Source organism: Aquarana catesbeiana, linkage group LG03 (genome assembly GCF_042186555.1).
Source record: "Aquarana catesbeiana isolate 2022-GZ linkage group LG03, ASM4218655v1, whole genome shotgun sequence".
Lineage (NCBI taxonomy): Eukaryota > Metazoa > Chordata > Amphibia > Anura > Ranidae > Aquarana > Aquarana catesbeiana.
Window position 1 is genome coordinate 518837932 of NC_133326.1, and position 72089 is coordinate 518910020.

Genomic DNA, 72089 nt, shown 5'->3' on the forward strand with positions numbered 1-72089 from the left:
CTGGCTAGTATCAGAGCCAGATACACACAGGTTACATACGCTGCGATCGTTAGAGTGAGAACAATTATTCTAGCACTAGACCTCCCCTGTAACTCTAAACATGTAATCTGTAAAAAAAAATTGAAAGCCTCGCCTATGGAGACTTTTAAGTACTGAAGTTTGCCGCCATTCCACGAGTGTGCACAATTTTAAAGTGTGGCATGTTAGGTATCTATTTACTTGGCGTAACATCATCTTTCATCACATTATACAAAAAAAATTGGGTTATCTTTAGTGTTTTTTTTTATATATTCATGAAACAGTTTTTTTTCCAAAAAGAAACGCATTTGAAAAATTGCTGCGCAAATACCGTGTAACATAAAAAGTTGCAATGACCACCATTTTATTCTCTAGGGTGTCTATTAAAACAATATATATAATGTTTGGTGGTTCTGAGTATTTTTCTATCAAAAACATTGGCCTGGGTGGCAAGGGGTTAATTACCATAAGTAATATACAAATACTTATTATATGTTGTTTTTAAGGTAATTTACTATATTTTCAAAAACTGTACTCAAGCAGGTGGCTTAACGGACAAATTACTGAAGTTTGAAGTTATAACTTCAAACCAGTAATTTCACAATAAATACAGTAGATAATAAATTATTATCTTATATAGCATGATAATATATGATTTAGCTTGATTTTAACAGTATCTTATATCCATAAACACATGCTTTTTTCTTGTAGTTAAGAGGGCTGGGCTGAAAAGCAGCATGTGTCTTTTAGACACATGCCCCTTCTTTGACACTGCAGTGAGAGGCGTGCCTCCACTGCAGCATTTTTATTTAACAGCTGGGGCTAATGGTACTTTACCATTGGTCCAAGACTCCAAGCTGTCCAATGAGCTCAGCGCCTCTGACAAGAAGTGAGGTGAGGCACTGTGACCTCAACCTCTCAGTCTGCTGCAAACAGAGTGTGCCAGCTTGTATTTAAACTGGCTGCGCTGTATGTAGCTTCTGAGGCTGCTCAAGGAGCCCCGTATCTCTGGAACCATAGGTCGTAGGTGCCCCAAATTTTTACCAGTGGCGGGGTAGGACTTAGGCTACCTACCCCCCAATGGGGTTTCTGTGACCTCAGGTCGCCAAGCTACGACCCTCAAAGCTTGTTTTTTTTAATTTTTTTTATTTAATGTTCCTGGTAAGATGGCTGCAATTGTTCTGTGATTCCGAGTGTTCTGCACTAAAGAGCACAACTGTCAGGAGTCATAATATAAAGGGGGTATAGTATTCTACACTGGAGACTACTGGCAGAAAGTCATGATAATGATTGTTGTGTTGTGAAGAAGAAATTGTGCCAGTGTGATTATCTGAACAGTTCACAGTAAAGCATTGAAAATACGTTCGAGCTGAACATTATTTATTCTGGATGTAGCGCCCTCCTACATAGGCTGTTCGATACATTTAGTATCGGACAGTGAAAATAGCTGGCAGCTCAAAAGGTTAAACTCTTTATTGAAGACGATGTTGGGGTAAAAATCTAAAAATCCAGGAACAAGACAGTTGATGCATTTCAGCCTATGTGAGCCTTATGCCCTGTACACACGGTCGGATTTTCCGACGGAAAATGTGTGATAGAACCTTGTTGTCGGAAATTCCGACCGTGTGTAGGCTCCATCACACATTTCCCTCGGTTTTTCCGACACACAAAGTTTGAGAGCAGGCTATAAAATTTTCCGACAACAAAATCCGTTGTCGGAATTTCCGATCGTGTGTACACAAATCCGATGCACAAAGTGCCACACATGCTCAGAATAAATAAAGAGATAAAAGCTATTGGCCACTGCCTCTTTTATAGTTCTGACGTACGTGTTTTACGTCACCGCGTTCAGAATGATCGGATTTTCCGACAACTTTGTGTGACCGTGTGTATGCAAGACAAGTTTGAGCCAACATCCGTCGGAAAAAATCCTAGGATTTTGTTGTCGGAATGTCCGATCAATGTCCGACCGTGTGTACGGGGCATTAGTCATAACTGTCTTGTTCCTGGATTTTTACCCCAGCATAATTTTCAAAAAAAGAGATTGTATTTTAACAATTCAAGTTGCTGGCTCTTTTGACTGTTGTATACCTATGACTTGAAGAGGCTTTGAGTGGGGCACCGATAAGGTATCTAACCTCATTTGAAACAGGAGTGCAGGCTGGTAGCGCTGTCAGCCTTTGTTACTATTCTACATTTAGTATGGTGCTTCTGCTGTAGCCACTGGAGCCAAAATTGTTTAGTTTCCACAGTCTGGAAGTTTGAGTATCTCCCCTTGGTTCTAGAAGAAGTTTCTGGAGATGAGGTTTCAAATACCCAGTCTGAATAATTAGTAGGGCCTATCCAATCCAATCCAATTTTGCTGCCTAAGTTCAACTTCGCCTTTTAAAGTGGACTGTGCCTACAACTTAACTTCTGAAAGTGAACTATGCGCACAACTTTACCTTTTAAGGTGAACTGTGCCAACAACTTTGCCTTTTAAAGTGAACTGCCCCTTTGGTCCCTCTTCTTAAAGGTATAGCACTTGATATTGTGGGCCAACGTGAAGAGCCCCAACTAAGCCGGCAGAAGCCTCAATCTTCAGACTATTTTTTATACCCAGGGTCTGTTCTGGTAGCAGTACTCTTAAGTAGTAGGGTCTTATAGATTTTCAGGCTTAAACGTAGACTCTTCTGACTGAGGGACTAAAAGTGAGATAGCCAGTTCGTTATCTTGATACACAAATATGTCTCACTTAGGGAGTAATCTCCCAGTCAGAAGGCCATTGTTTAGGCTCTTGGTCCTGCAGGACATAGGAAGCCCCACTTTAAAGGGTATTTGACTGTACTGCATTGTTATTGCATACCTCCCAACATTTTGAGATGGGAATGAGGGACACCTACTTGCAAACATATGTAGACATAGGACACGCCCCCTGACACACCTCCTTAAAGGAGAATTAACCAAAAAAAGGTTTATTAAATCCACAAGGACTTTTTTTTTACCACTCCTATTCCTTTATATTGGCTTTTAAATTTACAAATGCAGCAATTTAGAAATTGGATGAAAGGTTTAGCAGTGGGAAACAATTTTGAAAGATAAAAAGTGCATTTTAGATGCAACTACATGGATTAGACCAAAATGAGGGACAAATGAGGGGCAAAGAGGGACAGAGGGACATTGCTACAAATCAGGGACAGTCCCTCCAAATCAGGGACAGTTGGGAGCTATGTTATTGTGTTGGCTCACTGTGTTTAATGGTTAACCTCTAAACCAGGGGTCTCAAACTGGCGGCCCTCCAGCTGTTGCCTAACTACAAATCCCATCATGCCTCTGCCTGTGGGAGTCATGCTTGTAACTGTCAGCCTTGCAATGCCTCATGGGACTTGTAGTTTTGCAACAGCTGGAGGGCCACCAGTTTGAGACCCCTGCTCTAAACTGTTGCATTGCCCTAACATTCTATCTTTACCAATACAACCAGCCAAGGTATTCTGGTGGTGTCAGCAGGAGTGAGGCTCTGTTTAGGGTCAGGGAAGAGTAGAGGGCCCAAATGAATCAGCTTCTCCTTTAGGGGTAGTGCTACACTCCTTTACAACTGGCTACAATACCTGGCACTTCCAACTTTGGAGGAGCATGTCACTTTCTCCACTGGCAGCTAGCAGCTGCAAGGGAGTGCAGGAAAGCTGGGTATATAGGGTTGGGGGGCATTGCAGAGACACTTAGATGGGTGCAGCATGGTGTGGTGGAAATAACACACACAGTTCAGGTGCAATGTAAAGAACTTGTATTGAAGTAAGTCAAAGACAGTTCACAACAAACCTAGTGGAAAGACAACCCAACTGGGAACACTCAGGAATTCCCATGTAGCATGTAGTGGAGCAGGTTTCAACCAAACTGACAGCGCTTGTTAGGAGGGGCAAAATGCAGCATGGCTGTCTCCTGCCCAAGCGAGAAGAAGTTCAGAGAAGTTGCCTTCCTTGTCTGGAACCTTTCTCTGCCGCTAGTACTGTATTTGCAAATGTTTGCAAATGTGTGCAGACTAAACCCCTGTTTTTAACGCATACTGTTAGACAAGTTGATTCGGTTGTCCGCGGGCTTGTCGGCAAGTAAGCTTGGTATTTTTCCTTGGATCTATCCTTGGCCTTGTTTATAGCTAGTACTGTCCCTGACAGGCAGAGAACCTGTCCCTACACTACCCACTCGCAAATGCGCGCCAAAACCTGGGGAACGGGGACTTAAAAAGATTCTGCTGACACAAGATGGCTGAACAAGGGTCACCTGAACGCAGCACAGCCAACCAGAGCACTGCCTCCAGGAGCCAGAAAACCACAGAAAAACTGAGTTTCCCCTGACTTCCTCTCCAGGTTCTGACGCCAACTACAGTGGAGGAAGCAGACTGCACCTGCCTACACACTGTCACTTTGCACTGCATGGTCAAAGTGCCAGTGTCTAAAGTTGTTTTTGACTATGCCTTCTACACATAGCTGCAGATCACTAAAGATTCCCGAAACAGATTGCAAATGCAAGTGAAATTTGATCATCTCCCTTTGTACATCTTGACTTAGTTACAAAGTGCTCTTTGTTGACATTTACATTATCAATCACTAGGAAGGTGAGTTTAACCAGCAAAAGATGCGCTATTGAAGAATACCACAGAGACATAAAAAATAATGCATGTTGAATCTTCCTCTAAAAGAAACAATTATATCCTTACATGCACTTAGCAAATTTACCTGAATTTGTCCTGCATCTCAACCTCCTGTCATATTTTGTGCAGCAGCACTGGGAGCCAATCAGGTTCTGCTGCAATGCACATGTGCTGACAGGGAACATGCTGATATTAGAAAAGAGCAGAGAAATGGCGTAACAGTGTGTTGCTGCTCCTTCATGGTCCAATCATCAGGTTGCAGGTGGGTAAACGACACCAATGTATTCTTTAACACCAAGCTGTGCTGCCTGGCAGGGGCATATATAACTTACACAGCACTGAATTGCAAATCAATTGGCAGATAATACAGCTCATATTTAACCTCTTCACGCTAGTGGTATGCATATACTGTATGCAGCCTCTCGGTGGGTGGGCCTTAACGCCAAGCGGCCATATATATATGCATACCAGCTTGTAAACAAAACTGTGCCGAGAGCGCGTGCCCTGTGTGCTCCTGGTATTGCTACCGGCGAACCATAGGCAAAACTTTTTTCTTAATTTTGGATAGAGTAAGGGAGGGATAAACCGCTGTTTGATTTTTTTTTTTTTTCGCCATCTCATTGCAGAGATTTCCCTTCACTTCCTGTCCCATAACCAAACAGGAAGTCAGAAGAAATCCCTGCAAACTAAGGGAATACCTTGGGGACCCCCAGGTCACCAGAACTAGTGTCCCCATTGAAAGATTTCCCCTCTATTACTTTTCTGGGGACAACTCAAAATTTGGGATTTTCTTTTACTTTCACTTTCAATTATAATGGTAAACAGGACAAATAGATAGGGTGAATGACAGCAATAAGCAATACACAGCAATAAACACAAACAGCAATAAAAACTGACAAGCTGTTCTAATCCCTCTCCACTCTATCCAAAACGAAAAAAAAGAAAAGTTTTACATTTAGTTATGTGTCAATGAAAACTGGTCACGAGAGAAACACAGAAGCTACCATGGCAGAACTCTTCCTGAAAATGCTAGTTGCCTGGCTATTATGTTAAGTTTTTTGGCTATAACATCCGAGTCACTGACCAGGAACTTGTTACATAGTAAGTCAAGCTAAAAAAAAAAAGACACACGTCTATTTAGTTAAATCAATAGAAAAAATGAATACATAAATAAATTGAAAACCTCCACATACAGAATCCTATACTCACATTTGATCCAGAGGAAGGCAAAAAAGACCTTATAAAGTGTGATCCAATTTTCTCCACCAGGGAAAATAACATTTCTTCTTGATCCCCTAAGGCAATCAGATATTTCCTGGATCAACAATCTCTGTTGTTACTATATTCTGTGCTTTTCGAAATGCACCCAACTTTTTTAACAATCAACTGAGCTGGCAAGAACAAGTATGAAGATCAGGAAGGAAAGAAAATTTGGAGGTTATTATCTATAAGTTATTCTAGATCATTGACTCAAAGTATTAAAGATAGCATGACGGCCAGGCAGCTAGCATTTTCAGGTGTGTTCAGGAGGTTTTCTAGTGAGTCGCTGGCAGACAAAAAAAAGTAATTACGTGATTCAATGCATCAGAGTTCAGCCACAAGTGGAAATATCAGAAACCACAACTGAAATAGGAGAACAATAATCTTCTGACGCTTATAAAAGGAACAAGAAGTTTCAGAGCGACAATACTAGCACCACAGCAACTTGGCATAAGACGCTGTACAATTTGGCATAGGATGGGTATTTGCCTGCTAGTTTGCAGGATAGTTAGGTTTCAGTTAATAGTTCAGGAGGCAGTTTGGTTTTTGGGGCTAGGGGTTAAAATAGGTAGTTTTACATTCAGGGCTTGGGGTAGATTGCGAGTAACGCGGTTTAGCTTTTTTTTTTTAAACTCTGACTCGATTTGCGAGCGTTGTCTCGCAAGACGAGCAGGATTCAAGTCTCTGGGGTGTGCAGTACTGCATGTGACCAGAGGTGCGGGGCGCAGGTGACGCTCAGAGATGCTCGGAAACACTCCATTCCAGAGTGTCTCCGAGTGTCTCTGAGAGTTTTTGAGTGTCTCCGACACCCCCCCACCTCTGGCCACATGCGGTACTGCATACACTAGCAGTGACACTAGAACAAATTATCTGAGTTTCCATTGATTCCTATGGGGAAACTCGCTTTAATATACAAGTTCTTTAGATTACAAGCATGCTTCTGGAACAAATTATGCTCGTAATCCAAGGTACTACTATATATCACAACAAATAAAAAAAATACCTCTATTTGTGTGAAAAAAATTGTCAAAAATCTAATTTGCATACAGTGTTGCATGACTGGCAATTGCCAGTTAAAGTAGCGCAGTGGCGAATAGCAAAAAATGCCCTGGTCATGAAGGGGGTAAAACAGGGGTGCCCAACCGCTGTCGCTTTTTTTTTCATGTGGCCCACCATCTCCTGCTCTGGGATGGCGGGTCGGCAAGTCCAAATCGCGGGTTCCCGCCATCCCGAGCATCTGGGACAGCAGTCAAGGGATACCCAGCAACAGTGCCAGCAGTACCCACAGCCAGTGCCAGCAGTACCCACCGCCAGTGCCAGCAGTACCCAGTGCCATCAGTACCCAGCAACAGTGCCAGCAGTACCCACCACCAGTGCCAGCAGTACCCAGCAACAGTACCAGTGGTACCCAGCGCCAGCAGTACCCACTGCCAGTACCAGCAGTATCCACCGCCAGTGCCAGCAGTACCCACTGCCATTACCAGCAGTGCCCAGCAACAGTTCCAGCAGTACCCAACAACAATGCCAGCAGTACCCAACGCCAGTGCCAGCAGTAACCACCAACAGCGCCAGCAGTATCCACCGCCAGTGCCAGCAGTACCCAGTCCCAGGAGTACCCACCACCAGTGCCAGCAGTACCCACTGCCAGTGCAAGCAGTACCCAGTGCCAGCAGTACCCACTGCCAGTGCCAGTTCCAGCAGTACTCAGCAACAGTACCAGCAATTCCCACCAACAGTGCCAGCAGTACCCACCAACAGTGCCAGCAGTACCCACCAACAGTGCCAGCAGTACCCACTAGCAATGCCAGCAGTACCCACCAGGAATACCAACAAGCAGTGCCAGCAATACCCACCAACAGTGTCAGCTGTACCCACTAGTGATACCCACCGGCAGTGTCAGCAGTACCCACCAGGGTTACCCACCAGCAGTACCCACCAGCTGTACCATACATCAGGGATACCCACCAGCCATACCATCCACAAGGGATACCCGCCAGCAGGGCCCGCAGCAGTACCAGCCAGCAGTATCCATCAACAGGACCTGCAACAGTACCCACCAGCAGTACCCGCAGCAGTACCAGCCAGCAGTACCCACCAGCAGTACCAGCCAGCAGATACCACCAGCAGTACCAGCCCTAGAGGACAGCCAACAGCAGCCGCCAGCCATACCTGCCCTAAGCATAGCTCCCAACTGTCCCTGATTTCGAGGGACTGTCCCTGATTTTGAGCAATGTCTCTCTGTCCCTCATTCCTCCTCATTCGTCCCTCATTTTGGTCTGATCTATATAGTTGTATATAAAATGCACTTTTTATCTATCAAAAAGTGTTTCCCAGTGCTAAACCTTTCATCTGATTTCTAAATTGCTGCATTTGTAAATTCCAAAAGCCAAGATTGGTTAAACCCACACTTGTGGGTTTAACCAATCTTGTTTTTTTTGTACAATTCTCCTTTAAGAGGACGTGGCAAGGGGTGTGTCCTATGCTTGCATACTTTTGCTGCTAGGTGTCCCTCATTCCCATCTCAAAAAGTTGGGAGGTATGCCTAAGGACAGCAGCAGCCATACCCGCCTGGGGGACTGCAACATCCAGCGATACCTGCAGGAATCCTGAGAAAGAAGTGAAGACTGAGATCAGTTGAGGTAAACCACAGTGCCCAGCAGCCTTAGGTCCGTTTCACACAATCAGGGCCGTCTGTCTGTTTTTCGGGTGGACCCAATCAGACCCTCCATTAACCTCTATAGAGCGGCAGATGTAGACGGACTTGTAGACGGACTTGTGTCCGATTACACCCGCCTATCTCCAATCTGATCCGCTTAAAAAAACAGAAGGGCGAATAGGACTGGAGGACCAATAGTTAGAGCGGGCTGTGTCCATGTCTGCTCTGCATATGCAGACTGGACACAGACCTGTCATCTGCCCGCTCCGCTTATCTTGGCCTGCGACCAGTTACCAAGTCGCTAAAGTGGCCCTCGCTCTTCAAAAGGTTGGGCACCAGTGGGGTAAAACCTTCCAGGGGTCAAGAGATTAAGCAGCACACAGTGGATGAAGAACCACAATACTAGCCTCGTGTCCCAGTAGCAGCACACTGTGGACATTGAACTAGTCCCAGAATTCCAAAGCAGCACACAGTGAATATCCTGTAGAACTGATATAGAATTACAAGCCCCAGTGTTCTAATAGCAGCATCCAGCAGATACAAACCCGGAAGTTCCAGAGTTCCAATAGCAGCACACATGGATATAGAACTGTTTTTAAGTCCCAGCATCTCTTTTTAGCAGCACACATTGGATATAGAATTACAAGTCATAGCGTTCCAATAGCAGCGACAGTATACAGTAGGCCTCTTTCACATGGGCGGCTGTCCTGCAGCTGTTAAAAGCATTTATTATTTTGAAATTCCAAGACTTCAGGCACAGCGATCACTTGCAGTTGTACATTGCGATTAGCAGCGATTAGCTGCGTTTAGCTGCGGTGGAACATTCTTACCATTTCTGATGTGCTTCCTGTTGTTTTTCTTTCCTTGCTGCTGCTATCCGCAGTAGATATAGCACACTGCGATTACCTTCGGTTATGTACAAATAGCTGCGATAAATCGGTCCTGGACGCACTCAAATTAATTTTTTCTAACGGCACAAAACCCCATGTAACGAAACCATTGCTAAATACAGTGTGTGAATAGGGCCATAGGAAAGCATTGTCTAAGTTTAGGTGCAGTAGATAACTTTATCCGCAGCTAAAAGCTGAATTCTATCCGCCCGTGTGAAAGGGGCCTTAAGGCTCTGTTTCCACTAGTGCGACTTTTCATGCGACTTGGGACTGAAAAGTCGCATGACAAATTGTTTCCCATGATTTCCAATGAGTACCGTTCATATCTGTGCGACTTCAAGTCGCAGCGACTTCAAAGTAGTCCCTGCACTACTTTGGTCCCACTTTGATGCGACTTGAGGTCCATAGATACAGGCATTGCTTCAAATCGCGGTAAAAAGTCGCGGTAAAATCGCGGTAAAAAATCGCGGCAAAATCGCGCGACTTTGGGGACGCACTAGTGGAAACATAGCCTAAACCTTGAATTGTGAGTATAATTTGTTCCAGAAACATGCTTGTAATCCAAAGCACTTGTATATCAAAGCGAATTTCCCCATAAGAAATAATGGAAACTCAAATGGTTTGTTCCACAACCATTTATTCATAAATCCTTCCGTTTATAGTATATATAAAAAGATCATAGCAATGTGACCAGGTTCTGTAACCATAAAATGTCCATCCACAAATGGCAACCTCCACAAGGGGATTAGAAGCAAAATCCAGCAGGAGCTACAGAGTATAAAAGAGAAGAGAGGTGCCTCTAAGAGTCGGTTCACACTGAGGCAGCACGACTTGCAGCGCAACTGCCTCAGGCGACTTGAACACGACAGCAGCGGCGACTTGCAAAACGACTTCTATATAGAAGTCAATGCAAGTCTCCTCAAGTCGCCCCCAAAGTAGTACAGGAACCTTTTTCTAAGTCGGAGCGACTTGCGTCGCTCCTATTAGAACGGTTCCATTGTACAGAACGGGACGTGACTTGTCAGGAGGCTAAGTCACCTGACAAGTTGTCCCAGTGTGAACCGGCTCTAAGTTTAGCAATATGGTTACATTTAATGAAGGTACAACATTTAGCAACTCACGTGGTTGATGATTAAAAGAGGCACACCTAAGTATGCAGGCATCCAGGGTAAAGCGGTCCAGGCGGTCTTGGCCGCGACAGGAAGTGACGACACCTGGCTAAAGAGCCAGGCCGAGACCGGAAGTACTCTGCTGTTTGTCTGCACTGGATCTGATTTTAAACTGTAAGTTACTCTTTGTTTTAATAAAATCCTTTTGGGAATTACTACACGATGGAGCCACCCACTTTTATTTCATGTCCTCACCGCTTCGGTTAAGCCTGGAGTCACCCCCAAAAATCCTCTATTGTTGTGACAATCATTGGAAATCGATCATTGTGCTGGGATCTGCTGTTTTCCATACTGAAGGCTTGACTCGACCCGTAGGGGTCTCCATCTGAGGTGAGAGGCTGGGGGAATCGTGTGGCGCACCATGGATATTATGTATGTGATTGGAGGAATTTGACATCGATCGAAAGTTGTTTTTGCACAATTTTCTTTTCTGCACATGGACTTAATTCATGAACTTATATATGTGAACTTATTCATATTAGTGTTTATCACTTGTTGGACTTTATTTTTTGAATTTCACCTTTTATACTTCAGGAGAACAGTGGATTTATTCAGAAATTTTTATTTTTCACATTTCTTTTTATGTATGTCATTTTATCATTAGACTAGGATAGTCATATATATTGTTTCTCTTGCACCTTATATACACACTGCATGTTATTTTAGATTGCTGTTTGGAATCTGTGGCATTGATGTACTTTACCAGTGATCTAGAGAAGAGTAGAGAAATCTGTTATTTTTATTTTCGCTTGCACTTGCCTATTCTGTTCTACACACTTACTTGTCAGGTGTGTTCTACTTAGTATCTATATACTTATTGATTCATTTCTGCACTTTAGTTAGCGCCACATACTTCACTTATTCATATATTTTATCTGTGTGGGAACACTTTTATATGTTGGCAGCTTCTCCTATCCTTTTAAATCTTATTCAATACAGTTTGGCTTTGCGCATTAGTTCCCCCATTTCTTTATATAATGAATGGGCAGCGCTTCCGAAGCACTGCAACACGGGCATTTCTAACCCAATTTTTGGGGTTAAAAGCTCCCCGCTAGTGGCCGAAAAGCGCTGCTTAAACAGCGGAAAAGAGCCGCTAAAAAGAGTGGCGCTTACCGCTAATTGCCGGCGCTTTCAGTGTGAAAGCAGCCAAATCGCCCCCAAGATGCTGCGGGTGTGAAAGCACCCATTGCAATCAATGGGAGGCAATTTTCAGGCGCTTTACGGGCATTATTTCTAGTGCTAAAACGCCTGAAAACTGCCTCAGTGTGGAAGGGATCTTAAAGCAGTATTAAAACCAAAAACAATTATTTATTTAATTATAGCTTGCCAATTCTTAGAGCTTATGGCTGCTTTAATTTTTGCTTTTGCTTTTTTTAGGCTTTTTTTGTCTGGTGATCAAAGCCATAAGTCTGTTGTTTTTTTTTTTTTTTTAAAGAACAAGGTCTCTAGCACTTACAGTGATGAGACAAACCATTTAACACTGACTGACTTATGCCCTGTACACACGGTCGGACTTTGTTCGGACATTCCAACAACAAAATCCTAGGATTTTTTCCGACGGATGTTGGCTCAAACTTGTCTTGCATACACACGGTCATACAAAGTTGTCGGAAAATCCGATCGTTTTAAACGCGGTGACGTAAAACATGTACGTCGGGACTATAAACGGGGCAGTGGCCAATAGCTTTCATCTCTTTATTTATTCTGAGCATGCGTGGCACTTTGTCCGTCGGATTTGTGTACACACGATCGGAATTTCCGACAACGGATTTTGTTGTCGGAAAATTTTATCTCCTGCTCTCCAACTTTGTGTGTCGGAAAATCCGATGGAAAATGTCCGATAGAGCCCACACGCGGTCGGAATTTCCGACAACACGCTCCGATCGGACATTTTCCATCGGAAAATCCGACCGTGTGTACGGGGCATTACAATGATCAGCTTTCATTTCTTTATGTTAAACCTTTATCCCAAAAGGAAAAAAAAAACTGTATGCTGTAACTTAGACCCCATTCACACCTGAGCGATTTGGATCGTGGGTAGAATCGCTGCGATTCCAGAATCAGGGCAAATCACAGCAAAACGCGCTTGCAATGCCATTATTTCTTTACGCTACAATCACGGCAAAAAAAAAAAAAATCTGCAAACACTCCTGGCTCTGTTGCGAGATTTGGTACATGAGTTTCTTTCAAGTGTTTTTGGACCGGAGGGAGGCCCATTCAAATGAATGGTGCCGCTCCAAAAACACTCCACTAATAAACAAAAAAAAGCTTAAAAAAAAACGTGCTGTAGCAGCTGTCGCTGAGCTATGCTCAGGTGTGAATAGAGCTTATTAACTGGAGTTTGGCTTCAATTTGTTTTGTTTTTTAAGAATAAAGTTTTATTGAATGAAATGGCACAATGACAATAATAAAAACAATTGAGAGTTATAATATTTCCAAAATACAACATGCAATTATAGAAAATACTAGTGAGCATACAGAACACTCAACAACAGCATGGCATAGAAAAAGACAGTTAAACAATGACTATGAGCTCCTCACAACTAATACTCTGAGGGCCAATTGAGCAATTATAAAAGACAAGGCCAATAAAAAAAGATGATTGAGAACAGGCCAAGCACCGAAGTGGAATCAAGATATCATAAAGGAAAAAGCGAGTGAACAGAAGACAACAACATTAACCAATTTGGGGTTTTCAGTATATAATTATTGTAAGGGACAACTTATTCAAAAATTAACCACTTCAGCCTCGGAAGATTTACCCCCCTTCATGACCAGGCCATTTTTTGCGATACAGCCCTGCGTTATTTTAACTGACAATTGCGTCGTGTGACATTGTACTCAAATAATAATGATGTCTCCCCCCCCCCCCCCCCCACACAAATAGAGCTTTCTTTTGGTGGTATTTGATCACCTCTGTACTTTTTATCTTTTGTGCTATAAAAAAACGGCCGACAATTTAAAAAAATATATCTATATATTTTTTACTTTTTGCTATAAAACATGCTAGTTATTAGTTGTTGTGTGACGATAGTGAATTCATTTTTGCTATTTTCACACTAAAGTTCCTCCCCGCCAATCAGGAAGCAGGTTGTGAGACCTGTCTCCCGATTGGCCAAAGCGTCAGGCGATCCTATTGGATGCCTAGCGCTTAGGAGGAACAGAGTGGAGACACACAACAGAGGAAGCGGGAGAGGATACCACAGCCCGCCAGCCCCCCCGGGTGGCGCATGGGGGGGGGGTGATGCTGTCAGTGCCGCACCACTGCCCGCCAGGAGGGGGGGACTTGTTTGCTGCTCCCCCAAAAGTAAAACCCACCAGCCTTTGAAATCGCGGTCAGTGTGAATGCAGCCTAATGTAGGGTACACACTATAAGGAAAGCGGCCGAACAATCGACCGATTTTCCTCGTTGTTTCGCAGCAAATTGGAACCGATGAATGAAAATTCGTTCTATATTCTCATATGACAAAGGTTTTTTTTTTTTTGTTTCTGATCATGCGCAGTCTTTCTTTTCTGATTTTTCTTGTACGTAAATCGTACAAAAACGGTACTTATTAAATAAAAATTGTTCGCTCTGTTTCCGTATGAGAAAAATCTTGTCCCATTTGGGAATTTTCGTGCGAACATTTGCGGTGAAAGTTGTGTACACACTGTACGAAAATTCTTTGGACGAAAATGTTCGCCCAATTCTTTTATAGGGTGTATGAGCCTTATAGGCCTGTTTACACTAGAATGCACATTCCAGTCGCACTGCCTGTGCAATCTGCTGCGGGGGGGGGTCAGTGCAAAGTTGACGACACCCCAAACGCAGGTTGCAAATGCAGTGCGTTTGTCCGCACCGGATCGCATGGTATAAAAGTGTGATTTCAAGCATGCATTACTTTTAGTGCGGTTTACGATTTCAGCCCATAGAAAATGAATAGGGCTGAAGTCGCACTGCGTAGAACTGCATGGGAAGCGCAGAAGAAGCGCACAGCGTTCACATGCGGTTCCTAGTGTGAATGGGCTCTAATACAGGAGGTGTGTTACTGGCTAGATCACCAGGTGAAAACAGAGGGGAAAAAGCCTAAAAAAAGAAAACTAATGCAGTCCCCTTATCTAATGATTGGTAAGCTGCAGTATTTTCGATTTTTTATTTGGGGTTTAATAGCACTTTATTAAGCCTTCTATGACAGGGAGTAGTTTTTGCAAACACCTTACAACAGATAGATGTGAGAAGGGTAAGCCTAGGATTACAGTGAAATGTCAACTATTAAAAGTGAACAATCAGGTGTGACTTTGAGCCAAGGAGCTCAGTTAACCACTTCATAGCTTGGGTGGCCCCAGTAAAGCTTTCTGTACCTTTTTAATGGGTCCCCTCCGGCGAGGAAGATGATAATTAAAAGTCCCAATTCATTCCAAGCCCTGACTGCAGCTGGCAGCGAACTGTCAAAGCTCACAGCCACTTTGCTGGGCTTTCTTTTTGGACAGCTGCGCCCTCTAGTGGTCCACTCCGATCCCTGCTCTGTCCTCGTGATGTCACTGGTATGAAAAGCAGCTGCTAAAAGTGATTTCTGCCGGAGATGGTTAGTGCTAGCAGCATGCCATGCCACTTCCAGAGCAGAGGTCCCGATCTCCTGAGATCACACTTTCACTCTTTGGTCTCAGCATCCTCACGTGATCCAGAGGAGGGCATCATCATCATCATCCTCAGGACGCCTAAGAATTGAACTCTACAAAAAGTCGGGGGTGAGATTTTCCCTGAGGTACCCCAACTTTACCAGAACTGCACCATGCTCTAATTATTTCCTGGTGATCACCTGCTCCAGCACCCACATTGTAGTGCCTATGGATGACCTTTCAAACACAACTGTGGGTGAGAACTTTTCAGTTCTTCCCTTTTCTCCAAACGTCTCCTGGGACAATGGAAGTTCCATAGTCCACAACCAAACGGATGGTAATAGGACTCACCTGCATGTAGACTTTACAAGGGCTATGCTCCTTGGATTCACCTTGGGAGCCTTTATATGCGTGGCCATCGTGGGCAACATCATGGTCATCATCTCGGTGGTGGCCAACAGGCAGTTGAGGATCCCCACCAACTATCTGATAATCAACTTGGCCATAGCCGACCTTCTCCTCAGCACCACAGTTTTACCTTTCTCCTCAACCCTTGAGATTGTAGATGCTTGGGTATTTGGGAAGATATTTTGTGACATTTGGGCAGCCATGGACGTTCTGTGCTGCACGGCCTCAATATTCAGCCTTTGCGCAATTTCTATCGACAGGTACATAGGAGTTCGCTACTCTCTTCAGTACCCTACTATAGTGACCAGGAAAAGGGTCTTGCTGGCTTTACTCTGTGTCTGGATATTGTCTATAGTGATCTCCATAGGACCCTTACTGGGATGGAAGCAGCAGACAGCTACTAATGAGTATGTGTGTAATATTACAACAGAGCCTTTTTATGCCATCTTCTCCTCCCTGGGCTCCTTCTTCATCCCTCTTGTTGTCATCTTGGTGATGTACTGTAGAGTCTATGTGGTAGCCAAGAGGATCACCAAGAACTTAGAGGCTGGGGTGATGAAAGAGAGGACGGACTCCAAGGAGCTGACCCTAAGGATCCACTGCAGGAATATGAATGATGGCATGCCTAACAGTAAAAACAAAAACCAGCAGACGCGCAGCTCCTTGTCCGTGAGGCTCCTTAAATTCTCCAGGGAGAAGAAAGCTGCCAAGACACTAGGGATTGTGGTGGGCTTGTTCATCCTGTGTTGGCTTCCATTTTTCACCTCTCTACCTTTAGGTAAGCATCAAGTATAAAAGAGGTGCGCTCAGTCAGCACTTACCCTTACCCTGTGTATTCTTGTTTGATTATAATGCATTAAAGTAGAGCTCTACATAGAACCTTTGTTTTAGTTTTGGATAGATTGAGAAAGGTTTAGATCCGATATGAGGACTCGGCGACTCTGGTGGAAAATTCCATAAGGCAAGGACTTAAAGTGGCTGTAAACCTCAGACATCAAATATGAACAAAGCATATCCCTCTATAGTGTGTACTTGTTTTAATTAAGAGCACTAAGGGGTTGAAAACTGAAGAGTGCAAAATCTAGTGCAGCTCTGCATAGAAACCAATCAGCTTCCAGGATTTTTTTGTCAACGTTTAATTAAACAAGCTGAAGTTAGAAGCTGATTGGCTACCATGCACAGCTGCGCCAGATTTTGCACTCTCCAGTTTTAGTAAATCAACCCCTAAGACAGGCCAACCACGGGTTGCAGGAAAGAAATTTGGCAGTGTTGACAGGGGAATCAGCAATTGTCTTCTCCCGGCGGGGGGTGGTCCCCACTCAGAGATGACTGTGATTATCTCTAGCGGCTAGAGCAGCCGCTAACGATAATCGTAAGAGAATCGGGCAGGCTGGTTGTATCCAAGCTAATCGATTGACTTGGTACACTCAGCCTGCCCATTAACGGTTCAAATTGCGGCCGGTTTCTGCTGAACTGGCCGAAATACGAACTGTGTATGGCCGGCCTAAGCGTCATTTCTGTCTGCTGCTTCATTCCTCTGCTATCAGTGGGAATCACGTCTGACACCAAGAAAAAAAAAGGTGACAGGGCAGGGATCTCAAGCTGATTGACAACCTTTAGAGCTCTGTTTGCTATGTGAAAGGGGGGTCCCTTCCATCCAATCAGCTCTCAGAGCTTTCCTCATTGAGCTCTGCAGAGTGTAACTTCAGCTCTCTGCCCCCTTTTTCCAGCAGTTTAGGCAAGTTGTGCACATTCTGGACTTTGAAGGGATGTAGAGAGGAGATTACTGCAAGTAAACAGGTAAAACTTATGTAAGAGGATTTGTTTCATCTCTGTGCATCACCTGAGAATAGTCCCTTCACTGGGTATGTGTAAGGGTTTACAACCACTTTAACTTTATAGTTCCCCTCCCTGAAATTTGTATATTAGTATGGACAATCAGCTAGGAGTCATCAATCAGGGTTTTATGTGCCTCCTAATAAACTGTTCATAGCAATATATTGAGGGTTTACTTCAAGCGTACCTTCATCCCCTTCAATAACTTTACATAATTCCGCCCAGCCCCCCCGTACTGTTACACAATAGGTCATTTTTTTTATTTTTTATTTTGAAATACCTTTTTTATGGGACCCAGTTGCACACCTCCTGCTTTCTGGTCTAGATTAGAATGCCGTCATACACATAGGTGTGCGCAGCCTCTTGCATTAGGGTGTGCACCCCAAAGCTCAAATACATATGCATGTGTATATGTACTGATGGTGTCAGTAGGGCAGTGGACAGTGTCAGTAGTTTTATTTGTATTCTTTTAAAATTATTTTGTAACATTTTTTTTTTTTTTGGATGAAATATCAGTGGTCTAAACAGGGGGGAATATGCACCACCTGGCACACCCTGTTCGCACGGCTATGGTCATACAACTACCAGAGCCTCCTGGGATTCCATGTCAAAAATGCCAGGAGGCTTTGGGGCAATCTCCACCACACTATGCACGTGCCAGGCAATCTACCCCAGACTCTGCATGCGCTGTGGCCATGAACAGGAGGCAAGCTGCAAGAACTAGTAATGCAGGCTATAGATTACGCAATTTTCTTGCAGGTGGTTGCTGGAAAGAAAAACTCTCAATCCTGACTGACTGCGTTGATTGGGAGGATCTCTCCCGTGAAGCTATTGTGCCCTCCTGACGGGGGAGGGGGGGTTTGGAGGGGAGTTGTCCCCTGCTGGGATAACACAGTGATTACTGTTAGTGGCTACAGCCAGTAGCAATAGTCGCATGATAAAATTCCGACATTCTGATTGTACCCAAGTCTATTGATGGATCGACTTGACTACAATAAGGCTGCCCATAGATGGATCAAATATTGGCCAGTCAATGTTGATCCATCCAAGATTCGATACATCTATGGCTGGCTTAAGGCTCCATTCACACTTTTGGACACTAAAGTCGTATGACAAGTCGCCCCCCTATGTTTTTCAGTGATACATGTTCAACTATGTGCGTCTTAAAGTCGCAGTGTATTTAAAAAGGTTCCTGCACTACTTTATTCCAATTTTTATTCGAGTTGAGCGCCATAGACTGCACTGAAAACCCTTAAAAAAGTTGCATGAAAGTCGCACCCGCATGTTATACATGAGACAGTTGTGCAACAGTTGTCCATTATCATAGGTCAAAGCCAAATCGCATCCAAGTTGCACCCATCCAAAGTTGCATCAGAGTTTCACCAAAGTTGCACTCCAAAGACCAAAGTGAATGGAGCCTAAGAAGCAGCCAGCTTTCTGATGACGTAAGAAGAAGATGGCGGTGCAGGTCCTGCAGCAGAGCAGTGGATTACACCAGACAATGCTGATTTCACTGGACATGCATTTTTTTTAAGGACAGCAGATAAGGTAAAAGGGAAAAGAAATAAAAATTGGGGGAGGGGGGGTGAAGTTCCTCTTCAAGAGAATAAACTTGCGGCTGATGCTTAGTTATCTGGGCAGGGAAGGGCATCTTTGTGCTGCAGTTATGCATAGCAATAAAAACTTGGTTGAGGTCAAGCCCTGTTCCATCCAAAGAAAAAAAAAAAGAGGTAGAGTTTCACTGTACATTTCTTCTGACTGTGATGAGAGCTGAGCTAATTATATGGTGTCACGAGTCTGCATACACATGTATCAGCAGCTGTTTAGTTTGTTTATTTCTCTTTATAGTAAGGAACTGTTAACTTCTATCAGGTTTTTATTTGGTATCTTGGTCCCATTGTGAAGAGTTTTCTTCACTTCCTGTGTCAGAGACACAGTAGAGCCCCTCACCTAACACTTGTTGGTCGGCTTCGGCCGGACCTTTTGACTAGTTGGACCTAAGCATGTCTTGCCCCCATCAGGAGTCTACTGCCCTTGGGAGGGGGGGCGTTGGGTGTCAGGGAAGGGTCTTTCATTTTCGGAAGGAGACCATATGAAACCATGGGGGTTGATTTACTAAAGGCAAATAGACTGTGCACTTTGCAAATTGAAGTTGCTCTCTGCAAGAGCAGTTGCTCCAGAGCTTACTAAACCAGCAGAAGCTCTGGTGACTTCCATCGTCCAATCACGTGCAAGCAAAAATGCTGTTTTTTTTATTTTCCTTTCACATGATTGGGTATTCTTTGCAAAGTGAACCTTTACCTCATTTACTAAGCTCTGGAGCAACTGCACTTGCAAAGTGCACAGTCTATTTGCCTTTAGTAAATCAACCCCCATGGTGTCATATGGTCCCCTTCCGAAGATGAAGGACCCTTCCCTGACACCCAACTCACTCCCCTTTCACACTGAGGCGCTTTTCAGGCACTTTCATGCTAAAAAAAGCGCCTGAAGAGCTCACAAAACTCTATTTTAATTAAAATCAATGAATGCTTTCACACTGGGGCAGTGCGCTGGCAGGGCGGTGAAAAAAAATCCCCTCTCCATTGAAATGAATGGAAAGCTCTTCAAAAGCACCTGAAAAGCTCTTCAAAAGTGTTCAGTGTTTTACTGGCAGTTTAGAAGCGCCTCAGTGTGAAAGGGGCCTAAGTGCACTTTTTTGTGTGTGATTCACATGCACTTTTTTTTGTACCCCCTGGTGCCTAGTTTTTGCCCCCTCCACAACCCAGAGACATAGACAAAAATAAAACCCCTATTTACTTATCCAAAACTGCAAAGTTTGACTTTAGATATACTTTATGATTGAAGGGACAGTGTTGCTGTTTTTAAGTGCCTAAATCGCAGATAAGAATTGAATCATTTTATAGTACGAATAAAAAAGTGTATTAAAAACCAACAAAAGAAACAAAAAACGTAGGACTGGCCTTGTCTGATTTATTAGGACGGAAGGAGAACAAATGTTTTGCAAAACTTAAATTCAATTTTAAATGCAAGGTTTTACAACAAAAAAAAGTGTCCAAAACTAATCATTTTGTATTTTTTTTGACTAATAAATCAACAATTTGGATAGATAGATAGATTTTTTTAACATTAAATAAAATATTTAGCCAAAAAAAATATTGGCTAAAAATCAACGATGCCTATAGCATCCAAGCTCTCACTTGTACCTTGTTATGGAGGAATATCTGGGGTTTGTTTGGTATGGGTAGAGAATACCTGTTTTTTTTTTTTGTTTGTTTTTTTTACAGTACTTGTGGTTTAAATTAATTTTGAACATCAGCATGTGTTCTTACTTAGCATAGCTGAAGAATTATGTAACAGACATAGCACATATTACAAGGATGTGCGGTAATTTATAGCAAAGGGGATAGAACTTTTATATAGAAAAGTGAAAGCAATGAAATTCCATGATAAACTGCCTGCTGTAGGTTAACATACTAAAACTCACTTCACTGCTGGGAAAAGGAGAAATTTCACTAAAAAAATATTGCTACTTTGGAGTGGCAGAGGGCTGCTTTTTTTATTAAAATCGTTTTTTTGCTGCTTTTTATTTTAAATGAAATTTCAATTGCTTTCCCCTTAAACCTTTGCTGTCCACCAAACATACAAAAACATCCTGGATGCAAGTGGTTAAAACAAGCTTATGACCGAAGCTGCACACATGAGCGTGGTATCATTCATTTACAGCCAGTGATTGGCTGTTCAGTAAAAGTGATCTGGGTGGCTCGACTGGATCACTTTTACTGTAGAGATAATGCGATCTGTGCATTATTAGCTGCAGTGGAGGGCAGGGGAAACATTGGGGGTCTAATAGATCCCTAATGTCTCCAGAAAGAATACCTATTATTTGTCCAAAGCTATCACATAAGGGACTTGTTAGCCTCCTTGTGACAGCAATAAAGTTAAATGGAAAAAAAATAACAAAGAGTAAAAAAGGTTTTTTAATAAAATAAATAAAAATGCTAACAAAACAAATTAAAAACACCAACCAACTTGGCATATTTGATATCTATTTACTTGATACAACATCATATTTTATATTTATATTTTATATTTTACCAATACATTGGGTATTATATTTTGTCTTTGCATTAAAATTCATTTTATTATTATTATTATTATTATAATAGTGTATTTTTCCTGAAAATGTGCATTTGACAAATAGCTGCACAAATATTGTGTGACATAAAAAAAATCCAACAACCACTAATTTATAGTTCAGAGCATCTGCTTTCAAAACATATATAATATTTGGGGGTTTTCTAGCAACAAATGCTGATTTTTTTTCTATAAAAATATTAAAAATCGCCTTGGAGTTTTTATTCAGTAAGTGGTTAAAGCATATTCCCCTCCCCCTGTTCAAGACAAATTCCTGCTGCGTATGTTGCTCCTATACCCCAGCTCCCACACCGCCATTTTTAGAAATAAAGTCATCGGTGGCCGGCTTCTTCTGCATATTCACTACCACCAATGACGTTGGAGCCAGAGCTGTGTAAATAAGAAAGAATGAATGGGCTTTTTCCCAAGATCTCAGGAAAAAAGCCCATTCATTTATTTTATTTTCTACACAGATTTTGCAGTTTTACCTAGGAGAGTTTCCTGGAAGGCACTGGTGACGTAGCCAAATACCTTTCCTTGCACACGGCACATTTGCTATCAGAATGCAGCACTGCATTCAGCAATGATTATTAATATTGGGAGAAAAGGTCCAATTTTAAACCAATAAGAGGTCTGTTGAACTCATGGGCCCCTTTAGATGTTTGCTACCATTTGCTACCAAAATTCCAACATCCTGGCATTTTTCAATAAACCGGGTATTTTCAAAAAGTGTCTGCAGCTTTATTATAGTTAATAAATTAATACTAATGCATGTTCCGCAAAAGGAACTGGGGTGGCAGAACCCCTTACTAGTTCAGCATATGTCAGTGTTAAAGGACTTCTATGCCTATAGATGTCTTTTTTTTCTCAGACAATAGGTGGAGGTGCTCCCCCTTTTAAAACTACAACTTTATCCACCCCCTACCCACCTCTGAGCACCGTCCCTTGGTTCCACCCCCTACCTAGTGAATACAGAACCAAGTATCATTTTGGTGCTAAGTAGTTTGTATGGAATTTGCTAATGAAAGGCAGTAAAATAGGTCCCCTGCAGCCAGCAACAATAGACCCCTCAGCAACAATAGACCCCTCAGCAACAATAGACCCCCCAGCAACAATAGATCTCTCCAGCAACAATAGATCTATCCCAGCAACTATAGATTCCCAGAGCAACAATAGATCCACTCAGCAACAATATATCTCCCCAGCAACAATAGATCCCTCACAGCAGTGGCGGCTGGTGGGTTATTCTTTGAGGGGGCGCAAACAAACAACACCACGCTCGTGTGGCGGGGCTGTGGTGTCCTCTCCTGAAGTGCGGGCAGCGGATGTGGCGACTCCGGTGTCCGCTCCTCCAGCTTCCTCCGCCGTGTGTCTTCCGCCAAAGTGATAGTCATCCAATAGGATCACCTGACGCTTTGGCCAATTGGGAAACAGGTCTCACAGACCTGCCTCCTGATTGGCAGGGAGGAACTTTAGTGTGATAATAGTGAAAATAATTTGCTATGGTCACACAACTGGGTGGGCTCGGAGCTCTACGCTCCAAGCACTCCCATTTTTGAAGCCTATTAGAGCCTCTGGCTTTAATCAGGTGCTTCAAAAAAACACCCTGCCGCACCGGAATCCATGATCTGGTGCCAATGATATGTAGATCAGGGTGCCAGACGCATTTATAGGGGAGGCGGCGCCCGTGCTCCCTCTACGGATGGGCCGCCACTGCCCCACAGCTAAATACCCCCAGCAACAATAGACCCCATCAACAACAATATATCTCCCCACCAACAATAGATCTCCCCAGCAACCATAGATCTCCCCAGCAACAATAGATCTCCCAAGCAACAACTCCCGCTGTGATTCTACGCAGATGTCTGCCAGCACCCACTGATCATTCTGTACACACGCAGAAGAGCTGTCTGTTAACAAGGCAGATTGCCTTTCTGTCAGTACAGAAGGCATGGATCCTGTGTTCCTGTAAAGCAGAAACACTGATCCATGTCTTACAGTAGTAAAAGCACCTCCCCCACTACACTGAAACACTAGCTAGGCACACAGTTAACCCTTTGATTGCCCCAGATATTAACCCCTTTCCTGCCAGCGTACTGATCACTGTATTAGTGTCACTGGTCCTCAAAAAAGTGTCAGTTAGGTGTCCAATTTGTCCGCCGCAACATTGCAGTCCTGCTATAAGTCGCTGATCGCTGCCATTACTAGTAAAAATAAATAAATACATAAATAAAAATTCCATAAATATATCCCATAGTTTGTAGACGCTATAACGTGTGCACAAACCAATCAATATACGCCTATTGGGATTTTTTTTAACCAAAAATATGTAGCAGAATACACATTGGCCTAAATTGATAAGGAAAATAGATTTTTTACATTTTTTTAAATTGGATGTGTTTTAGAGCGGAAGGTAATTGACGGTCGTTTTTTATAGCGCAAAAAATAAAAACGCAGAGGTGATCAAACACCACCAAAAGAAAGTTCTATTTGTGGGGAAAAAAAGGACATACGTTTTATTTGAGTGTAGTGCGCAATTGTCGAAGTTACGCCGTATCGCAAAAAATGGCCTGGTCATGAAGGGGTTAAATCTTTTGGAGCTGAAGTAGTATGTCAGATGTCAAGATACTGTGGGGTGAAGGTGAAGGGTGACTTTGAAGGAAACAGACCAAGCATAACATTTTTTCATTTACATACATACTCTGGTTTAAAATATAATTAAAAGTCAATTTTTTATTTATTTATTTATTTATTTTATTTGAATAGTGTTGTAAGGGGTTAGAAACACTGTTTTTATTGCTGCCCTTATTGGATATTTACTTTCACTAACTGTCCTGATCACCATTACCGCAGAGAATAAAGGGTAAATCCAAACGCTTGAGCTGTCACACAAGAACAGAAATACAAGGGAGATCTTCCAATGGAAACGTGTTTTCCTGTGACAGCTGTCCAAGATAGTAAGCCTATGGGTGACGTCACCGCTCAGGTATTACCAGCTGTTGTTGAGTGCTCTCTCATCTCCCCTGTAGCGGCGCTGGCTGACACAGGGAGATTATGTGACCAGGATGGAGCGGGCTGAGAATAGGTAAGTATATACATTTTTTTTACACGTTAGTTAGTATAGATATTAGGAAGTGACAGGGAGCGTTTTTAACCCCTTGGTGTCGGCGCCTCCCGGCCCTTTAAAAGGGTTTTAAAATGCCAGGAGGCGAGCCTGGGTTTATGATTATGTGAGTGCTGCGATTGGCTGTCACGGCAGTAACGTGATCTGAAAGCTGATGATTGCAAGCAGAGATCAGGGGCTTCCGGATAGCCGCCGGTAACTGCGCTGGGAGCGCATAGGGTGCGCGCTCTTGGCATAGCTGTTTTTGTAATATCGCACACAAATATGCAGCCGCTTGGCGCCAAGGCCCACCCACCGAGAGGCCACATATTTGTGTGCTTCTGGTGACAGGAGGTTAAGCATAGTTAGTAAAAGCCCATAATTCTACTTTAACATATTTTTTTCAATGACAGGGCCACTTTTCCTTAAAAGAGAAGCATGGGGTTTTTTGTTTTTTTCCACATTCATACTTACCTTAGTGGATGCAACATCGGTCCAATGCTGCATCTGTCCCCCGGCGCTTCTGCACTGAGAACCGATCGATCGATCACCACCAATGGCTTGGTTCTCACAGATCCCCGAGCGGAGAGTTGCTGACTGTCAATCAGCATCTCTCTAATATGCCTCCCCGCGCTCACTAGAGCTCTGAGTTGTGGTGGTGGGGTGGGAAGCGGCCGTCTCAGGCTTTCAGCGGCTCGCTGAGAGGCTGAGACAGGCATCAGTCCAGGCACCTGGGGGATCCAGACTTTATTGTCGGGATGACGCGGTGCCTGGACTGATTCCAGTGATGTCAGCAGAGAGTGGACTTCAGACCGCTCTCTGCTGAAAATGGGTCACAGGAGTGCAAAACGAATTGTACTCCTGTGACCCATAGGAGAAGCCCAGCCAAACGAGCTCAGGGTGGACTTCTCCTTTAAGCTTGATTCACACTACTTCAATATAGGAATCCGCACATGAGTGCGCATGTTAACACAGAGTGCGACATTCCTTTCCACTTGCGTTGGTGCCATTCATTCTGAAAGGCACCCCAACACACCTTGCCAATGGATGTGCTTTGTGTTGTGGACGCTACCAGAAAAGTGCTGGTCTATTTTTAGGGGCATTGAGGTGCCTTGCCAGCGCATTCATTTTGACTCAGCTGCCTTACGCAGCACTCGTTATTGTAAAGCAGTACAGTGTGACCCTAGCTTTAGTGCATAGCTCCAGGCAAGACTTGGCAGTGCTCCATGTTCTCCAGCTTCTCCAGGAGTTAAGCTACAAGCCCATGACTTTTCCAGAACTGAAATAAACCCTAAGCTCCAGCTCCAGGCATCTCCAGAACACACAGTTCATCCTCCAGAGCTGCTCCAGAAATGATTTCTCCAGCTTCAAAACTGTAGTTCAGCTTCAGAACTATTACTTTATTAGCAGCTATGTTGCTGAAGTGCAAAAGAAAATATATTTTATATTTTATATAAATACTTTTTTCTTTGATATAAATATACCAGTTGAAGTTTATCTTTTACACTTAAACAAAACTGTTTAATACACTTGAATTGTTTAAATTCTGAAAGACAAACATTCTTTTTTTAATAGAATGTTCCAAGTGAGTAAAGTGAACAGAGTATCTACTAATAAATAACATTTAAAGTTATTACAGTCAGTGGCGGAACTACCAGGGTCACAAACGTCGCACTTGTGACTGGACCCTGGCATTCTGCCACTGTGGGGGGGCCCCAGGGAGGCAGGACGTTGCCAATCTGTGTTTTAAAAACCCAGCACTTTTCTGATGTCTGTGACAGGAGAAGTAAGCTATGGCAGTGCTGTAGTCTAGGCTAGGCCCGACTGCTGCATCTGCCCGGGCAGCAGGTACGGGTCCGGCGGTGACAGTGCGGAAGCCCTAAAGAAAAACAACGGCAGAGGCAGCTGACCTGAGTGGAGGAGGACATGGTGTTCGGTCCCAGGGCTCAGGCTGATGTTTAGTGTACAGACCCCTCCTCCTGCACTTCACTGCAAAGGCAGACACCTGCTGCAGGAAGTGACACCAAGAAGGAGCCAGTAATCCACAGGTAAACTTAACATACCCAGTGAATGTCAGGGCTGTAGCAGGGAGAGGGCGAGCAGGATGGGAATAGGGCGGCAGTGAGGTGGGCTGTGTGCTCTGCTTCTTCTAACAATGACATAACGTGAACAAGCTGGTCTGCATGGCATGGAACAATGGCAGCAATCACCCCTCGGGGCTCTCTGTAGGGGCCACTCTGGAGATACTATCTTAGTACCTCCAGAGTGTCCCCTTTACATCCTTCAGATTGCCCCCTTTACATCTTCTAACGTGCCCCCTTTACATCCTCCAGAGAGCCCTCTTTACATCCTCTAGAGGGCCCCTTAGTGCCTCCATAGTGCCCCTTTACATCCTCTGCCAGAGTGCCCCCTTAGTACCTCCATAGTGCCCCTAACATCCTCCATAGTGTCCCTTTATATCTCTCAGGGTACCCTTTTACATCCTCCTCCAGAGTGCCTCCTTAGTACAGTAGTACTAAGGGGGCACTCTGGAGGAGGATGTAAGGGGGCACTCCAGAGGATGTAAGGGGGCACTGTGGAGAATGATGTAAGGAGGTACTCTGAAGGATCTACGGGAGCACTACTACTAAGGGGGCACTCTGGAGAATGTAAGGGGGCACTCTGGAGGATGTAAAGGTGCTCGTTGGAGACACTGATGTAAGGGGGCACTGATGTAGGAGTGCAGTAAAAAATGTGCTCCATTAGTAAATTTTTCATGCTTCGACACAGGGGTAAAGGGCTCTGGGATCAGTGGAAGGGGCACCCAGGCTAGGAGGGTAGAGGGTCAGTGGGGGAGGATGTAAAGGGGCACTATGGAGGATGATGTAAGGAGGCACTCTGAATGATCTAAGGGAGGATTACTACTAAAGGGGCACTCTGGAGAATGTAAGGGGCACTCTGGAGAATGTAAGGGGCACTCTGGAGGATGTAAGGGGACACTCTGGAGGTTGTAAGGGGACATTCTGGAGGCACTGATGTAAGGGGACACTCTTCAGGATGTAAGGGGGCATGCTGAAAGATGTTACGGGGCACTCTGGAAGAAGGTACGGGGCACTCTGGAAGAAGGTACGGGGCACTCCGGAAGATGTGACGGGGCACTCTGGAGGCACAGATGTAAGGGGGCACTCTGAAGGAAGGGGGCACTCTGGAGACACTGATGTAAGGTGGTCACTTTGGAGACACTGAGGTAAGGGGGCACTTTGGAGGATAAGGGGGCACTCTGGAGGCATAGATGCCTAGCTGCTAGCAATAATCGCCTGTAAAAGCTGACAGCCTGGTTCTACTTGAGTTGATTGATCAATCAACTTGGGTACATTCAGCCTGCCCATGCATGGTTCGAATCTCAGCTGGTCCCCTGCTATACATCTATGGCCGGCTTAGGCCTGACACAGAATCTCCTTTTCCTGCCTTCATCTACACTGCAGATTTCATCTTGAGCAGGATAAATCAGTGATGAGTAAAACACAAAGAGCAGGGCTCGGGAGCGAGCACACACAAGTGCCCCCATAGCAAGCGGCTGCAGCCTTTGCAACCACTATGCTTTCATTTTGAACCAGGAATAATAACTATATTATAATTAATCTTTGTTCCAAAAGGAAAAAAAAAAACACCAGGGAAATCTATTCTGGCTAACGCTCCTAAATAGGGCATCAGAACTCTGAATGTGATAAGAATTATAAATAAATTCACTATTCTGACAAAAAGGGATCTATTCAAAAAAACCCAGCACAATCTTTGAACAAGAACTAGAGGGGTGTATCTATGATGCCCCTAGTAACCAGCCGGACATTACTTTACTTTCCGATGTGAATGAGAATAATGTTTGCTAGGATACCAGTAGTTGTAGATTCTTGGCATGTACGAGTTTGTTGCTGTTTTTACAGATCAGTTGCCGTGTTCCTTTGAATCTTCGCAGAAAGAGTTGTTTTCATTGATTTTTAAGTTTAGATGTTTTTTTCATTAAAGCAACACTGTTGTACAAACGTTACGGAGCAAAAATATACTTGTAAAAGAAGACAGTAACTATTTAAAACAACTCTAAAAGATATCCTTTTTCTCCAAAAATAATCCATATATCCACTACGTAAACGGATACTAAGTGTTAATTTTTTTTCTCATTAAAATAACAAACATTTCATACTTACCTGCTCTGCACAGAGCAGCACTGATCCCCCTCTTCTGGGGGTCCCCCGCTGGCGCTCCTAGCCCCTCCCGCCTGCTATGGGGGCACCAGAGCAGGCTCGCTCCCCGAGCCACTGCTCTGTGTGTCCACATACACACAGAGCACTGCTCAGCTGCGCCCCTGCTCTCTCCTCATTGGCTCACTGGCTGTGATTGACAATGTGCATGAGAGCACTTTCCCAGGTCTCTTCCTCCTCATTGGCTGAGACAGCAGCGGGAGCCAATGTCTCAGCTAATGTGGAGGAAGAAGGCCGCTGCTCTCAAGCACATCGCTGGATCAAGATGGGGCTCAGGTAAAAAGCTTGAGCCTTTACAACCACTTTAATGACCCTGTAATCTATTTTTAATGAAATAATTTCTGTTTTTCTGTTTTCTTGTATCAAGTTCCGTGAGCTCTTAAACGTCTTCTTATCACCCTCACTTCCATTTGATTGGAATGAGCAGTACATATTAGTTACAGTCATGAGCACTGTTCTATGTACACTAAAAATCGCATAGTCCATAGTCTCTAATCCAGCTTGGGAGCGAGCAACAGAGCATGGTTACATTCCTACATACAGTGGGAGCATGGAGAATGGATGTAGCCACCTTCTAACAGGAAGTCAAATCACATCAGCAAAAAAAAGGAATTTGGGGATTTTGAGGAGGCTGTGAGCAATAGAAGGCAAGTTAATATAGCGATACCCCCTAATGGGGGCGACAAGCGCAGTAAAATTGCTTAAAGAGAATCGCGGGATGCCAGTCGCCCAAAAGCAGCTCATGTACTTCTTTTGGGCGACAGGCGTCCTGCGATTCTGTTTGCGCGATTTTACCATGATTGACACCCGACAAATCACAGGAAAATCACGCCACATTTGGGATGCTATTGAAATTGACGGGGAACGCTAGGGCATCCCGCGATTTGCCGCTATTGCGAATCGTGGACAGAATTCGGAACGTGGAGATGTGAACAGAAGGCTAACAGTTCTCTGTCAATTGGTAAGCTGGCTGAAGATTTCCCTCGGCAGCAAACTCTCTTGTAGGCTGGACAATGTAGAGGTTTATCCATTCAGTCCTTTTTTTGATCTGAAGCATAGCTGATAACTTCTGGGTGGGCTTCTGCTGGGTTTCTGCTGGTCAGGTCCCACTTGCTAAACACGGTGTCTATTGGCTGTGTCTGGAAGGAAGTAAGAGTCCCTCTGCAACTGATTCCTCTCTCTGGCCTCCATCCCTGTTTGTAGACAGACAAAAAGGAAAGGTTTGGGATTTTATATGAGGTGTGTAACCAAACTTTGGTATATTACATATCAGACATCCCAAGTCTCCCACGACTCGCGGGAGTCTCCCGCATTTGACGGCGAGTTTACGGACACCCGCGAGTGCGGCACAATTTCCTGGCTGTCAGCTGCAGCAGCCCGAGCCGCCCCATCCTCCCAGCCAGGAGAGATAGTGGCATTGCTATGGGGATCGATTGTGCCAAAGCTGGTGCAGCACTGGACTTCCTATGTGTCCCAGACTGTTACTCCGCCCTCCAGCTCCCCCAATCACTGAGCGCTCCGTCAGTCCAGCTCAGAGGGAGTTGGAAGCTGGGACAGCCAATGGGAGGCGAGCAGTAGCTGTGTGGAGGGAGCTTGTGTCCGATTCAACAGAGGGAGGAGTGAGTCTAGGGGCGAGTGAGAGAGAGCTGGTGAGTGTGAGGACGGCATTCGTTACTGTTATATACGGCAATGTCTTCTCTGGCAGCACTGTGTTCCTGGCTGGCTCTCTGTATGCTTCCACACAAAGCCTGGTGACCGTGCAGGCAGCCTCTGAGTGGTGTACACACATGGTGGGAGCATGGGAGCTATAGAGGAGATCTGGTACCTGGAAGGCAGGTGAAATAATTTGGTGGGAAATCCTGATTGGTCAATAATTCTCCCAGATGACCTTGTCTGGGGACAGGGGGACACTGATCAAAGTGGAAGTACATATTTCAGGTGATTTCCCCATTTCTCATCCAGATCACAATGACCCTCCCCAAAGTCTGTTGGAAGGTTGGCTGAGCCCATTTGCTGTTTCCGCTGCCCTGATGTACAGGGGAACTCTTCAGACTCTGGGGTTGCGCGAAAAGCCGCATGGCGCCACCTCCCTGAAATGGGTTTGCCACCTCCCTGAAATTAGTTTTTGCAGGTTGGGATGTCTGACATATAAACATGGTATACATTCATGTACAAAAAGGTAGATGCATATTAAAAACAATATTCGATCATAGAAGGAACACATTCAGCAGCAACTGTGGGGCACGAGGAAAGTCTGCGTGTTTCGCACTACATCAACACTTAATCATGACTCACAACTGTGGTTGATCTAGCGTGAAATGCACTTTCCTCATGCCCCTCAGTGTTTTTCTGTTATATGTGATGCTTTTATGAAGGAATAAAGCTGGATTCTTTGATGTGCAGTGGTCCGGACTCTTGTTAATGAGGAGCTCAAGGCTCCCCCCAAAAAAATTAAAAGTTAGCAGCTGACTTTTAATATAAGGACACTTACCTGTCCAGGAATCCAGTGGTATCCTCACCCCAGCCGATATTTGGTGCTATCGGGTGCTGACCCCAGCAGTGAAGCCTTGCTGCTTCACAGCCGATTTCCGACTGCACATGCATGCTGCGCTTTGTGAATGGGCCGGACTGTGGGGGAAGGAGGGGGCATGGCGAGCTTCCAGCTCAGTGGGAGCGGGTACCTGTCAAAACCAGGTGCCCGCTCCTCCCCAAAGGTGCCAAATGTGGCAGTGGAGGGGGGAAGGAGGCATACAAGTGGAGCTTCCCCTTTTAGGTGGAGCTCCGCTTTAATATACATGCTTCAGTTTGAGAAGCTGAGCTAGCACCGGTGTAGAGTGTGGTGTGTAGGACCTTTACAGGAGACCGACTTTTCTTTACATAGTCATTACAGGAGGATCTGAGTTCCTGTGGGAGACTCAGCAGGGTTTCTGCAAACAGCTGCATGCAAGAAACCCCCCCAAAAAACAATGAGAGGCTGAAAGCATCCGTACCACTAATCATGGGCATACATTGATTATCTGTGGATGATCGACCCAGGATGCAAACTAATGATAACTGCTTTGCAAATATATTCTAATAAAATATAATTAAAAAAAAAACATGATATGGTAAAAAAAAAGTAAAAAAAAAAAACCCCTCTACGTTCCCTTTCAAGTCTATCTTTGGGGAAAACAGAAAACTCCACTTGGTGAGCCCTGCATTGTACTTTATGACATCACATAGCCTGCGACCACCAGAGCAAGAGGGAGAATAGGCTTTGGGGACCTGGTCTTGAAGCCTGTGGGAGCGGAGGATTAGGTAAGTACGTGCTCTTTCCTATTCTCCTAGGCATGAATAAATATTTAACTCTTGCAGTGCAGGGGGAGCTTTTTGTCTTTCCTGGAGTTCAGTTTTAGGTTTCATGCATATGGACGGTTTGAGTCTTAAAATCTATCTAGCATCAAATCACTGCATTTTTGCCCACCTTACATACATCCTCCCTCCATGAAAGCACCAGTGTATGTATAGCCAAGTATGAGCAAGGGTAAAATGCTGGAATTTCACGCTAAAGTACATTTTAAGCCTCAAACGGTTGGAGTGCATGGGGCCCAAGTTAAGCTCAGTGGACTTTGTGACTTTAGCAAAGTTGCCAAGTTTGCTAGAAAGCCTTAGCAGTTTAAGGAATGGTCTACTGAAATAGCTTTTCGCGTGTGGCCACTATATGAAGCTCATATTACCGAAATTTAAGACAACCTGCATAGAACAGTAAACATTATGGTGCTTAACAAATGGATTAAGCGTGAACAGAAAACATTTCCATATACAGAGGGAACACGGCACTTACCTCCAGCACAGCAAGGTAAATCACTGGCAGCCGTCACAAGTCAGACTGCAGATTGGCTGATTATTTCACAGTTCAGAATGCTCTGTTTGGATGCAACATAACAAGCCCACATTATAAATACAACTCTTTGTAGGAAATCAAACTTCCTTTTCTGATATCCATACAATCCGGTAAAAAAAAAAAAGGAACAGGCATTTGTGTGCAATTGACTTTAATTTACTATAGGAGGGTATTTTGTCCATGGTGGGTAAAGCACCAACTTCAATTTAATCCCACATCGCCAGCTACACATATGAATATGGGGATGGGGAGAGACTCCTCAGCCCTGTGCACACTTCCAATAAATCTCAAATCATACCAGTGCACTGCAATAACATGTACATTGTACATCACGGTGTTCAAGCAGTTATACTGCGGCCATGGCTGCAGCAGTCAGCCATAACCCCAGTATCATTTTATTTCAGCTGGCGATGACCTACACTGTAAAAGTGGTCCTAGCAGCTAATTAGCCACTGGATCGCTTTCACAAGTGGTGGAAGCGGTCGTCCCCTCCCGCTGCTCTCTGCTGCGCTTTTGTTGTTTCCCGGGCTTTACCGTCCCACTGGAGAGCCTGGGATCCGATACATTGGTTCCTGCTGGTAACAGTAGAGATGATTGGGGACCGGAACATCCCTGTGCTGACGAGCAGAGGCAAACACATAAATAGGCCCTGTACGCATATGTATACTGTATTCGCACCACACATGTGAGGTATCGCCGCAAATGTTATAGTGAGAGAAATCATTCTAGCTCTAGACCTCCTTTGTAACTCTAAACTGGTAACCTGTAAATATTTTTAAAGTGATGTCTATGGAGATTTTTAAGTATCGTAGTTTGATGCCATTCCACGAGCCTGCGCAATTTTAAAGCCTGACATGTTAAGTATCTATTTACTCGGCTTAACATCATCTTTTATATTTTACCCCAAAAAATGGGTTATATATTGTGTTTTTTGTATTAAAGTTCATTAAGGTGTATTTTTTTTTTAATATTGCTTTTGAAAAACTGCTGCGCAAATACTGTGTGACATAAAAAATTGTAATGACCACCATTTTATTCTCTAGGGCCTCTGCTAAAAATGCATAATGTTTGGGGGTTTGAAAGAAATTTTCTAGCAAAAAAAGTACTGCTTTTTACATGTAGGAGGCCTGATTTTCAAGTAGTTAAAGCAAAGCACAGAATTGTTCAGGATTGTGTTTGTGTGCTGTGGTGCCATTTATTGTGGCTGGAATCCCAGTATACCTTGCTTGCAGCACACCGCAACATGCAGTAATGCACTACCATCCTTTGCGGTGCAATGCACTGTCCAGACTTACAACAGGAGCATATTTTTGGTCAGTTATGGTATGTTAGGCAGCCCATTCACATGTGTGAATGCAATAAAGGTCATGCTTAACATAACGCATGTTATTTACCTGTAAAAGCATATCTTGGGTAGACATCCATAATCCCTGAGACTGCTGCTGGTTGCTGCCATGTGACAGCAGCCCCAGCATACACTCAAGTGACACTCTATACCAGTGATGGCAAACCTTGGCACCCCAGATGTTTTGTAACTACATTTCCCATGTTGCTCAAGGTTCACCAAGGTTCACCATCACCATCACTGCCCTATACTATTCCCCTTTGCTCCTCCTCTGGCTGCTGCATAATAGGTCATGTAGGGAGGGGTGGAGGAGCTGACCCAGCACAGTAATTAGACACTTCCAGAAGAAGAAGGAGCTATGACATATAAGGAGTGAGGAGGTTGTGCTAGGGAATTACCTCTTCCTGAAGGGTCAGTTCCCTAGTACGTACAAATACATTTTCCAAAAGAATAAAGATATATATATACTGTATATCAGATTATTTGCAGAGAACAGACCTTCTCCTCAGAAATTGCCCCATGCGTAAGCCACTGCTGACTTTTAGTACCTACCCAACGTCCACAATCAATGTCATGATTACGTGCATCCCACCATTACTCAAGATCTGGGATGCCCTTGTAAATACACACAAGATATTATTTTTTGTAGAACCAATAATACCACTCATGGGAAAATCCTGCGTTCCCCATGGTCTTCCTCCAAACCATTTCCCATACACCACACTTTCAACACCAGTGGCCTGAAAGCTTTCACATTGGTCACAGAAGAGTTAGATACCTCACCTGGTTGCTAGTTGTATTTTCAACTTTGAGAATCCTATGTCTACCTACGAACCCAAGATAACTTACATGGAAACGTCCTGCCAGTTGAGTCTCTCAGCTTACAATCCTCTGGCTTTTCACACCCTATCTTCATTCTGTAGAAAAAGCTTTTACCCCACATCTACACTGTACTTGCGAATTACTGTATATTTAGGATTGGGAATGAGAACTTGGTTGCACATTTACAGATGTAGACAAAAAGTAATCCTATATTCTACATAATAAATTTACCACTACCAGTGCAGTGCAGGAGAGGAACTTTAAAATACTTATGAGATGGAGACGCCCCCACTTACTACATAGGATTTTCCCCAATGTTCTTAACGTTTGCTGGCATAGCTGCCTAGCCACCATTGGCACAATGACTTACATATGGTTTATGACATTTAAGGCCATGTGGCCTCGGTCAATCTACCCTGTGCTCCTCCAATTGCTTTGCTCTCCATGCTTCCTGGTTCCCTACCCATCATTTAAAAAAGATGTACAATACTCTATTTTTTCCTTGCAGTGTGGGCGATCATTCCCCCGTTAATGAAGAATGCTGTACAAAATGATGTTCTCTAATGCGCATGGAGTTGCTTACAGCTCAATTTTATGATAGAGATTTCCAATTTTCTACTATTTGGCTCCCATGGATTCTCTTCCAAGACAATATGTACTTCCAAGCCTAGCTGCTAGCAATAATCACTGTGTTATCCCGGTAGGGATATAGCAGCAGCAAAGTGGCTAAGGTACTTCCACCTAGCAGCACTAGGGTAGTCAGTTCAAATCCCAACCACGGCACTACCTGCACGGTGTCTACATGCTCTCCCTGTGCCTGCATGGGTTTTCTTCCAGGTTCTCTGGTTTCCTCCTACACTCCAAAGACATGCTGGTAGGTTAATTGGCTCCTGTCTAAATCGGCCCTACTATGTGTGAATGCCCCGTGGGAAGGGAACGATATGAATGTACAATATACATGTATATCACTGCGTAAATTGGCGGTGCTATATAAGTAACTGTAACAAATTTTTTAAAAATATTTGACCAGTGAGCACCTGGCATGTACCCCTGTGCATCAGATTCTATTTTAAAATTGTAGATGATCAAATCTGTTGTAGAACTATAATCATTTTTCTTTGACCTTGTTTATTACAAAACACAGACCTTAGAGTTTATGGTTTTCTAATACTGTGCTTTTGACCAGAAAATTAAATGTCATTTTTACTTGGTCATGGACCCTCTACTGTCTTCTGTCTGTGACACAAAAAAATAGGAAGCAAGAGTATACTAGTTGCCATAATAACTGCAAATGTTATGATAATACATTTTCAAAATAAATTGGATTTAGGTTTATTTTAGACACTTTGGCAAGATATACTCTAGGGAGAATAACTAAGATCAAATGCACTTTAAACTAATAAAGTAAGGGGTTATAAATAAATTATAGGAATGCAGTCTATAAACTCTGGACCGTTAACATCCCCATAGGGGGGATGTGTATATTTGTGTGTATGTATATATATATATATATATATATATATATATGTGTGTTTATATTTATAAATAAATATATAATAATAAATCAATAAATATTTATATTTATAAATATAAATATAAATAAATATATATATATATATATATATATATATATATATATATATATATATACAGAGAGGTGTGAGTGTATAAAATGCTGAACAGGTATGTAATTTATTTCATATACTTAATTGACGGTAACTTTTCAGAAAACCCCCAAAAATCAACATGTACTTCTCTTAAACTGAATAAAATATTAGTCAAAGATCAAAGGAGTTGAAGTGACTGTATAGCCAAAACTATTTATTTATTTTGTTTGTTTTAGAAAAACTACGGAATCATTACAAAATGTGTCAGATTAAATATACACTTTAACCTAGTAGCAAAGTCAATTAAAAATTATTAAAAATCAATAAACACTTACTGTATTTAGGTTTACACCATAAACGCCAAGCTCTTTATTTAACCACATTCAAAAAAAGAAAACCTTTTTTCAGGCTTTTCCTCTTGCCCATCATTTTAATAAGTAAAACGTTGGAAACACAGTGCTTTGTCATTTTTAATATTTTTTTAAATAAAGAGTTAGCTTTTGGATAACTCCTAAAGTGCAAACTTACTGGACTGTTGGTGCCCAGACCTACCAGTGCTGAGATCTTGATGCCTACTTATCTTCTAACTAAATAGCTAAAAGCGATGAGTTTTAATTTAGTAATATGTAAAGCCGCGTACACACGAGTGAAATGTCCGACAGAAAAAGTCAGACGGAAGCTTTTGATCCTCTATTCCGACCGTGTGTATGCCTCATCGGACTTTTTTTTTTCAAAAATTCTGACGGACCTAGAAATAGAACATGCTCTAAATATTTTCGACGGAACCAATTCCTATCGGGAAAACCGCTCGTCTGTATGCTGTTCCGACGGACCAAAAACAACGCTTGCTCTGAAGCAAGTACGAGACGGAAGCTATTGGCTACTGGCTATTGAACTTCCTTTTTCTAGTCCCGTTGTACGTGCTGTACGTCACCACATTCTGGACGGTCGGACTTTGGATTGACAGTGTGTAGGCAAGACCGCTTGAATGGAATTCCGTCGGAGTTCCATCAGAGTTCCGTCAGAGAAATCTTCGGAGTTGATTCCCACGGCTAAACCGGTCGTGTGTACTCGGCATTAGTGAACTCCTGTCCCCTGTCTTTAATGTATTTTGATTAATTAAATACATACTATAGGTTTTATGTTTAATCTCGTTTATCGAGTTTATAGGTAGAATAAAACACAAAAACAATTGTCATAGCAAGTCAAGGAAATGGAAACATATCAAAGGAACCTTGACATATCCAAACCCGCACATATAGGTAAAGTATATAATGATGACAATCATCAGGAACAACAGACCCATATTTTGCCATTAAATAGGAAAACAACCATCATTCTATAGTAAGATCAAGAACATACAGATGACCGAAACACAAATCATAAAAGTAGAAGAGAGAACAAATCACTATAGCAATATTGCAGGTAGGATATTGACAGAGGACTAGCTATGAAACAGAGCACCTCTGAAACCTAAAACAGCAATAGAGTCATAAAAAGAATAAGACCAGAGACAGTGAGAGAGAAGAGAGAACAGAAAAAGAGAGGATGGATAAAAAAACCCCAAAGAATCACAAAAAGCAATATAAATAACAAAATCATTAAAATAAGGGATGGGGGTTAGGGGGTGAGGGGAGAGGCATGAGAGGGCCATAAGTACCTAGATAAAACAGGAGGGGAACAAAAACTGTTGAGAGTTACTCAGGAGGCTAAACTGCGGTAGTGGTAAATGTGTCAAAAGTATATTAGACCAGAAATTATTCCAGACAATTCACATAAGACTATGACAGTCAGATTTGTCTTCATCCCAAACTTTCATATTTTTCATTTATTCGATCTGATTCATTTCACAAGCCCAGGCAGCTAAGGTTGGTGGGTCAGATTGACGCCAACAACAGGCAATAACAGATCGAGCCACAGTTAAGAAACGTCTAATCAGACTTTTTAAAATCTGTTTATAGGAGCCCAGCACCAGAGAAAGAACAGTAAGGCCGGTCAAAGACGGTTTGAATCTCAGCCGGTTCAGTAAGAACTGTGATCTGAACTGTGTGTGGGCAGGCTGAATAGACCAAGTTGATTGATCGATCAACTTAGGCAAAACCAGCCTGCCGGATTCATTTGTGATTTATCGCTAGCGGCTGCTATAGTCGCTAGCAATAATCACTGTCTGCTCCCGCCAAGGACTGCTTCCCCCGGCGAACTATGCCCTCCCCCCATCCCCGTCAGCACTATCTGTGTTGAAGGATGGAATCGTGCAAATATCTTTCCTGCAAACACGGCAGGAAAGAAATTTGCACCATCTACGGCCTGCCTAAGCTGGGGCTGGTTAGGGTAAGTATCACCCACTAGATCAGCAAACAATTGCAATATCCTGTCCCAAAAAGGGAGAATACGGAGGCAAGTGCCCCAAATATGAATCATGGTGCCAGGAGCTCGCAAACAGCGTCAACATGTGTCGGGGATGGCACAATTGATTTTTTGAAGGATTGAGGGGCAACAATACCACCTAGAAGGAACGCAATGATTGCATTCTTGGGCAATGGAAGATGTTGAAGGCTTGTAGGATAGAGCAAAGACTTTAGTCCACTCCGGTTCATCTGCCGGTACATTCAGTTCCTCCTTCGATTTGGATAGGAATAAAGGTGAATTCAGATAAGATTCCTGCAATAAGATTTGATCATACTGTAAGTTTTAAAACCAAATTTTCGATAGATAAAAAAAACAATAAATGCAGTTATGTAACAAATAAAAAAATTCTGAATTTGAAATGATTTCAAATGTAATCCCCTGTACAGTAGTGCTCAGACTGGGACTAAGGGAGGGGCAGTGCCTGGGGCCAGTGAGGTGTGCTGCATACACATGTGCTGAAAGGAAACATGCTGTCAATAGAAGAGAGCAGAAGCATGATGTAATCAGTTTTCTGCTGTCACTTCACTGTGCAGTCCCAGGCTTGGGGTAGTGAGGTGACCTAGCTGTGCTGTTTTAATGTGGTTGAGAAAAAATCTGGTCACTGGCCTGGCTGTACCGTCTGGGAGAGTATAAATCTTTTGGCAGGTTAAAGAGCGGCCATAGATGTATTTCAGTTATGTATTTAGCTGTTGTCTGGAAATATTCAAGTTTATGTATGTTGCCGTATTACAACTAAAGAAATCCAGATGGTTTTATATGAATTCTCTGCATATACAGGTACAATTCTGTGAGAACCGACCCTGAAATACAGTTTTGGGCGGACTGACTAAAAATGCCGATTTGGGGAGTTTTACTAGTAGCGGTCAGTTTAACCTCATTTATGTATATTAATCTATTTTTGTTGTGGAAACCGCATTACGTGCACTGGTTGGGATACATTTCAGGGAGAAGTAATCTCTCCTTCTAGGGTTATATTAGTGTTGGCTTCTCCTGGTTGACATTTGTCTGGTTTTTTTGATGCATTGTCTGGGTAAAAAGAGATCCAGATAGAACATATTTAGCTTGAAATTCATAAACTGTTCCGATGGACAAGAACCACTATAGCCTGCTACAAAACACAGCAACCACCACTCATGGTCCAGGGCATAGCATGCAATTCCTCCACACAACCAACAGGTAGACTGAAAAAGGAACATGTCAGGAAGACAATATGTGGGGAGGCCATTACTTATTTGGCGCTGCCATCCTCCTTGCCAATTCCTTTTTGAGTCCTAAAACATGTATGCAGCTAGTGAAGTGTCAGGACTGTTGAAATGCACATGCTTGTTCCAGGACAGTGGTTCACCAAGTAGAGAAATAAGGATGAATATGACAGCATTTAGAGCTTTAGAAAGTCAGCACTAGTGATTCCCATATTTCTGCCCCGATAGGTTAATTTTAAAGCAAAGCTCTTCTTTTGCTGAGCAAGTATTATAACATATACCATTGCTAATCTAGCATTTTTTTATGTTTTTTTTTTTTTTTTAAATGACCTCTCCATTTTAATTGGTAGCTGCTGTCATTTTCTAAAACTATTTAAATGGAAATGTTGCTTTTTTGCAATACGGCAACCTGGAGACATCTTTTGCACCGTTGGTATACAGAACACCCCCAAAAATTTACTACTTGTGTGATTGGCTCACAGGTTTTCCCAGATGCGCGAACTCAGATACAAGTCAAAGTCCAGGCATCCCCTGTGATAGGAGCTTAAATTTTTTATGACTTCCAATGAATCTTCCACAAGATGTAGAGACTTGTAGTATATGGGCCTGGGCCTCACAGCGGGATCTTGGGAACTTACAAGATCCCAAATCTTGCAAGTAGATGTTCAAGCTCTGTACAGAAACACTTTCTTATAGGATTTGGGATATATATATATATATATATATATTGTACAGTATCTCACAAAAGTGAGTACACCCCTCACATTTTTGTAAATATTTTATTATATATTTTCATGTGACAACGCTGAAAGAAAGAAAAAAAAGAAATTACACTTTGCTACAATGTAACGTAGTGAGTGTACAGCTTGTATAACAGTGTAAATTTGCTGTCCCCTCAAAATAGCTCAACACACAGCCATCAATGTCTAAACCGCTGGCAACAAAAGTGAGTAAACCCCTAAGTGAAAATTTCCAAATTGGGCCCAAAGTATCAATATTTTGTGTGGCCACCATTAATTTCCAGCACTGCCTTAACCCTCTTGGGCAGGGAGTTCACCAGAGCTTCACAGGTTACCACTGGAATCCTCTTCCACTCCTCCATGACGACATCATGGAGCTGGTGGATGTTAGAGACCTTGCGCTCCTCCACTTTCCGTTTGAGGATGGACGCCCCACAAATGCTCAATAGGGTTTAGGTCTGGAGACGTACTTGGCCAGTCCATCACCTTTTTCCCTCAGCTTCTTTCACAAGGCAATGGTCATCTTGGAGGTGTGTTTGGGGTCGTTATCATGTTGGAATACTGCCCTGCGGCCCAGTTTTCGAAGGGAGGGGATCATGCTCTGCTTCAATATGTCACACTGCATGTTGGCATTCATGGTTCCCTCAATGAACTGTAGCTCCCCAGTGCAAGCAGCACTCATGCAGCCTCAGACCATGACACTCCCACCACCATGCTTGACTGTAGGCACTTGTCTTTGTACTCCTCACCTGGTTGCTGCCACACACACTTGACACCATCTGAACCAAATAAATTTATCTTGGTCTCATCAGACCACAGGACATGGTTCCAGTAATCCATGTCCTTAGTCTGCTTGTCTTCAGCAAACTGCAGGCTTTCTTGTGCATCATCTTTAGAAGAGGCTTCCTTCTGGGACGACAGCCATGCAGACCAATTTGATGCAGTGTCCAGCATATGGTCTGAGCACTGACAGGCTGATCCCCCACCCCTTCAACTTTTGCAGCAATGCTGGCAGCACTCATACGTTTATTTCCCAAAGACAACCTCTGGATATGACGCTGAGCACGTGCACTCAACTTCTTTGGTCAAACATGGCGAGGCCTGTTCTTAGTGGAACCTGTCCTGCTAAACTGCTGTATTGTCTTGGCCACCCTGCTTCAGCTCAGTTTTAGGGTCTTGGCAATCTTCTTATAGCCCAGGCCATCTTTATGTAGAGCAACAATTTTTTTTTTTTCAGATCCTCAGTTCTTTGCCATGAGATGCCATGTTGAACTTCCAGTGACCAGTATGAAAGAGTGAGAGCGATAACACCAAATTTAATACACCTGCTCCCCAGTCACACCTGAGACCTTGTAACACTAACAAGGCACATGACCCTGGGGAGGGAAAATGGCTATTTGGGCCCAATTTGGGCATTTTCACTTAGGGGTGTACTCACTTTTGCTGCCAGCAGTTTAGACATTAATGGATGTGTGTTGAGTTATTTTGAGGGGACAGCAAATTTACACAGTTTTACAAGCTGTACACTCACTATTTTACATTGTACAAAGTGTAATTTCTTCAGTGTTGTCACATGAAAAGATATAATAAAATATTTACAAAGATGTAAAATGTGAGGGGTGTATTCACTTTTGTTAGATACTGTATATATATATATATATATATATATATATATATATATATATATATATATATATATTAATACTTTTATTATTTTTTCACTGTTTAGGAAGCCTTACCTGTCATAGTGCCTCTTGTTGAGAAGTTCTAATTTTCTGCTGTTTCAGTCGCCTTCAGCGTCACCTTTTCACTATTGAACATTATATACTCAGCCATTATTACATCAGTCTAACCCTGATTGTTTTCCGAGTTGACTCTGAACAATTCCTGTTATTCTCTACTGGTTAAGCATAAATATGTCAGCACCAAACAGACTGTATTTCTCTATGATAGAGCTGTCTTACTTTCCCTAGCCTGCAGATGTATACAGTATGTTGGTTAAAAAAACGTCCCATGATTTAATTGTTCCTGCTGGGATGTTCAGAAGTCCTCTTATGTTTGTATTCCTACCAGGCATATATACAGTACTGTGCAAAAGTTTTAGGCGGGTGTGAAACAATGCTGTCAATTAAGAATGCTTTCAAAAATAGAAGTGTTAATAGTTTATTTTTATCAATTAACAAAATGGAAAGTAAATGAACAGAAGAGAAATCCAATTCAAATAATATTTGGTGTGATCACCCCTTGCCTTCAAAACAGCATCAGTTCTTCTAGGTACACTTTCATACAGTTTTTGACAGAACTTGGCAGGTAGGTTGTTCCAAAAATCTTGGAGAACTAATCACAGATCTGTGGATGTAGGCTGCCTCAAATCCTTCTGTCTTTTCCTGCAATCACAGACAGACTTGATGATTTTGAGATCAGGGCTCTGTGGGGGCCAAACCATCACTTCCAGGACTCGTTGTTCTTCTTTACTCTGAAGATAGTGTCTGTGAGCAACAGTGAAGCGTGGTGGAGTTTGGGGCTGCATTTCTGCACATTGAGTTGGAGATTTGGCAAGGTTCAATGGTGTCCTCAATGCTGAGAAATACAGGCAGATACTTATCCATCATGCCATACCATCAGGGAAGCGTGTGATTGGCCCCAAATTTATTTTTCAGCAGGACAGTGACCCCAAACATACAGCCAATGTTATTAAGAACTATCTTCAGGATAAAGAAGAACAAGAAGTCCTGGAAGTGATGGTTTAGCTCCCACAGAGCCCTGATCTCAACATCATCGAGTCTGTCTGGGATTACATGAAGAGACAGAAGGATTTGAGGCAGCCTACATCTACAAAAGATCTGAGGTTAGTTCTCCAAGATGTTTGAAACAACCTACCTGCCGAGTTCTTTCAACAATTGTGTGCAATGTGTACCTAGAAGAATTTATGTTGTTTTGAAGCCAAAAGGTGGTCACACCAAATATTGATTTGAATTTCTCTTCTGTTCATTTACTTTCCATGTTGTTAATTGAAAATAATATATTTGATTTATATGATTAAAATATATATTTTTGAAAGTATATTTACTTTACAGAATTTCTTCACACCTGCCTAAAACTTTGGAACAGTACTGTATATTGGTACATTTTAAAATAAGCTAGATGCCATTTAAAAGACAATAGTTCAACTTTTCTGAGCTTTTTTGATGAAATAATTCCTTGACAGTCTGCCAGACCTCAGAATAACGGGGTGAGTGTATATCTGTAACTTTATCCACAACAGTCCCACGCATTTTGGTCCTGTATAATTAAATATAGCTTTAATTAAACAAGGGTTTGAGGCATTTGATTAATGGGAAAAAGATTTGGAAAGTCTTGATTTTTTAGCTCAGCAAATAAACTGTGCTGCAGAAACAGAAACAGAGATAAATCTGGGACAAGTCTTTATTTTGATAAGGGCGGAGGTGACACATAAAACCTCTGGTTTGGAACTGTGATTCATAACTCCAGTGTAAAATGTTGCAAATGTCTGCCATACCGATGTACTGACATTTATGCTGGAAAATGAAATGCCAAAATCTAAATAAGTTCTACAACCTATGGCGTATCAATGAAGAACTATTGGAAGATAGAGACACAGTAAAAACTACAAAAGATGAGATCGAGAAATATTTTTGGGAAAACGATACTCCCGAAATAGCCAGAGCAACCCTGTGGGAGGCACACAAGTCTGTTATTAGGGGAAAATTAATATCCATAGGAGCAAGAAATAAGAAGGAAAAGAGAAAAAAAATGCTGGATCTCCAAAATGAAATCCATAAATTGGAACAAAGACATAAAAAAGAATTTAAAAAGGAAATACATCGGTCCCTAATCCTTAAAAGAGAACAACTAAAAGATCTGATGGAAAAAGAAGATAGAAAGGAAATCAATAGGTTTGTGAGTGAAAGATTTAGGACAGGAAATAAAGCAGGAAAACACCTCGCGTACATCCTAAGGAAAAAAAAGACCCTAAATTATATAGAGAAGATAAAAAATGAGAACGGAGAAATAAAAAATAAAACCACGGAAATAGCACAAGCCTTTGCACAATATTATAGCTCTCTGTATGCAATAAAGAAACAAGAAACAAGCCAGCAAGCAGAAAGAAAGAAGAAGAAGATCCAAATTTATTTAGAAAAAGCTAACTTACCAAAAATTAATCCTGACCTTTTAATGGATTTAGAAAGGGAGATAACACAAGAAGAGATTAAGACTGTGCTTAAGGAAACCTCTGCTGGAAAAAGCCCCGGGCCAGACGGATTCACGATTAGATATTATAAAAAATTCCAAGACCAATTGATCCCAAGGTTGTGCGAATATTTAAACAAAATAGGGAAAGAGGAAGATATCAGAAAAGAGTCACTGCTGGCACATATTACCATAATACCCAAAGAAGGAAAAGACAAGGCAAACTGCTCAAGCTACCGGCCGATCGCTTTATTGAACATAGACACGAAGTTATATGCCAAAATATTAGCCACGAGAATAAAAAGGTTGATGCCACTCTGGATAAACCCGGATCAGATGGGGTTCGTCCTGGGCAGAGAAGGTAGGGACAATAGCATAAAAACAATTCTAATGCTGAAAAAAAAGAATGCCAATGGCTCCCCAGATCTACTCCTGTCAATAGATGCAGAAAAAGCATTTGACAGGGTGGACTGGGGATTCATGAGGACTACGTTACAACAGCTTGGATTCAGGCCTAAAATTATGAAATGGATAAATAACCTCTACAATAGGCCTACGGCAAAAGTCAAGGTAAATGGTAAAATGTCGCCCGAATTTGAAATGTTCAACGGAACGCGGCAGGGATGCCCGCTCTCGCCTCTCTTGTACATGTTGTCACTGGAACCCTTCCTGGCAACTATACGAAACAACCCTGGGATAGAGGGGGCGAGGATAGAGGAAAAAGAACATAAAATTGCTGCCTACGTTGACAATATTCTAGTCTATGTGACTAACCCCAGAGAAACTATGCTAAACATCTTATCGGAAGTGGACAGATACGGCGAACTTCCAAATTTCAAAATAAACCCTATAAAGACAGAAATATTAAATCTTGGAGTGAAGAAAAAAGATATCGTGGTGCTGCAAAGAGAATTCCCATTTCCGTGAGTAAAAGGAGAGCTATCCTACCTGGGGATTAAATTAACACCAACACTTGAGAAAATATATTTCGCAAACTTCATCCCATTACTGAATGAAATTAGAGCAGAAGTCAAAAGGATAAGTACACAACCAATATCATGGATTGGAAGAATCAACACGCTTAAAATGGTAATCTTACCAAAAATTTTGTATAAATTCCAAATGGTACCAATAGGGATCCCTCGGAGCTTTTTTAGGACTGTACAGAAAATACTGACAAAATTTATTTGGCAAAGTAAGAAACCAAGATTAAAATTTGCACTAATGTCTAGAAGAAGACAACACGGGGGTCTAGCAGCACCTGACATATTTAGGTATTACAAAGCAGTTATTCTTGCACGTATGATTGAATGGACGAAAGAGAACAAAGAAAAAAAATGGATTGAGATAGAGAACACTTTAAGCAAAACCACGCTTCACAAAAATATATGGATTTCAAAAAAATATAGAACAATTGACTCCAACGCACATGAATTGACAACAAACGTATTCAGAGTTTGGGATGCACTTTATCGGAAACAAAAATGGGTATACAACTCTCCACTAATTGCCCTTACGGGAACAAAATATTTCACACTGAGTGAGGACATATTTAGAAGATTAAGAATAAAGAACCCACAAATTAAAGATGTCACAAGGAAAGGGAAGTTGGAATCGGCACAAGAATTGCAGAGCAAATTTGGGGGGAAACTGCATGACTGCTTCATTACCAAAATTCACAGTTAAGTATTTAGAGCACAATTATTATATTATAAAAGTACCTGCTAGGCTGTGAATCCATGCAGCTGTCTGGGGGTTCCCTGTCATCCATTCCTTCTCTCGTCTGAGTCTCTTCTCCTCACGTCACAGACCCCCCCCACCCGCTCTGGGGAGAAAATGATGCCACGCAGAGGAAGGTAGGCGGAGCATTAGACTCCGCCTCTGCCAGTTACGTGGACCTGGTCTGGCCAGTCATCAGCCGTCATGGGGGTGCCTGTTGCTCCCCTCCCCAGGCCAAGTAACTATTACCAAGTGCAGTGTCGGCGCCGCGCTCCAGCAGGCCGGCCGCGGTGTCGGGGGCTATATTAGTGCAGGAGGCAGCCACGAGAGCTGAGAGGCGACTGCGGGAGGACGGGTGGGGGTTTTTTTCGTGCGTGGGGCGGTTTTTTTGCCGCCCCCCCTCCCATGGCGCCAATGGCACTTGCCATGGCTGCTATACCTTAGATACGCCACTGAGCCTGGGATGTAAACACCATAGAGATGAACTACAAATTCCTGGTCAGGTGGTATATGACCCCTGAAAGACTTCATAGAATGGATCAAGAAAAATCACCTTTATTTTGGAGAAATTGCGGAAATAAAGCCACGATGATACACATCTGGTGGGATTGCCCAAAAATAAGAGTATTTTGGCAGGAAGTAATCGCATGTGTTAAGGAGATCACGGGAGAGAAGTTAGAAAATAATAGACTGATCTGTTTGTTCCACGATGCTAAAATCCCCAAAAAGCAATACATGAGAAAAGTAACATCAAAATTATTAAATGCCGCAAAGGGATTGATACCAAAAAACTGGCTAAAGAGCAAAAGCCCAGATTTGGGAGAATGGTTTAAGCAGGTGGAACACTACCACAAAATGGAAATACTCTGCTGTAGAAACGAAGGACAACTAGATAAATGCGTCTCTGTTTGGAAGGGGTGGGAAAGATACAAGACCTCGGACAGTTATTGGGAGAAGTTGTTGACCAGCAACGGATCTTAAGAGGAATAACACCTGGGATGGTTAGGAAGAGTTTCAATGGTGAGGCGGGAGGGAGGGGGAAGGTGGAATTTTGAAGGGGGAGGGGAATTATGGGAATGGGGATGGGAGGGAAAAATACTCAGTTTTACTTAAAGTTATGTGTGGAAATAAAGGAAAGGAATTCTTCCTTGTTTTTAATGCCAAATACAAAGTAACCACGGTGATGTGAACTCGAGAAGGGACAGTTTTTGAACGCTAAGTTGAAATGAGTCTCTCAAAAGTTAACGCTGAAGTGGTGAAAAAAAAAAAAAAAAAGTTCTACAACCTGAGGAATTTAACAGGTTTACAACTTTCACAGGGAGGGAAAAAAAGCCTCACACCCTGCTACTGTCTGGTGGTGGTGGTTGGATCTCCTTAATGGGAGCCATCACCACTAAAATTGTCGAGCAGCTCTGGTCACCACCACTGCTCATATTATTGCTGAAAAATGTATTTCTTTAAAATCCCTGCTCCTGATGAAGTGGACTGCTGGTTTAAGAAACGTGTCGAAAATTATCTTTCCATCTGCTATTCTTATGCAAATATTTTTTAATAAGGCCTAAAGTGACAATATGCAGTATATGATTACTGTTTTTGATTACAACAACATAGATGTTATTATGATGGATTAGATGTTGGAGGCTTAAAGGATAGGTTCACCTTTCGTAACATGTTACATGTTAAAACCATATTCAGGGTGTTACTGTAGCACCGACCCCGCACTCATCTCAATCCCCTGTTGTGACAGCAAGCAGGGGAACTTCTCCCCCCGCTCTCTGGCACAATTTATAAAAACTGCAGCCATGCGGTGCTCCGCCCACCTGGCCGTGTCATTCATTCACGGAGTTCTGTGAGTGTGAAAATGAAAAGTACCAACAGGCTTTGCAGCTGTCGGCTTGTAGTTCTCAATGAACTACCGGGTGCTGTTGAGTGCTCTGGTAGTTCCTTGATTTTTCCTGTCAGTGTGAAACTGCCTGCTCTTACAATGTATGGGCAGACATCTTACACTGACAGTCTGTAGGAGTCCTGCATGGCACCCGCTATCTGCTGATCATGGCTGCAATGCTTTCCAGGCTCCTACAAACAAAAAAATACTAAATGCACATTTTATTGTCTGCAAAAAAATGTGCATTTTTTTTAAGTGAACTTATCCTTTAAGTAATACAACAAGTGAGCAAACATCATCAATACATTTTATGGCTTTATAATCGTATGGAGTAAACAGTATGCATTTTTAACCTCTTCGCGCCTGCGCTATAGCCGAAAGACGGCTGCAGCACGGACACTAACTGCCGGGAGGCCATCCCTATACGCCCTCCTGTTTACTTCCGCAATGTGCGCTCCCGCAGGCGCGCATCGGGGAAGTTCTGTGCTGGCCATGTCCCTTGGACACAGCCAGTCACAGATCGCTGAAAATAGCCAATCATAGCGGCCGTTTTCAGCGCGATCGGCGGTGCCAATGAGAGTTGATCTCATATTTAAACATATGAGATCATCTCTCATCACCGGCTCTCCCTCCTCACACAGAGACAGCGTGTGTGGAGGGAGAGGGAACCGCTGCAGCGGGAAGTGTAAAAAAAAAAAAAAAAAAAAATGAAAAAAAGTGTCCCCACTGCCATCTGTCCCCACTGTCATGTCCCTGCCATCTGTCCCCACTGTCATGTCCCTGCCATCTGTCCCCACTGCCATCTGTCCCCAGTGCCATGTATAAGTGCCATCTGTCATCAGTGCCACCTGTCAGTGTCACATGCCATCTGTCATCAGTGTCACGTGTCATCACTGCCACGTATCAGTGCATCTGTCCTCAGTGTCACGTGTCATCAGTGCCATGTATTAGTGCCATCTGTCATCAGTGCCACGTATTAGTGCCATCTGTCATCAGTGCCACGTATTAGTGCCATCTGTCATCAGTGCCACGTGTCATCAGTGCCACGTATTAGTGCCATCTGTCATCAGTGCCATTTGTCATCAGTGCCACATATTAGTGCCATCTGTCATCAGTCACGTGTCATCAGTGCCACGTATTAGTGCCATCTGTCAGTGCCACGTATTATTGCCATCTGTCATCAGTGCCACGTATTAGTGCCATCTGTCATCAGTGCTACATCAGTGTCATCAGTGCCACGTATCAGTGCCATCTGTCATCAGTGCCACATCAGTGTCATCAGTGCCACGTATCAGTGCCATCTGTCATCAGTGCCATGTCAGTGTCACGTGTCATTGTCCTGGTGCTCCAGGGCCTTCAAAAGTGTAATAGGTAGTCAACAAGTTAGATGTGTAATTTATGCTCCTAGAACACCTGATGGTGCTCCCTGCATGTTGGGCCTCTTTATGTGGCTAGGCTGTGAAAAAGTCCCACACATGTGGTATCGTAATACTCAGGAGGAGTAGCAGAATTTATTTTGGGGTGTTATTTGTGGTATACACATGCCATGTGAGAGAAATAACCTATTACAATGACAATTTTGTGGGGAGAAAAAACAAAAAACTTCATTTTGCAAAGAATTGTGGGAAAAAATGACTAAATCAAAAAGCTCACCATGCTACTTAATACCTTGGAATGTCTACTTTCAAAAAAGGGGTCATTTGGGGGGTATTTGTACTTTCCTGGCTTGTTCGGGTCGCAAGAAATGAGATAGGCCACCAGTACATCAGGTGTGATCAATTTTTTATGATTTGCACCATAGTTTGTAGACTCTCTAACTTTCACAAAGACCAAATAATATCCACTAATTTGGGTTATTTTTACCAAAGATATGTAGCAGTATAAATTGTGGCCAAAATGTATGAAGAAAAATTAATAATTTGCAAAATTTTATCACAGAAACTAAGAAAATGTGTTTTTTTTCAAAATTTTCGGTCTTTTTTCATTTATAGCGCAAAAAATAAAAAACCCAGAGGTGATCAAATACCACCAAAAGAAAGCTCTATTTGTATGAAATAAAGGACAAAAAATTTATTTGGGTACAGTATTACATGACTGACTAATTGTCATTCAAAGTGTGAGAGCGCTGAAAGCTGAAAATTGGTCTGGGCAGGAGGGGGGTTTAAGTGCCCAGTTGTCAAGTGGTTAAGAATGATATTGGTAATAACTAACTCTGGTATTTTTAAATTGCTGTTGTCCTGTGACTTTTGTTTGTTTTAATATGTTACCTATGGGATGTGGGTACATTTACAACAAAGTAACACAAAGTAAAATCCTTGTAATCTATACATTCTACTTTTATAGGAATCAATAGCCCAGATTTATGGGCTACATTTATGAAATTTCTGAGTTTTAAGTTTTTCTTTGTTGTAGGGAAATGTTATTTGCGCCTAAGCATTACTCTGAAAAAAACAACCTTTTGTCGAGTATTTCTACTGCAAAATAGCAGTACACTTGCTGGTATATGGAATGTGCCTCGGCACTCCTATGCCTGAACAGGCCAAGATTCAAACCATTGTATGGGCTGGGTGAATGTACCCAATTTTATTGATCAATCAACTTGGGTGCAACCAGTCTGTTGGATTTTACACGCGATTCTTGTTAGCGGCTATTATAATCGATAGCAGTGTTCTCTTTTTATTAAAAACATAGCCTTTAACATCACTTTAATTGTGTGTATTTAGTGATTTGATTCTTCCAGAACGATACCCTTAATTTCCATAAAACTAGTGTTTTCATTTCACGACTTTATATCTTTGCTTACTTGCAGGTTCCATCTTCAAGCAGTTAGAACCTCCAGAAACAGTGCAGAAAGTCATCTTTTGGCTTGGCTACTTCAACAGCTGCATCAACCCTGTCATCTACCCCTGCTCCAGCAAAGAGTTCAAGAGAGCCTTCATCCAAATTTTAAGGTGTCAATGGGGGAACAGCAGAAGGCAGTCTGCATTGCGCAGGTCCCAGTACCGCCCTCGAAGCAGTAGCAGCACCTTAATCCAGTCACGTAAGGAGTCCATGGATGACAAACACTTTATAAATGGTAGCCAGAGGACAGTGACATCTATCACTCCAAGCTCAAGCTACAGGAGCAGGTCACCCAGAAAAGAGAGCAGTTCTCGAGACTGGAAGCAATCTTACATCCCTGTAGACTTGGATCAAACACAGACTTCAGAATCCAATATTCAGGACAAATCACACAGTGTCTTCATTTTCCCAGGGGCTTCGGACTATAATGGGCATGGGACCGACAATACAACACAAGACTACAGTGAGTCTAAATCCAACCCCAGTCTGGTTGTAGGGCAGGGCTCTATTCACTTTAGATAATACCTAGCAGACTTTAATTTGCAAAAGTGCCATATACTTGTACTAGTGGGTATTTATAGCTCTTTTGATAATCTTGGATCCTTGGATAGGTCAAGATATTAGGTTATAAAGGGAACAAAAGTCAGTGACTTAAAGAACAGCAGAAGCCAGGTCTAAAAATAAGTCAACTTAAAGCCCACTTGAAGTACAAAAATAGATGTTAAAGTATATGTCTACCCTATTTATTTATTTTTGGCTTAGCGTATACATGGATTAAAACTCCTGTCTTTGCTGTTATTCAGGGTTCCCTTCGAGAGATATCCTATCACTCACTATCCTGGTGACTTTGGATTCACTGAACTAAAAGTGAGAGGAACTCTCCAAAAGCAACACAAACAGAAATCAAAATAATTTTTTTTGGTAGACTAGAACCCCTATCAATTTTTTAATGCTGTCGGTGTCTTTGTTTAAGATTATGCCTCACTCCTTGTCTGGTGAAACCATTATCGATAGTATAACCCATCATAGTAAGCAGGGTGACGTCTCTCTAATAGAGCCCCAGATAGCAGAAAAAAATCTGACAGGGGTTTTACTCTCTCCTTACTCTCTCCAAGACTAAAAAAGAAAAAGTTTTTGCTGGATATACACCATGGAGAGATTCACAAGATTACCAGGTGGAAATAAATAGAAAAAAAAAAAAAATAATATAACCACCACATCTAAAGACTAGGAAGCTGCAATATTTGACATTTACATTTTTGGGTTTAGATAGGCTTTAATTCAGAGGTGTCCAACCTGTAGCCCAAGACGGCTATGAATACGGCCCAACACAAAATAGCAACCTTGCTTAAAAATGTTTATTTTTATGGAATTTTTTGAGAAAATGAGTTTACACTTTGCAAACACGTGCAGCCGAAGAAAAATTTAACAGTGTCTCTTTACTGGACTTTTTTAAGTTTTATCTTCCCAAAGAAAAAGCTCCCACTCTTCACAATCACAACTTATTAATGTAATCAGTTTTCGGCAGCACCTATATTTGTGAGCAGCTATTTTCAAATGTGAAGCACACAAAGAGCAATATACAGCCACAAACTATAACATGCAGAGGTGCAGAGCTATAAAGACATAAAAGGGTTTATATACTAAAGGCAAATAGACTGTGCACTTTGCAAAGTGTAGTTACACTCTGCAAGGGCAGTTGCTCCAGAGCTTAGTAAATTTGGTAAAGCTTCACTTTTAAAATTTTTTTTTTTAAACTACATTTTTTTGCTTTCACACGATTGGACGATGGAAATCAACAAAGCTCCTCCTAATTTACTAAGCTCTGGGGCAACTGCTTTTGCAAAGTGCACTTTAGTAAATCGGTCTCAAAGTGTGGGACTTCAATTGGACTTTTAATCAGGGCTTGGCTAATATAGGAGCCAGGCAGTTCATGGACCTAAAATATTGTATTTTTAAGTTGTTTTATTTGTATTTAGTACAAGAAACTGCTCATTGGGTCCTAGAGACTAAGTGACTTCAGGGTGCTTCTTTAAGGAGGAAATTATTTTGGAATTCTGTGCCCAAAGGACAGGCAAAGAGCAAAGTGTCAGAAACCATGAAATCAGGCTGAGACAGAAGTACAGTTAAATCACACTTGTTTAATAATAAAAGTAAAAAGAACAAACATAGTCAAAACATAGCCAAAGTTCAGTAAACGGAACGGGTAGTAAGCCAAGCCAGAAGTCAGGGATCAATGTAGTAGAACAGCAAGCAGGATCTGAAGTCAGAAGGGATGTCAGCAAAGCAAGTCTTGAACAGGATCGCTGGAGATAGTTTCTGTGATGTGACCAAGGCGAAGGCAGAGCTCCTCTGGACTGGACGGCTTAAGTAGGCAGGACTGACGAGCAGGATATCATCAACGGCTGAGTAACTGTGGAGAGATAGGAGCTGGCAATTAGCCGACAGCTGAGCGGCCAGCTCAGAGAAAGAAGGGCTGAGCCCAGCCCTGACACAAAGAACTTGGCACTAAGCAACTGATCTATCTCCATTACTGACTTACCATGCCTTGTTCTGTATTGGTGGAGGAGGCTATCTTGGTAAAGGTAGGGATTGCTTGCTCATGTCAGAGCCTCCAGCAAGGAGTAAGAGTGAGCAGTGCAGTGGTGACATCACCAAATCTCCTGAGACTAGCAGTCAGAGGCAGCAGTGCCTAAATCTCACACTGCAGATATACAGTTTTCAGGCCTTAGGCATAGGAGTGCCTAGGCACACTCTTTTACTAGGAAGTGCACTGCTTTTTCAAATATGGAGAAATTCTAGTCAAAAGGTACAGTTTTCAGGGTACTGCTTAGGCAAAATTTCCAGATGTTTCCCGTAAGATAACAAATCTTAAGTCACTGCCTAGTGACAACTGTTCTTAAGAAAACGTGGATTGTCATTGAAGAGGAGCTTTAATGGGGCTAAATCCAGAAGCATGTACTTCATGAGTTCAATGTGAATAACTTGTTTATGCCAGCAGGTGGCACTGTTGGCCTTTTTGTTTTCTTTTTTACTTTTTTTTTTGCAGATCTGTGTGTTATGTGGCATTTTGTACAGATTTAAACCCTAGACCGTACTGAATGAACTTTATTTAGCTGAAAAAAAGGTAACTGTATACATTAAGTCAGCTTTACATGGAAATCTAGAATATATTTTCACCTTCCTATCATTTATCATCAGAAAAAATGACTTCTGTACTTCTATTCTTGCAAAATGTTAGCACACATTTTAACATATAAGGCTGCTTCCACATGCACAGCCTTCACTTTTTCTCAGCAGGGGATTTTAGACTGATCTCCTGGTGAGTCAGATCAGAACAGAATATATATCTGCCTACATCCAGTCAGCTCTGGATGCAAACGCCTTGCATCCTGTCTGAAGAACTTGATGTAAATGGATGCACATCCACTGAAATCCGGATGCCCATAGGGATAAATTTCAGTTCATTTTTGATCTGTCTGATCACGAGTCAAAGATGGACTAATGGAATGCCCATGTAAAGTGGGCTTTAACCTGTTACATTTTGTGTCCCTCCACTTTTTGCTGTAGACTAAGTTTAAACTTGCTGTTGGGGATGGTAAATACTGATGGTTAAGCAGCATTTTTAAGGCCCCTAAAAACCTGCAAAGGCAGCTGTATACCATGCCATGGTAAAAATGATTTCCCCAGTTGCATTTGGTGGGTAGTACAAGTAAATGTAGTACAAGTAAATGGAAATGCGCCCATGGCGCTCTATTTTAGGCCTTATTCACACCTATGCAGGTTGCAGTTTGCATATTGCAGGTGTATTTTGTGTTTTTCAATACACGCTTTTCATCTATTGAAGTCTATGGAACCAAAAACCAGAAAAAAGTCCCTGGCCCTTTCCATAAAATGCACAGATGTGAACTACATCCATAGAAAACCTTGTTAAATGGACTGTAGTGTGTTTCTGCAAAACTGAAAACTAAAAAATGCATAGATGTGAACCGGACCTTAGGGGATGAAACAGGTTAAAACAGGTAGTGATGCAGCTACCTAACGTCTCCTCACTGTCTTTCAAATGCCCTCAGAAAAGCGATCGTTTGATGATCACTCTTAAGGCTGGATTCACATCTATGCATTTCTTGTGCTTTTTGCATTTTGCAGATTTGCACTACAGATCGTGTTCCATAGGAAACCATGTTAAATGGACTATAGTGCAAATCTGCAAAATGCAAAAAGCACTAAAACTGCATAGGTGTGAATCCAGCCTAAGGCTCGATTCACACCTATGCATGTTGCTTTTGAGCGTTTTTGGAGGTTTTTTTTTCATGCTTGCCACGTTTTTGAGCAGCGTTTTTGCAGCGTTTTTGCTGCGTTTTTGCCGCGATTTGCGTTTTGCGTTTTTTTTTGTTTTTTTTTACAGTTTTTTTTTACAGTCTAAAAAAAAAATGTAAAAAAAATTTTAAAAAAACGGCAAAAACGCATCAAAAACGCTGCAAAAACGCTGCAAAAACGCTGCACTTGCGTTTTTTATGCTTGTCCATTGAAATCCATTACATGCAAAACGCTGCTTTTTGCATGAAAAAAAGTCCCCGACCCTTTCCAAAAATGCAGAGAAACAAAAAAAGGCATTGATGTGAACATGTTCCATAGGAAACCATGTTAAAAAATTCCCATGCATTTCTGCAAAATGCAAAATGCATCAAAAAACGCGCTAGTGTGAATGGAGCCTAAGGCTGGGGGGGGGGGGGGGGGGGGGGTGTGATTTTGGAGGTTGTCTGTGGAATATTGTGCCCATTAAGGCTCCATTCACACTAGCGCGTTTTTTGATGCATTTTGCATTTTGCAGAAATGCATGGGAATTTTTTAACATGGGTTCCTATGGAACATGTTCACATCAATGCCTTTTTGTATCTCTGCATTTTTGGAAAGGGTCAGGGACTTTTTTTCATGCAAAATGCAGCGTTTTGCATGTAATGGAATTCAATGGACAAGCATCAAAAACGCAAGTGCACCGTTTTTGCAGCGTTTTTGCCGTTTTGTTTTTTTTTGTTTTTTTAATTTTTTTTTTAGACTAAAAAAAACTGTAAAAAAAAAAAAAAAATGCAAAACGCCGCAAAAACGCTACAAAACCGCTGCTCAAAAACGTGGCAAGCATGAAAAAAAAACCTCCAAAAACGCTCAAAAGCAACATGCATAGGTGTGAATCCAGCCTTAGGGTGTACTGCACAATGAGCAAGGTTGATCTGAAACTTGTTTAATTGATTGTCCCCTCTTTCTGCTCACTCGGCTGGTCTGCACTCACACTGCGCTATAACCAAGTGCTCTCGGGCACACTTACTGTATATCATCACCTCTGCCAACCAGACCACAGTGATCTCTGACTCTGTGCTTAGCGATCTATGGAGACTTCTGTGCTCAGGCATAGTCTGCGCTCACACTGAAGCACACTCTACAAACTGCACCGAACCACCAAAGTGAATCGCGTCTGAAACCACCTCATACAAGTTGTCCACTTGCACAGTACGCTTAACCGTTCTTGGCCACGATTTGGACCAAGGGGGTGGATCGTGCTCATGTACGGTTTAACCACTTAAGGACCAAGCCTTTTCTGGCACTTTTTGTTTACAAGTAAAAATCAGTATTTTTTTGCTGGAAAATTACTAAGAACCCCCAAACATTATTTTTTTTTTTTTAGCAGAGGCCCTGGATGATAAAATGGCAATTGTTGCAATTTTTTATGTCACACGGTATTTGCACAGCGTTTTTTCAAATGCAATTTTTTGGGAAAAAATACACTTTTATTTATTTTAATACAAAAGAACACAACATATTTTTTGGTAAAAATATAAAAATTGTGCATGCTCTTGGAATGGCGACAAACTACGATACATTAAAATCTTCATAGGCAAAGTTTTAAAAATTTCTACAGCGTGCCTGTTTAGAGTTACAGAGGAGCTCTAGGGCTGGAGATATTGCTCTTGCTATAACATTTGCGACAATACCGCACATGTGTGGTGCAAACACCGTTTGCATATGTGTGCGTGCGTGACTTACATATGCGTTCAATTCTGCGTGCGAGCATGAAGGGATGAGGACGCTTTGAATTTATTTTTTTTCATATTTATTTTATTTTATTTTTGACACTGTCCCTTTAATTTTATTTTTTTTATCACTTTTATTCCTCTTACAAGGAATGTAAACATCCCTTGTAATAGAAATAAGTGATGACAGGTCCTCTTTATAGACATCTGGCGTCTATAAGACCCCAAATCTCTCCTCTACCTTTGAAAAGCAAAAGGAAAAAAAAAAAACATTTATCTTATACTTTAAAAAAAAAAAACAGTTTACTTCCGCCCTAGATCATAGAGGTGGGGACAGGTGATCTGGTCTCTCCTCACCTCTGTGATTAGCCACGCGAACCATCAGATCGTTTCCCAGGCTCGCCAGTAAGAAGGGTAAGCCCGAGAAACACGGGCGAGCGTCGGGAGGGACGACCCCTCCCACTGCTTCTAAAAGTGATCCAGCGGCCAATCAGCCACTCAGATAATTTTTATAAGAAAGAGAATCGCCAGCTGGAAAAAAAATACAGAGGTTATGGCTGTTAGCTTCAGCCATAACCCCAATACTGTAAACCACTTGCAACGTATATATATATATACATATTGCGGTCTTTAAGTGGTGAAACTACCAGTATGAGTACACCCTTAGGCCTCAAGCCTTTCTTCCCGGCAGCAGCGCTTTGGCAGAAAAAAACGACTGACTGTTGTAAAAGTGTATAACGCGTTAAGGAATATTTACAGGTGTCAAACGTGTGGGCCTTAATTTTATTCATTGGCCATTGAAATTAAATAATGCTCTAGTGTTAATGCCAGGGCCTTGGCAAGGGGTGGGCAGGAGTGGCAGCTGCCATGGGCACTGTGGCATCATGTGAGGTGGGGGGGCTATGAGGAGATTGGGGGGAGGGGATTTGTGTTGGGAGGGTGAATTGGGGGGAGGGGGTAAGACTTGTTCTGGGAGGGTAAATTTGAGTGGAAGTGCTGGGAGTGGTGATTTAGGGGGATTTGTGTTGGGATGGGAGAAGAGGGTTTGTGCTAGGAGGGGGGATTGGGGGGTTGTGCTAGAAGAGGTGATATGGTGGGGGGGGGGTTTTGGGGGGGGGTTATGATAGCAAGGATGACTGGGCAGGATTTCTGCTAAGAAGGAAATTTTTTGGGGGGGGGGGGGGGCGCATTTGTACTAGGTGGGGGAATTTCTGCTGGGAGGGGGGATTTGGAGTGGGGAGAGAGGATGTGTACTCGGAGGGGAAATTTGAGGGGTAGAAGATTTGTGCTAGGGAGGGGTAATTATCTTCTGGGTGAGGCATTTGTGTTGGGGGGGGGCAAAGATTAGTGTTGGGAGGGGGGATTAGTCCTGGGAGGAAGAGAATTTATGCTTCATGCAGATTAGTGTTCAATTTTTGAGGGGGGGGGATTTTTGCTGACACATAATGCTCATACATCTTGGGGGGGGGGGGGGTGTACATTTTGCCATGTTCGCCCTGGGCTCCATATGACCTTGTCTTGGCACAGGTTAACGCACATTTACAACTGTCAAGCGTTTTTTCTGCCAAATTTCTGCTGCTCCTGGACGCACTGGTGGGGGTTTTTCCTGCCTCTAAAGCCACTGCCACTAAATGCTAAATAAGATGTTGGATGAGAAGACCCGGCTTGCAGTTGGTATTTCAATTCAGTAGGATTCCTCGAGATCCTCCACACCAAACACATCAAGTCATGTTTTTAGGGAGCTGGCATTGTGTACAGCAGAACAACCTTGCTGGAACAGGAAAGTGGTAATAAATGTGTGCCGCACCAGAACGCAAAACATCGCAGCTGTGGCATGTGTATACAGTAGTACCTTGGATTACGAGCATAAAAAAAAACAGCTTGTATTGCGAAAGGCTCGTAAACCGCGTTACTTGCAATACAAGGTTTTACTGCACTCCCATACAGTTGCCTTTGCAGATTAGGAAGGGGGTGGTAAAGATGCAGCTCTATCCTCTGTTTTTATTGGCCAAAGACAAATTTTTACATAGGTCTCAAAGATACATTTTGTTGCAAAATTGTCTCAAAAATGTGACACACCAATTAAGCCTGTGACACAATCAACAACTTTCTCCAACATGGAAGATGTCTTATTTACCTGATCACTGATATGGCAGTACAGTATTTCTTTATGAATTGGTCACATCTACAGCATCATAAAGTAAAAGTGTCATAAATAAGAACTATTTAAATTTGTCGTACGTGTTGGTACTGACAATGGCAATGTCGCAGGGTTTTCAAGAATTTGGCTTACATACACACTGACGAAAATGTGATGCAAATCCGTTATTGAACCGTCCCCATTGTCTGGACAGTTTTCTTATTTATTAAGCTGGTGAAATAGTGACAGTTTCCTAATGGGGCATCTAATGTAATGTTATTGAATATATAATCATCCATGTGTCATTTGTTTGTTTAATGGGTTTTCTTGTATACTTTTCAAATTTATTTGCCCACAGTGATTAGCCTAAAGGTATTTATATATAGCTGCATTGTAAATATGATATCTTTATGACACTAATAAAATAACAAGTTTTAAATCCGTGTGCACGCAATAGTTCATTTATTATATATTTCTACTAGATCCCCACTGGCTGTACCTTTTGATTTTTCTTTTGTTTTAACTCACCAGTCTTCTTGGGGCTGGGTGATCCTCATTGATGCAGAGAGCAGTACTGACATCGGGACTTCAATACAGCATGTGTAAAGGGGGCCAAGGTGATACTCCCTCATACAACAGGGCCATGATGCCCTACACTCATAGGTTGAATGACACCGGGTAACCAAAGACATCTTGTGGTGAAGAGATACTGCAGGGGCCAGCTTTGGATTGAAAGTAAGTACTGTAGCAAAGGATGCTTGTATTTTTTTCCCTAAAAGAGAAGTTCAGGCATCTAAACAAACAATCATACTCACCTAGATGGCCGCAGCTGCCCCCCACTGCCTCTAGATCAAGAACTGAGTGATCAAGAACTCTGTTTTGCCCCTCCAGTGCCCACTGGAGCACCAGAGTGTGGAGCAGCTGGATCAGTCTCTCAGTAAACCCAGCACTCATAGGTTGAATGACACCGGGCAACTGAAGCCATCTTGTGGTGAAGAGGTACTTGCAGGAGCCAACTTTGGATTGAAAGTAAGTACTGCTAGGGATGCTTGTATTTTTAATTTTTTTTCCTAAAAGAGAATTTCAGGAATCTAAACAAACAAGCATACTCACCTAGATGACTGCAGCTGTGCCACTAGACCGAGAACTGAGTGATCAAAGACTGCTGACAGTGTTTTGCCCCTCCAGTACTCACTGGAGTGCTGGGCTCTGGAGGGGGCAGGGGCGGCTGGTTCAGTCTCCCAGTGGTGCGCTGAGAGGTTGAGTCAGTTGCCGATCCAGGCATCTGGGTGGATCCCAACTTTTTCTTAAAAGAGAATTTCAGGAATCTAAACAAACAAGCATACTCACCTAGATGACTACAGCCGGGCCACTAGACAGTGAACTTTGGCCTGCTGTCGGCTGAAAATGGGTAACAGGAGGGCAAAATGAAGTGCACTCCTGTGACCAACAGGAGAAATAGGGCCAAAATAGAAATAGGGCATGGGGGACTTTTTTAAATTCCACGGTCACCCCTGTCCCCATACACATGTCAGTGTCCCCATAAAACATCTGTCTGTCCCCCATCGCTGCCAACACTAAATAAACACTGATTTGGGTTATTTTTACCAAAGAAATGTAGCAGCATCATTTTTGGTCAAAATTTATCAAAAGAAAATACTTATTTGCAAAATTTTATAACAGAAACTAAGAAAAATGCTTTTTTTTAAAAAAATGTTCAGTCTTTTTTTATTTGTAGTGTAAAAAATAAAAATCCCAGCGGTGATTAAATACCACCAAAGAAAAGCTCTATTTGTGTGAAAAAAACCATAAAAATGTAATTTGAGTACAGTGTTGCATGACCGCGCAATTGTCATTCAAAGTGTGACAGCGCTGAAAGCTAAAAATTGGTCTGGTAAGGAGGGGGGTGAAAGTGCCCAGTATTGAAGTGGTTAAAAGTGGGTACCAAGTGCAGCCTTGTCAGAGCCCATCAAAGCTGCCTCATCAGAGCCCATCAAAGCTGCCTCATCAGTGCCCATCAAAGCTGCCTCATCAGTGCCCATCAAAGCTGCCTCATTAGTGCTCATCAGTGCAGCCTCGTCAGTGCCCATCAAAGCAGCCTCATCGGTGCCCATCAAAGCAGCCTCATCAGTGCCCATCAAAGCTGCCTCATCAGTGCCCATCAAAGCTGCCTCATCAGTGCCCATCAAAGCTGCCTCATCAGTGCCCATCAAAGCTGCCTCATTAGTGCTCATCAGTGCAGCCTCATCAGTGCCCATCAATGCAGCCTCATTAGTGCCCATCAATGCAGCCTCGTCAGTGCCCATCAATGCAGCCTCATTAGTGCCCATCAATGCAGCCTCGTCAGTGCCCATCAATGCAGCCTCATTAGTGCCCATCAATGCAGCCTCGTCAGTGCCCATCAGTGCAGCCTCGTCAGTGCCCATCAAAGCTGCCTCATCAGTGCCCATCAAAGCCAGTGTGAACTGAGCCTAAGCCTAGGTTCACATTGGAGCAATTTGTCATGCGATTCAATAGACCTCTGTGAATGAATCCACACAAATGTCTATCAAGTAGCACCTGAAATCACGCTGACCTTGCTACTTTGAAATCACGCTACTTCATGTGAAGTAGCGTGGTTTCAAAGTAGCATCAATGTGAACCAGGGTGAAGAGACACAAGTAGCTATGAAAGGTTAACCACATATACAAGCAGACACTAAGGTGTTAAATGCCATTAATTCCACAAGCACCAGACTGCAGATATTGATACTGTAAAGAGTTAACCATATATGTAAGCAGCTGTGTACATGTGTCCATTGAAGCAGAGTAGTAAAGCACAGCAAGGACACAAAGGGTTAATTATAAGAGAGTCTGTATTTCAGATAACAGGGAGATAGGAGAAACAAAGTTGGAGCACAGATAAGTCTTGTGTGAGGTTTTCAAGGAGAGACAGTGAAGAGGATGGGGATTTTATTCTCACCCTCCAGGATATGCAGACTGTAGCTGGGTCTGCCCACTGAAGACAATCCGAGCGGCCCTGGAATCACAACATTGGCGACACTGACAAGTTCTCTCTCCTGTCTGTGCAGAGGGGGGGACTGTGAGCACACGCTGTGTGTGCTCCTGTGCTCCATGTAAGAGACGCTCGGCCAGCAAAGCAATGGACTGACTCGGGAGGCAGGGGGGGGCTTTTTTCCTGCGGGGGGTGGGCCGGCTGCCGCCCCCCGCCCCCCACAAAGTGCCGCCCTAGGCCTGGGCCTTGTTGGCCTAGGCCAAAATACAGCACTGTCTCCATCCCCATATTTTAGAGCTGAGAGATCTTGTGTAAATTCTGCATTTTGAATGGATGTAGGACAGACGGTTGTAGATAAACACGTACAACTCATGTAGGAGGATTTGTTTCATCTCTGTGTATCACCTCAGGCCAGACACTTCACTGGGTACATGTATGGGCTTACACAGGGCTTTTTTTCAGGGGGAACTTGGTGGAACTCAGTTCCACCACTTCTGGCTCAGACACTCTGCTCCCTGCCCACCACTATCACTTGTATACACAAAAGTCTGGATTCTGTGTTTATAAGTGACAGCTCTGCACTCTGTGTGTAATGCAATCCTGGTATTTGTTGACCTTTAAGACCCTCCTACTGTTCGTGAAATTTGATTGACCACACCCACTATTTGATGTGATTTGGAGGGTGTGTGTAGGGGAGCGGTTTTGGGGGTCGTGGTTGAGTTTCAGCACCTATTGTTTGAGAAAAAAAGCCCTGGTCTTACAACCTTTGTATCTACTAATACATCATTAAATGTATTTTGTTTTTAATTCAACCAGTGTAATTACCTGTGTTTGACCTTGTATCAGCCTCTCCCAGCCTGTGTACAGCAAAGCTCAGACTGTGGGAAGAAGAAGCCGCACAAGAAGTTAAACAGTTATGTTGCAGAGCAGGGAGGATGCCGAAAGGAGGAGAGAGCAGAGTCATAGAGAGATGAGCTTATCAGTCTGCTACTTCTCTTTTCACTGTCCATTCACAGTTTTCCTGACGCCACCATTGCAGCATACTACTTAGGGGTGCAACAGGTCAAAAAATTCACGGATCGGATCGATCCTCGGATCAGAGTCATGGATCGGATCATTTTCGGATCAGCAAAAAAAAAAAAAAACACACAAATCTTGTTACACCCACCGGAGTTTTAGATTTAAAGGCTATTTTCAACACAAAACCGAGCTTATATGCATAAATACAGTATTTGTAGATCGGACAGACTGTTTAGATGTTAGATTTTAAAAGCAACAGCAAACCTGCTGACCTTACATGGTTGCTAATGTGACAGAACACCTCTGATTTTCACATTTAACATTAGGGCAGAACGAGTCATTCAATAAAAGTAAAATTGATGTTTATTGATATCCAAATTTGAGCATCGTGCAATAAATGATACATATATTAAATCAATAAGTATGATACAGAGTAGATAAAACATGATTAATACATCACATCATAGTAAAATTGGTAGTATATAAACACTGTAGCACATTATTAATAATAATAACATCAGCAGTACACCCAACATGCATAAACATAATAAATATTGTAATGAATAGAATTGATGACGATTGAAACCCATGGTATGCACATGGTTGCTGTGACATGACATCAAATAATGTATGCTCGACGCGTTTTGTGGAAGTTTGTCCACTCATCAGGAGCAGCTAACTGGGAATACATATAATGAATTATAAATTGGTAATTAATGGTAATTAATTACAACAGGAAGAGAGGGAGCAGAGAATCTGGTCCTAATGCTCTTACCTATGGGTGTATAGTGGAATTGTAATAAAGCGTAAATGATGATATTAATGATGATAGGAGGCATCAGGGGATGAGTATAACATCCCCCCGGGAGCTGAGGTGGAAACCAAGCAGCAGCAAGGTGGGGCGACCAAGGGACCACGTGTGAGAAAGATGCATGAGAAGGATCCAACGTTCCAGCGCTGTAGTGTAACGTATGAACCCAAGGGGTAACTGTAATAAATAATATATAATAGTGAGCAATTGGGTATTGTACTGGGAACTACAGGATGGTGGATGAAGTGATGGAATATAGTGTAGGAGATAGTAAGAGGGCAAAATGTAAGCACCTTGGTGTGTGAGGAGTAAAGCAGTGGAAGGAAATAAGAAAGGTAACAACCTATCAAGAACACCAGTACCAAAGACCAACAACAGTGAAATAGCTTAAGTATGAAAAGAAGCATGTGGAACATTAATGTGGAAGTGCCGTAGTGAACAAGGTGTAAAGTCCGTGAATGCATGAAGATGGAAAAAACGGCAACCAGCCAGCGATGTCTCACCAACGTCATGCTGGATCGTGCTATGAGAGAGGGGAAGGAATAGCACGATCCAGCGTGACGTTGGTGGGACATCCCTGGCTGGTTACCCCTTGGGTTCATACGTTACACTACAGCGATGGAAAGTGGGATCCTTCTCATGCATCTTTCTCACACGTGGTCCCTTGGTTGCCCTGCCTTGCTGCAGCTTCGTTTCCACCTCAGCTCCCGGGGGGATGTTTTACTCATCCCCTAGTGCCTCCTATCATCATTAATATCATTTACGCTTTATTACAATTCTACTATACACCCATAGGTAAGAGCGTTAGGACCAGATTCTCTGCTCCCTCTCTTCCTGTTGTAATTAATTACCATTAATTACCAATTTATAATTCAATATAGGTATTCCCAGTTAGCTGCTCCTGATGAGTGGACAAACTTCCACGAAACGCGTTGAGCATAAATTATTTGATGTCATGTCACAGCAACCATGTGCATACCAAGGGTTTCAATCGTCTGAGTCATCAATTCTATTCATTAAAATATTTATTATGTTTAGGCATGTTGGGTGTACTGCTGATGTTATTATTATTAATAATGTGCTACAGTGTTTATATGCTACCTATCACCTATCACTATGTTGTGATGTATTAATCATGTTTTATCTACTCTGTATCATACTTATTGATTTAATATATGTATCATTTATTGCACTATGCTCAAATTTGGATATCAATAAATATCAATTTTACTTTTATTGAATGACTCGTTCTGCCCTAGTGTTGTGTTTCATATAAAGTCCCAATGCCCCTTCTGCCCCCAGTTCCCCTTTCTTTTCGTTCTCAGAACCTGAAAGAGGTTTCTATGCACAACTGCTCTTTTCAGATCATATGATAAGTCTTTCATTGTTCCAGCTGGAATTCATCAGGTAAGAGAGGTTACCTCCTGGACTCTAGCAGGCTTGGTTGTGCAGATGGGCGATGGGTCGTGAGCCTCCTTCAGTGGCAGGATGCATACTCTTCCAGAGTGGTTGCGGCCTCATAGGCAGCCCAATTAAAAGTATCTATGGAATCAATCTACAGGAAAATGTCATGGTCTTCCCAGCATACCTTTTCAACCTTTAGATCTAGGTGCCTTGTCATCAGTGGGCTCCAGAGGAATGACTGTTCAGTCTTCTGTCCCATTTTAATAAAAAAAAATTCAATATCAATAAATATCAATTTTACTTTTATTGAATGACTCGTTCTGCCCTAGTGCTGTGTTTCATATAAAGTCCCAATGCCCTTTCTGCCCCCAGTTCCCCTTTCTTTTCATTTAATCGGGGATGGAGACCTGTGTACTGGATGGTCATGGCCTCATACAAAGTCCCAACAATTTTCTTTTCCCAGGTTCTGAGAACGACCAATTTGTGGGATTTTCTTGCGTGAACGTTTGGAAAGGTAGGCAATGGACAGATGATTGTTAGATGGAGGGCTGTTCCAGATCTTGGCATAGAAGTTGTTAGTAGAGTGCCTTTTGGCACTCCACAAAGTAGAGATCACTCTGGAGCAACTCTGGCACAAGCTAGGTTCTCTGGCTTCCCCTTCCAGCCACCATGCTTGCATCTCCAGTCTGCGCATATGCGAAGGGGAATAGCCTTCTGTATTCTGAAGTGAATGGCCAGGAATAACCAAGACTGCCATTTTCAGAATGGAGGAGGGGTTGTGACTACCATGTTCATTCTTGACAGCTTTAAGAGGAATTTCATTACGCGAGAAGTTGGGGGGAATGTATATACTGTAGGCTTGATTGCAGTTTCATGGAGAAAATCAGCCTCTGTCCTCTCTGCCTTGAGGTGCAGAAATCGAGTCAGACATCTTCTTAAGTTGGTAATAGCTGTGAGAAGTAAAGAAGTCTGTCTGTGGCAGGCCATCTGTGGACCAGCTTCCCACTCGTGCTCTGGCAAGTTTGCATGATGGACAGTCTGTCTGTGTATTCAAGTCCCCTAGGAGGTAAATTGCTTCCGGAATTTGCCGGTGATCTTCCGACCCAGGCATTATGGGTTTTACATCTCTCAACAAAATATTGCCGTGCGTTCCTCCCTGGAATGTATGCAATTGCTGTCCTGTTGCTCAACCGCGAGATGACTGGTCGTCTCTTGATTCTGTGTAGCAAGGCCAAAGTGATAAAAAAGGCTGTTCGAACTTCCAGAGCTTTCAAGACTACCCTTCTTGGCTGGGAATCTCTGCTTGCCTTGACTGACAGTCCCTCGCAGTGCGCCTTCCAGGCTATCTTGCCAATATGATTTGTAACAATGATCCAGTCCAGCGGTTCTAACGGATCTTGACAAGGTCAAGGTCTTTCCATCACTGCGGACCACTATACATACTGCATTAAACTGTTAATAACTGTGCCAGATCCTGTTTCCTCTGTTGTAGTTGAAACTGGCACAGGTGCCCGTGCACCCAAGGAATTATTGGTATGTATGACAATATTGCGCCCAGAAGGCTGAGACACTGAGAAGTCTTCCAAGAAGTAGAGGTATCTGTCCTCAGAATTCTCTTCCTGACTATCACCGCGCTTCTCTGATGGAAGCAAAACAGAGGAACCAGTAGAGCCCCCACAGGCACTTTAACTGTTGGATTGCAAAAAGTTGGCTTTTCTTTCCCTTTCTCTTTTTCTTTTTTTTTTTTGAAAGCTGATAACTCAGTCATATCTCTGGGGTATATATGAGCACCTGTATGTGTGGTAGCAATTGTTCCAGTCCCCTGGATAGAAGAGGAATGACGCCCAGGTAGTGGCGAACCTGAAGACCCTGTTCCGAGTGGAACTGACACGGCACTGAGACCTTTGCAAACATTTTTAGAGATATTTATAGGCTACAAGGTAGGCTGATAAAGTGGAGATGCGTCTAACCGATCGCCAAACTTACTTATTTTGGAAATAAAAGGAAAATAAAAAAGTTTGGGATGTAAGGATAGGAATCCTGACGATCTAGCGATAGCCTCCAGCTGTCTGCTGCAAGTGGATGCTGACCCCCGACCCTGCAAACTACCAACAGGGCTGGGTAGGAAACCTGCAATCTCTCCTGTGAATGGGACCAGGACAACTCCCCCCTGTGTCTGAAGTCTCTAAGTATTGTAGCAGCCCACCTGTTTTTTGGCATTTGGCAGCTCCATGGGGGAGAAAATGGTCCGGAGGAAAAATACTGAGGAATCCACCGAAGTGACCATGAGTGCCTATCCTCCAAGGATCTGTACAATACACTGTCCAGCAACCCGTGAAGCGCACCCACCAGCTCTTACCTCAAAAGTCTGGGCATGCGCTCGGCAAAAGGGTTTTGTGGGTACCTGCGGTATACCCAAGGATTTTCATTAATGGACCTTATGAAAGGTTGCCCCTAGAGGAGCGGAACCTAGCGGGAGAAACACATTTATTTTTAACTTTTCCACTTTGGTGTTATGAGAGATCGGATCTACCTCCTGTCACTTCCGATATGGCTGTCTCTGGTTTCTTATCAAACAAAGATCTTGTGCTATAAAGTGACCTCAATTGATCTCAATTTTGTTTCCAGGAAGCAATACAATGCCCCGGGTCTCAACCATAGGGCCCCCCTAGCCGTGACTGAGTATAGAATTGCCTTGGCCAGGCACCTGGTTGAGACTATTGCTGCTTCTGCAGTAAAATTCTTGGCCAGGGCCCGAATGATATCAGCCTTAAGGATTTCTTCCCCAACTGCTGTCTCTACATCCTGGGACTAAAAACCCAAAGTACCCATTACCAAGGTAAGGGCCACTGCCAAGTGGCAGGCCCTTCCCAGCCACCTCATTATTGGACTTCAGCCGGTCTTACCGTAGGCATGGATTTCAGCGATGCTATATCCACCTTGGTTTAAACCTGTTTCCTAATGGAAAAGGGATTGCTCATTTGAAAGGGTAAATATGACTTTGTCTTTTTACCCATGTAATGACCTGCGTGACTGCCTGGATACACAGTTCCATGAAGGAAAACTGAAACCAAGCAGCTCCAGATCTTCCTCTGGTGAAAAGGAGCTAAAATCATCTGCAGGCTGCCCCCCTCATCAGGAGAACTGAGTGGATGAGTGATCCATGTGCCAGGCTGCTCTGCTAATTGGCTAGACCAGCAAAGAGGGGGCTGCCTAGCTAGGGTAATTAAAGTGAGTTCAAAACAGAATTTTGTGCCACCCTTATAAATAAAAACATTTGGCATTACCTGTTAGCTGCAAACTTCCTCCAGGCAGACTTTACTGACCAGACTCCTGGGCATAAGCACTGCGCCACAGGTCCTGCAGGACTCTTGTTAGGGTGCTGGCTCTGGGAAAGAGAAGATGTCTACCTTGGAACCCTTCTCCTTAGTGGGAGCAGCATCCGGGCTAAACGTCCGCCTTTCCCTGGCCTCTGGCTCTTATCTTTGAGAGCGTGAGCATCGGGGCTGAAGCAAATCAAAGCAATTCCCGTGAGAGGGCGCTCTTTTCCTGAAAATTTACCAACATGGTGGTCCCCACCCTAAGTGTTGAGGGTCTTTTGTATGAGCGGTGACTGGTTCCTGATCTGTGGAGAAATGGGACGGCCAGCTGAGAAACGGATAGTCGAAGCAACGACCGAGAAGGAAGAAGAAAAGATATTAGTAAAAAGAGGTTCCTCCCCCATCTCTCTTATTATATATAAACTTTCCCCTTGTTTTGTGTCTCTTTATATATATATATATATATATCTATATATATATATATAGATATATATATATATATATATATATATATTTCTTTTTTTTTTAATTTTATATATATATATATATATATAATACATACCCACATACATACATATACACCCCTCCACACACATGCATACATACATACATACATACATACAAACAAACATATGTACACACACATATACAGTGGGGACAAAGTATTCAGGCCCCCTTAAATTTTTCACGCTTTGTTATGTTGCAGCCATTTGCTAAAATCATTTAAGTTCATTTTTTTCCTCATTAATGTACACACAGCACCCCATATTGACAGAAAAACACAGTATTGTTGACATTTTTGCAGATTTATTAAAAAAGAAAAACTGAAATATCACATGGTCCTAAGTATTCAGACCCTTTGCTGTGACACTCATATATTTAACTCAGGTGCTGTCCATTTCTTCTGATCATCCTTGAGATGGTTCTACACCTTCATTTGGGTCCAGCTGTGTTTGATTATACTGATTGGACTTGATTAGGAAAGCCACACACCTGTCTATATAAGACCTTACGGCTCCCAGTGCATGCAAATGAGAATCATGAGGTCAAAGGAACTGCCTGAAGAGCTCAGAGACAGAATTGTGGCAAGGCACAGATCTGGCCAATGTTACAAAAAATTTCTGCTGCACTTAAGGTTCCTAAGAGCACAGTGGCCTCCATAATCCTTAAATGGAAGACATATGGGACGACCTAGAGCTGGCCGTCCGGCCAAACTGAGCTATCGGGGGAGAAGATCCTTGGTGAGAGAAGTAAAGAAGAACCCAAAGATCACCGTGGCTGAGCTCCAGAGATGCATTCAGGAGATGGGAGAAAGTTGTAGAAAGTCAACCATCACTGCAACCCTCCACCAGTTGGGGCTTTATGGCAGAGTGGCCCGACGGAAGCCTCTCCTCAGTGCAAGATACATGAAAGCCTGCATGGAGTTTGCTAAAAAACACCTGAAGGACTCCAAGATGGTGAGAAATAAGATTCTCTGGTCTGATGAGACCAAGATAGAACTTTTTGGCCTTAATTCTAAGTGGTATGTGTGGAGAAAACCAGGCACTGCTTATCAACTGTCCAATACAGTCCCAACAGTGAAGCATAGTGGTGGCAGCATCATGCTGTGGGGGTGTTTTTCAGCTGCAGGGACAGGACGACTGGTTGCAATCGAGGGAAAGATGAATGTGGCCAAGTACAGGGAAAACCTTCTCCAGAGTGCTCAGGACCTCAGACTGGGCCGAAGGTTTACCTTTCAACAAGCACACCCACCCTAAGCACACAGCTAAAATAATGAAGGAGTGGCTTCACAACAACTCCGTGACTGTTCTTGAATGGCCCAGCCAGAACCCTGACTTAAACCCAATTGACCATCTCTGGAGAGACCTAAAAATGGCTGTCCACCAATGTTTACCATCCAACCTGACAGAACTGGAGAGGATCTGCAAGGAGGAATGGCAGAGGATCCCCAAATCCAGGTGTGAAAAACTTGTTGCATCTTTCCCAAAAAGACTCATAGCTGTATTCGATCAAAAGGGTGCTTCTACTAAATACTCAACAAAGGGTCTGAATACTTAGGACCATGTGATATTTCAGTTTTTCTTTTTTTAATAAATCTTCAAAAATGTCAACAATTCTGTGTTTTTCTGTCAATATGGGGTGCTGTGTGTACATTAATGAGGAAAAAAATGAACATAAATGATTTTAGCAAATGGCTGCAATATAACAAAGAGTGAAAAATTTAAGGGGGTCTGAATACTTTCCGTCCCCACTGTAAACACAAATATATATATATATATATATATATATATATATATATATATATATACGTGCCCACATACCTATACATACACACACAGACATATCCGTGCTATACCTACAGCAGGCAGCAGGGGCACCAGCGGGAAGTGTCTCTGTGGAGGGACCAAAAAAAATAAAGAAATACATGCTGGAGCTATGGTTAAGAGTCCAGCCACCGCTCGCTCACCTATACATATCGGGGCCACTAAACTAACTCTGGAGAGAGAGAGAGTCTCTTTCTTGGACTTTTCTCCCCATTATTGGCAAAAGGCATAATTTGCCCACAGCCAAAATGGCGCCCATTCTCCCGGCCGGCCAGTGCTTATGCGTGAGCTGGCACGCTCCGATGATGTCCCCGAGCGTGTCCCAGGCTAGAAAAACAGAGCTTAGGGATGCTTAGACAGCAAGGAACAGAGATCCCGCTTCTTGGGAGGGTAATGTGCCTAGAAATGAGCCACTGCAGAAGGAAAGGAAACATAAGGTGAAGG

At 42.7% G+C, this 72089-nt stretch overlaps 1 protein-coding gene across 1 annotated transcript; it reads left to right on the forward strand.

Annotated features, from left to right (window-relative positions):
- The first annotated feature begins 15150 nt into the window (after window positions 1–15150).
- ADRA1B (adrenoceptor alpha 1B) lies at window positions 15151–56013 on the forward strand. The gene is made up of 2 exons (XM_073621189.1): window positions 15151–16405; window positions 51572–56013. Exons 1-2 carry the CDS (start codon window positions 15448–15450, stop codon window positions 52123–52125), a joined length of 1512 nt encoding a protein of 503 aa, XP_073477290.1. The 5' UTR covers window positions 15151–15447; the 3' UTR covers window positions 52126–56013.
- Window positions 56014–72089: the final 16076 nt, after the last annotated feature.

What these genes read in the sequence shown, in the direction of transcription:
- ADRA1B (XM_073621189.1), top strand. Translation starts at nt 15,448, where the DNA reads ATGGATGACCTTTCAAACACAACTGTGGGTGAGAACTTTTCAGTTCTT. An exon ending in TTTCACCTCTCTACCTTTAG is followed by an intron (nt 16,406 to 51,571) that starts GTAAGCATCAAG and finishes GCTTACTTGCAG; the next exon opens with GTTCCATCTTCAAGCAGTTA.